Genomic DNA, 72,089 nt, shown 5'->3' on the forward strand with positions numbered 1-72,089 from the left:
AAGATGTCTTCCATCATTTTTTCAGCTTTTTGAGCCCCTGAATGTGCTTTTATAAAGGAATATACAAGCTCAGCAAAAGAATTAATGGAATTTTCAGGTAAGAGAGAATACCATGTTAACGCTCCTTTTGTGAGAGTTTTGCCAAACTTTTTAACCAAAACTGATTCAATCTCCTACTTGGTTAAATCATTGCCTTTTACGCCGGTAGTGAACACAGTCATGTGATCCTAGGGGTTAGACGTCCTATCATATTTGGGAATATCAGGCATTTTAATTTTTTTAGAAATTGGCAGAGGTGCTGCACTTGGATTCCAAGGTTGCTGTGAATACTTGTCAATATCCACACCTTTGATCACGGGAGGTACGCCAGGTATTTGCTTTATACGCTCATTTTTCTCATTCAGATGTTTCTGTAAAGTTAGCACTAAACTTTGTAAACTAGAATTATTTGGTATACTTGGCCCTCCATCGCGAGATTCATTGGTTATTCCTCCACTTCCAAAGTTATCAAGCCCCGAACGTGGGTTCTCCAAAGTTGTTGTATTAACTGGTGGAGGAGTTTGTGTTGCGTTGCATAATCCTCTAACAAAAGCCTGCAGTGCATCATTCACGTGTTCTACAATTAATTGCTTCAGAGCATCGGGTTCAACGGCTTGGTCACCTCCATGTTGACCATCAGTGCGTGAACCAGACCTTCCAGTGAACTTTCACAGGATTGCCGAGGAGATCCCGTGGGTGTGTGATGTTGTGGAGTTCCACCTTGTTGGTTCAGCTGGTTCTTCTCGTTAGCGGTTGACATATTTGGTTGTTAAAAATAAAGTTTGGGAAGTGAACAGATTATCAGATTTTCGGTAACTGAACCAATTTGTTTAAACTAAAAATAGATTTCTCGGTCAAAGTCAATATCAAGAAGAAATCAGGTTACTGATAACCAAGATTTACTTCACCTTTCTAATAATTTAAAGAATAAAATAGATAATGAAAATAATTGACAAGGAAAGAAAAATAGATTGATAATCACTCTCAGAACTGCGATCAGAATCTTATGAATAAAGTAAAGAATGATTACAAATATTTCAATAAAAATCGGATGCCATTACAATTAAGGATTAAGTCCTTATATATGAGTACACAATTATAATATTTTCCTTACTTAATTCGAACATGTTAATGACATTAATTGCCTTGATTACACGTTATTATATATAATTATAAAGTAACGAAAGTATTTATGATTGAGGATTTCATGTAACTGTGATTAATGTCGTTTTTCCTTCCTTATTTTGACAGGTTCGTGCATTTTCTCTTTTTAATGATCTTTATCCATTTCGCTCCTATTTCTTCTTTTACAACGTTCAGAGCCAATTTTTTTCTCATAATAAATCCGGGGTTGCTCTTCTCGTGCCTTATTGAATTCTTTAACTCGTCTAATTAGGATGCCACCTCTCACTTTGTCGATTGTCCACGTATGATGCCTTTTTTCCACCAATACAGTGATGCCGCTACATGGCCCTCAATCATGTGAGGTATTATCGATATCGATTAATCTTCAAGATGATTGAACTTTTATAAATCAATTGAAGGACATAGCAGATGTGTGCAATTTCGAATAGGGTATTCGATAGATTTTAGATCAAGATAAGGAAGATAAGAAATTGTATTAGATACTGCGAGAGTAGGTACGGGGCACCCATACTAGTTTAATGGGTTACCTTAGGCTGATAGGGGCGGATCCAACACAATAACTACGAGTTTCCGTAAACCTAGTAGCTTTTTTCTAGACCCTATATTCGTATTGCAAAATCCATTAAATGTATAAGAATATTTAGCTTGGAACCCAATCCATTAATTCAATTATTATTATATATTAACTTGAGATTTTTTTAAGAATCCATACACTTAAAATTCTGAATTCGCCTCTGCTTAGGCATTACTAACTAATTTACTATATCGTTATCGAATAACCTAGGCAAGATAAAAAATCTCCCTTATTGTGAGGCTTCTCTTCCTTCTCTACGAGTAAGTTAATAAAAATAGGGTTTTGATACAGTTACCCACAAAAATAAAACTATTTACCCTTGTCTACCCATAAACTAATTGCATTTCCTACCCATAGTAGGTTTTGTGGAAAAAATTTCCTTTATTCTCCAATGCTTTTTTATTTCTATGCTTCTTTTCTTTCTTTCTTTTTCTTTTCTCCTTTTTTTTTTTCTCGTTTTCTTCTTATTTTTTTTCTTTTTTCCTTTTGTAATTTCAATTAACTTCCTTTTTTATATTCTTTTTCTCTTCATAAGCTAATTTCATTTACTGTTTTCACTATTTTTTATTATTCTTTTTTTTATATTATTGCTAAAGAAAAATTAAATTGTGTACCAATTAAATGTAGCTAATACAATCAAAAAATATCAACTAACATATGATATCAGTATAGTATATAGCTATACCAATAGGGTATACAATTATACGCAAAGAGTTTAAAAAAATTAATTCAATTATTAAACTGAAATAATATCAGTTGTCAATAAAAATTTCAAAAAATTCTAAAAGGATCTAATTGTAAAAGTATATCGGTACATTATATAGCATACTATAACATATTTATTTTTTTGCATTTTCAATTTGCCCCTCACGCTGGGTAAAAGCTTAAAGCAAATTAAAAGGGAAAAGGCAAGTGAATTTACGGGTAATAAGTATACTATTATAGTATATTGTATACTATTACAGCATACTGTTACCGTATGTTGTATATTATTACAGTATACTATAATAATATATTATATACTACTCCCTTCGTTTCAGTTTGAACCTATTTCCTTTTTGGTCCGTTCTAAAAAGAATGACCCCTTTCTGAATTTAGAAACAATTTAGCTTAACTTACAATTCTACACTTAATGAGAAGCTTTTATAACCACACAAATACTCTAAGTCACTTTTTGACTTGTTTAGGACCACAAATTTCAAAAATCTTCATTTTTTTCTTAAACTTCGTACCTAGTCAAATAGGTTCACATAAATTGAAACGGAATGAGTATAATAGTATACTGTTGCAGTATAACTATATACTCATATAGTATATTGCATACTGTAACAGTATACTGTTAGGTAACGGTGCTCTTCTTCGATTATTACAATATACCGTTGTATTATATTATAAACTATATAGTATACTATTGCAATATAGCTATATACTCCTACAACATATTGTATACCTTAGCAGTATACTATTGGGTAGTTGTGTTCTTTTTCGATTTTCAGCTGAAATTTCTAACTCAATCACCTCAAATCAGCTCCAAATGCTATCAAATTTCAGTATGAACTTCCAGAAGATATTATAAGCAATATTTAACAGCATCCACTTTGAATCAAACAAAAAATCTTCAAAATAAAAATTTTAAGCCAAGGCAAGAGCAAGAGCTAGGAAAAGAACAATCAAGAAAAAGTGGAGCATAATTGAAACTAGCCAGAGGTCAACTTCTCAGATAATCAGATCTAATTTCTTTTTGAAGAAGGATATGAGGGAAATAGAAGAATAATTTTGTAAGAACAAATTACAAGTAAGTCAAGAAGTAGCAAACAAGAAAATAATTCAAGGATCTGGAGTTACTAAAATTAAGACCAAGCCTTCTTTAATCTTGGGTCTTCACCCAAATTTCTCTGCTCCTATAGAGTCATCAACTACCTACTAGGGGTAACCTGAAGTTGTGCCCTCGTACAAATTCTCAGTGTAGAAAGAAGAGCTATTTTAATAGAATAAATGAATAACCGGGTAAATAGTTTGGGCCGCATGAGTAGGAGTAGTAAGGGGAAAGTGCATTGTTAGTCACTAATAACACATGTATTTACTTTTAAGCCACCGTTTAAAATGTCTTTAGTCTTTAGCCACTGCTTTAATAATTTTTACCTGTCCGGACGAAAACACCCTTCTGCTCATAAAGTTCAGGACCAAGTGTCCTTAACTTTTGAACTTGCAACTCTAAGTTCAAGACTACATGACCTTAACTTTTGAATTTGGAACTCGAAGTTCAGGACCACCTGTCCTTAATTTCTGTGCTTATAACTCTAAGTTAAGGACTACTTGTCCTTAACTTTTGAACTTGTAAGTCTAAGTTCAGGACCTATTGTCCTTAACTTCTACTTGTCCTTAACTTTTGAACTTGTAAGTCTAAGTTCAGGACCTATTGTCCTTAACTTTTGAGCTTGTTAGTTTAAGTACAGGACCAAGTGTCCTTAACTTTTGAACTGGTAACCGTAAGTTCAGGACCAAGCATCCTTAACTTTTGAGCTTATTAGTCTAAGTTCAGGACCTATTGTCCTTAACTTTTGAGCTTGTTAGTCTAAGTTCAGGAACTATTGTTCTTAACTTTTGGGCTTCTTAGCCTAAGGATTTCAGGACGTATTGTCCTTAACTTTTGAACTTGTAACTATAAGCTCAGGACCTATTGTCCTTAACTTTTGAGCTTGTTAGTCTAAGTTCAGGACTTTAGGACCTATTGTTCTTAACTTTTAAACTTGTAACTATAAGCTCAAGACCTATTGTCCTTAACTTTTGAATTTATAATTTCAGGACCAAGTGTCCTTAACTTTTGATTTCTTTCTTCTTTATAATTTTTTTTATGACGCCTAACCAAAGGGCTAATCTTCAGAACACAAATTAAACTGATAATAACAGAGAGAAATTTAAACAGAAATTTTTTGAACAGAAATTCTCCCATTCTAGCCATTGAAGGGGCTAAGAAACTTCAGTTGGCTCAACACCGTGCAATAACAATTGAAAGACTAAGGTCAAAGCCAATTAGTAGGAGTATTAAAGAAGAAAAAGAGATTAACAAATTGGTAGAAGTCTTTCCATAAGTAGAAGTCTCTTTTCATTATTTGATTTGAAAATTTGTTACTGCTTTTCTTTTCTTCTTCAAATACCGAAAAAGAGATTAATGTTATAAAATAAAGATTATAAAGTAAAGACAAGTATATAGAGAAACTGATATATTATTCGAATTCAAACTGATGTACATAATGAACTGAAATCTCTTCTATTTATAGAAGAAAGGAAGCTGCTGTGTAAGCTGCTAGTACAAGCTGCAGTGTAAGCTACTATAAGTTGTTGTGTAAGCTGCTACTACAAGCTGCAGTGTAAGCTACTATAAGTTGTTGTTGTACCAGATATAGATAATCTTCTACTGAGAGCAATATTTATCCATAACGGAGTACTGAATGGATAAGCTTATTATATCCGGTATGGATAATCTTCTACCGGGGTAATGTTTATCCATAATCGGGTACTGAAAAGATAAGCTTATTATACCCGGTATGATAATCTTCTACCGGGGGTAATGTTTATCCATAACTGGGTACTGAAGTGATAAGCTTATTATACCCGGTATGGATAAACTTCTACTGGAGGTAATGTTTATCCATAACCGGGTACCGAAGTGATAAGCTTCTTCACGAAGCTTATTTCCAATATAGTATTAAATAGATAAACATATTTACTGTGGAGTCCCATATGGATAAGCTTCTTCAGGAAGCTTATTTACAACGGAGTACTAAATGAACATCCATAATATAATATATTTATAACACTCCCCCTTGGATGTTCATTAAAAGATAATGTGCCTCATCAAAACATTACTAGGAAAAATCACGTGGGAAAAATCCTAGTGAAGGAAAAAGAGTACACATATTTAGTAATACGCATTGCTGGTTGCCTCATTAAAATCCTTATAAGGAAAACCCTGTGGGAAAAACCTTAGTAAGGGAAAAAGAGTACAACGCGCATTTTACTCCCCCTGAAGAAAATCTTATTTCAAATATTTGAATCTCCGCATTCCAATCTTGTACACCATATTCTCAAAAAATTGATGTTGGTAAAGACAATATGCTGGATTGTCACTTGAACTAATTTGATGCACATCAATGTCACAATTTTCCTGAAGATCATGTATGTAGAATAATTCTGGTGAAATGTTCTTCGTTCTATCTCCTTTTATAAATCCTCCCTTTAATAGTGCTATGCATGCAACATTGTCTCCGTATAATATTGTGGGTCTTTTATCACATTCCAACCCACATGTTTCTCGAATGAATCACTGATCTCAATCATATGCACTCCCTGCTTGCCGGTTTGAAATTGAGCTTTACGGGTATCGGATAAATAACTTGTATCTGCATTATCAATACGATCTGCACCAATTTTGTTAGAATTAGCAAGATAAATAAGTGCACCATCTACACCGAGATAGAGTATTTCAGGACCAATGAGCTCCTCATCCTCTTCTAGAGATTGGAACGGATCCTTATTCACTTCAAGTGATTGAATATTCATTGGTGTACTTAATGGGTACACTTTGTCCATGTCAAAGTATTTTTAAGACCCTCTTGGAGCTCTTCCGGAGTTCCAATAAGATTTACGTCACCAACATAAACAGCAAGTGTAACAAATTTTGATGACATTTTCTTTATAAAAATACATGGACAAATAACATAATTTGTGTAACTTTCTTTCAGCAAATATTTACTGAGGCGATTATACCACACACGCACAGATTGCTTTAAACCATACAAAGATCTTTATAATTTGATCAAGTACATTTCTCAAGACTTTGAATTATATGCTTCAGGCATTTTCAATCCTTCAAGGATCTTCATATAGATTTAGCCAAATAAGTCATATAGGTCAAGACTTGTATCTAAATGGTATGACATCTTCAAGTGTCTGGACTGCTAGTCCGATCCTCACAATCTTTTACAATATTGTGCACTATATTGTATTAAATGTATCGTCGACGATCATTTTGTGTCAGTTCCGAAGCGACATAACTTGTGGAGATCTCATCACTTTCTTTATTTTCAGGTACCTGAACTTTTTCGGGAGTTTCATGAAATGTTATGTCGTGGGCTCTTCTAGAGCTTATTTCCTCCTCATTATGATCATTTCGATCATTAGCTCCTACTATTTTTCAAGGATTGTTACCTTTGGAACCGATTGGTCTACCACGCTTCATGCGTACAGTAAACTCTATCCTTTATGGACTTTAATTTTAATAGGAGCATTTGCAGCTGAAATATGATATTTAATTTTGGATCAGCAAATGCTTCTGGCATTCGACTTGAATTATCTTCTAAGTGAGGATCATGATAATTCGATTCATATAACATATTTTTCAACTGCTTATTTCATCCCCCAAATGTTAGAAAAACTAACATATATCCCCAATCATCTTTGGGAAACATATCTTTGTGTATTATGGTAGAGAAATTAATCATATACCACGCAACAAAAGATAGTAAAATTATTTGGTTTCTGATCCTAAACCAATTGTGAAGGGAGGACTTATCATATATTGTTGATCTGATGCATACAAGTGCTGCTATATGCAATTAAGAAAATCTTAGACCAACACATGAAGCTTTGTTCTCATAAGCAATGGTTTAGACACTAATAGGAGGTATTCAATGTTAAACCAGCTTGGATATAAACCAGCATTATCAAGATGAACTGTCTTGATTTCATAATCTAAAAATTATGCTCTTAATCGAGAAAAGCAATTCCAAATGCCAAACTGCAGGTTGACAATAATTACACATGTAACCATCTCATATATGCACTTATAAGTGGTTCACATGATAGGTGAACGGGCCCATATTCACCTTTTATATTTTTCAGAATCAGGGGTCTTAGTCCCAACTTTAGCTGGTATATCAATTTATTATGAGAACAAGCAACACATGAGAATTCCTGAAGAATCTTCTAGTTCTTTAGTATATGCTTATCTGAATTCTCAAATAGCTCATTTAAAAATGGCAAATGAAAACTTCAAGTTTATCATGTCATGTGCTATCTCTTAGTAAACTTCTGGTTTACTATGGCATAAACTTTTGCTTTAGTAAACTTCTGGTTTACTGTGATACATGATATAGTATAAATTAAAGAATAAGGCAGGTAACTTCTCACATACATATTATTTTACCCCCTATGATTGTGGAAACATGAAGATTATCAATCTTCCAATCATTTGTAGTCTCAATATGATAGCCATTTGTATTAGTAAACTTCAGGTTTACTACAACATATGTTTTGACCATAATCATATAATATGAATGACATATTTGTATATAAGCTCTTCGAGAGCCTTAATTTATTATCCACAATCTAATATTTATCTGGCACTACTGGTGTCATGTATTCTTTAGGCAAACATTTAGCTCTTCAGGAGTTATTGATACATTTTGTACTATCAAATATTGCTCAGACACTGCTGGTGTCATGAGAGAAAATCACAATCAAATAAACAATGTAAAACAATTATTTAAACACACGAAAACTCTTCTTCATAATATTTTTCCACTTCAGGAGGTAATTTCAACTGTGTTACTTCTTCAGGAGCAAATTTAAAATACGAAATATTGAGTATATATTCTCTCAATTATATTAACTCTTCTGGAGGTGAATTGTATCAAGAGCGCGTTCATATTTACCCGACTTATTAGTATTGTCACATTCACTTCAGGGAATGGATTAATGTTATCAAAAGTTCTCATCCTTCAGGAAATCGAACATAATTATCTGAATGCGCATTAATCACATCAAATTGTGATGCCTCAACCTCTTTTAAAATATTTACTACTTCAGGAGAAAATCGAGGCGTGCATTTAATATAGAGAATATTTATGTAGTTTATCTTCAATTGTAACTATAGAAAGCCTGAATTATCACTTCTGGTGATCATAGACATATACCACTTCGGGTGGTTAACAAAATATAACTACAATGAGATATATGAAATATAACTACTTCTGGTGGTTGTATATTTCTTGCAAACTCTGCTAGAGTTTAAGTTGATCTAATAATATTATCCATATTCTTTAAAATGACATAAATAAGATATATTATAGTAAACATCAAATCATAATTTTTCTTTATGTACAACAATTACATAACCATACTATCTATTACAAATAACAAAAATTAAAATATTTACATTTCTACAGATTCATCACCGATTACATGACTTGTTTCTCCTTCTGGGAGTGAAAAGTAATCAGCTACATCCAAATACATGAAGTCTAAATTATCTTCAGAAATAAAATTTGCTTCAGCATTTTTCTCTGTCTTCTTCAGGGAGGCTTGATAAAGCTCAACCAGGTGCTTTGGCGTACGACAAGTACGTGACCAGTGCCCTTTTCCTCCACATCTATAGCATGCATTTTCTACATTTGGCGCTTGCACCGCTTCATGCTTTTGTTCCTTCCTTTTCCACTGCTGGTGGTGAGGAGGCTTCTTTGGTGCATTATTATTACCATGATTGGGGTTTCTTCCCCAACCACGGCCATGACCACAACTGGGGCCACGACCTCTTCCACGTTTAGCTTGGTGGAAGTTCGTCTCATTCACTTCAGGGAATGGACAAGAACCAATAGGTCGGCTTTCATGATTTTTCATTAATAGCCCATTATGTTGCTCTGCTATAAGAAGATGTGAGATAAGTTCAGAATACTTTTTAAATCCCATCTCTCGATATTGCTGCTGTAGGAGCATATTCGAGGCATGAAAAGTGGTGAAAGTTTTCTCCAACATATCATGATCAGTAATATTATCACCACATAATTTTAATTGGGAAATAATTCTGAACATAGCAGAATTATACTCACTGATAGATTTAAAATCTTGTAGCCTTAGATGAGTCCAATCATAACGTGCCTGTGGAAGAACGACCATCTTCAGGTGGTTATATCTATCTTTCAAATTATTCCACAGTATGACTGGATCTTTAATAGTGAGATATTCCATTTTCAGGCCCTCATCAAGGTGATGGCGTAGGAATATCATTGCTTTGGCACGGTCTTGGTTTGATGCCTGATTTTTATCCTTGATGGTGTCTGCCAGACCCATCGCATCAAGATGAATTTCAGCATCAAGCACCCAAGACATGTAGCTTTTGCCCGATATATCCAGGGCTACAAATTCAAGTTTAGAAAGATTTGACATTATTTAGGAAAAGAAAGTTCTTACCTCAGATACTTTCAAAATATTTGCTTGAGATGGTAGAGCTTCGTGCTGATAACGTGTTATAAAATAAAGACTATAAAGTAAAGACAAGTATATAGAGAAACTGATATATTATTCGAATTCAAACTGATGTACATAATGAACTGAAATCTCTTCTATTTATAGAAGAAAGGAAGCTGCTGTGTAAGCTGCTACTACAAGCTGCAGTGTAAGCTACTATAAGCTGTTGTGTAAGCTGTTACTACAAGCTGCAGTGTAAGCTACTATAAGCTGATGCTGTACCAGATATGGATAATCTTCTACTGAGAGCAATATTTATCCATAATGGAGTACTGAATGGATAAGCTTATTATATCCGGTATGGATAATCTTCTACCGGGGGTAATGTTTATCCATAATCGGGTACTGAAAAGATAAGCTTATTATACCCGGTATGATAATCTTCTACCGGGAGTAATGTTTATCCATAACTGGGTACTGAAGTGATAAGCTTATTATACCCGGTATGGATAAACTTCCACTGGGGGTAATGTTTATCCATAACCGGGTACCGAAGTGATAAGCTTCTTCACGAAGCTTATTTCCAATATAGTATTAAATAGATAAACATATTTACTGTGGAGTCCCATATGGATAAGCTTCTTCAGGAAGCTTATTTACAACGGAGTACTAAATGAACATCCATAATATAATATATTTATAACAATTAACAAATTATCAAATCAAATAATGAAAAAGAGACTTCTACTTATTGCTTGTATCGCCGCCAAGTCTAGCTCCGCCCACCCAGTCTTTCCAACTATATTTCCGTTTGGGAAGGAAAGGGTAATTCGGTCTTTTCATATTAATTTTAATAGACTAGTGATTATTTTTGCTCAGCATTAAAAATGCTAGATAAAAAATAAATATCACTTTAAATAGTGACTACCCTACGTAATTTTTACGAGTAGTAAATAGTTTGGGCCTGAACATTAAAAAATAAAGGGAAATTTTCATAAAACACTATCTTTTAGTAGTAATTAGTTATCTATAGATATCATTTGCTATATTACGGATTATAGATACCTTTTATGTGGTTATAAGATGTATTTAATGTATTTAAGCTATTGTATTCATGAATACAGTAGCAAAAATAGGCGTGAATCAGGGAAGTCCAGCTAATCAGTTGGTGTATTCGAGTGTATTCGACTGTATTCATGGAGTAAAACATGGGATTACAGCTGGACAGATTATTGTATTCGACTGTATTCACGGCGTGAAATAGGAGATTACACTGTTTTTAAAAGGGAAAGTGAATCAATTAACATAATAGACTCCTAATATAATTCAACAAACTCAATTATAACACATAAATTTTGTATTTTCAGTTATAAAAAAGATTCTCAACCGAAAAATACTCAAAAAAATAGCAATCGTCAGAGAAATTATATAATACATCTGAATACATAAATTATATTAATTAAAAAAAACTTATGAATACATTCATGGCATATAGCGAGACAGTGAATACAATGAAATACATAGAATATAGCGAGATATATTGAAATACAATGAGAAAAAAAGACAGCGAATACAATGAAATACATGGAATACAACGAAATACATTGAATTACAATGAAATACATGAAAATACAGCGTGATACGTTGAAAATACATTGAAATATATTAACATAAAATCAAGTTGCTCAGCCCCAAACTCCGTCGTCTTTGTTCAAGAACAAACCCTAATTTCCGGCGAATCCGCCGTCGAGCAAAAACCCTGAATCTCACTATTCCCACGCATCAAAATTACAAACGGGGTCACGAACGCTGTCGGCCATTCCATGGGCGATATGAAAACCCAAATCTCTAACTCTGGTATGAGTCATTTTCATCAGTATAAGAAGCTGCGGGAGAAGTGAGAAGAAGTCCAAAGTTTGAATTCTATCAGTCAATTCCGTCCTTCTAATCTTGCGAGTGCAACTATACTTTAACAATTCTCCTACTACAATGGAGAATATCGACGGAGGAGAAATCGCAAGCGAACTAGACAGAGAAGAAGAAGAGAATCAGAAGTTTTAATGGGATGGGAGAAGAGAATGGGATGTATCAAAGTAGAGAGAGAAAGAAAATATTGTAACTGATTAACGTATTTAGTGGCTTAAGGCTGGAAGGTAACCAAAATTAAATATTTTAAAATATCTATAAAATATAATTTTTTTAAATGATATTTATTTAAAATAAATAAGGTGTTAACCTTTAGTATATGAGGTACAAATTTCAAAAATAAATAATTTAAAATTAATGAGTATAAAGTAAGATTTTCTCGTAAAAAACCCCACCAGGGCCTCTTTGAACTCAAGTGCTGGGCTCAATCCAAGTTGGAGAAGGTTGAAAATGTGATAGTACTATGCGTCCATAATTGCTCAAAGTCATTGGCTCAAAAAAGAGATACGTGCTTAATTTGCACACTTTTCTTTTTAATTTAATAATTTTTCTAGTTTCCATTTCTTAGAAGTGTAGCATGAAATACTTAATATTTTAAATATGCTGCGACGTGAATGCGGCATCTCTGCATCAGATAAAGTGTCCTTTAATCGAATGTCAACCACGTTGACGAGTCCTTCTATTACAGGAGTACTCTGATTAATGTTATAAATATATTATATTATGGATGTTCATTTAGTACTCTTTTGTAAATAAGCTTCCTGAAGAAACTTATTCATATGGGATTCCGTCGTAAATATGTTTATCTATTTAGTACTCTATTGAAAATAAGCCTCCTGAAGAAGCTTATTACTTTGGTATTCGGTTATAGATAAATATTACCCCCAGTAGAAGATTATCCATACCGGGTATAATAAGCTTATTCTTTGATACTCCGTTATGGATAAACATTACCCCCGGTAGAAGATTATTCATACTGGGTACAATAAGCTTATCCTTTCGATACTCCGTTATAGATAAACATTACCCCCGGTAGAAAATTATTCATACCGGGTACAATGAGCTTATTCTTTCAGTATTCCGTTATGGATAAACATTACCCCCAGTAGAAGATTATCTATACCTGGTACAATGAGCTTATCCTTTCAGTACTCTGTTACAGATAAACATTACTCTCAGTAGAAGATTATCCATATCTGGCATAGTAGCAGCTTACACAACAGCTTCCTTTCTTCTATAAATAGAAGAGATTTCAGTTCATTATGTACATCAGTTTGAATTCGAATAATATATTAGTTTCTCTCTATACTTGTCTTTACTTTACAGTCTTTATATTATAACACGTTATCAGCACGAGACTCTGTCATCTCGAGCAAATATTTTGAAAGTATCTGAGGTACGAACTTTCTTTTTCTATATAATGTCAAATCTTTCTAAACTTGAATTTGTAGCCCTGAATATATCGTACAAAAGCTACATGTCTTGGGTGCTTGATGCTGAAATTCATCTTGATCCGATGAGTCTGGCAGACACTATCAAGGATAAAAATCAGGCATCAAACTAAGACCGTGCCAAAGCAATGATATTCCTATGCCATCACCTGGATGAGGGCCTGAAAATGGAATATCTCGCTATTAAAGATCCAGTCATACTATGGAATAATTTGAAAGATAGATATGACCACCTGAAGATGGTCGTTCTTCCACATGCACGTTATGATTGGACTCATCTAAGGCTACAAGATTTTGAATATATAAGTGAATATAATTCTGCTATGTTAAGAATTATTTCACAATTGAAATTATGTGGTGATAATATTACTGATCATGATATGTTGGAGAAAGTTTTCACCACTTTTCATGCCTCGAATATGCTCCTGCAGTAGCAATATCGAGAGATGGGATTTAAAAAGTATTCTGAACTTATCTCACATCTTCTTATAGTCGAGCAACATAATGGACTATTAATAAAAAAACATGAAAGCCGACCTACTGGTTCTTGTCCATTCCCTAAAGTGAATGAGACGAACTTCCACCAAGCTAGACGTGGAAGAGGTGATGGCCCCAGTCGTGGTCATGGCCGTGGTCGGGGAAGAAATTTTAATCATGGTAATAATAATGCACCAAAGAACCCTCCTCACCACCAGCAGTGAAAAAGGAATGAACAAAAGCATGAAGCGGTACAAGTACCAACTGCAGAAAATGCATGTTATAGATGTGGAGGAAAAGGGCACTGATCACGTACCTGTCGTACGCCAAAGCACCTGGTTGAGCTTTATCAAGACTCCCTAAAGAAGACAGAGAAAAATGCTGAAGCAAATTTTATTTCTGAAGATAATTTAGACTTCATGCATTTAGATGTAGCTGATTACCTTGCACTCCGAGAAGGAGAAACAAGTCATGTAATCAGTGGTGAATCTGTAGAAATGTAAATATTTTAATTTTTGTTGTTTGTAATAGATAGTATAGTTATGTAATTGTTGTACATAAAGAAAAATTATGATTTGATAATGATGTTTACTATACTATATCTTATTTATGTCATTTTGAAGAATATGGATAACATTATTAGATCAATTTAAACTCTAGCAGAGTTTGCAAGAAATATACAACCACCAGAAGTGGTTATATTTCTTATATCTCATTGTAATTATATTTTGTTAACCACCAGAAGTGGTATATGCCTATGATCACCAGAAGTGATAATTTAAGCTTTGTATAGTTACAATTGAAGATAAGCTACATAAATATTCTCTATATTAAATACACGTCTCGATTGTTGAGGAAGCGTGTCAAGATAATAGAAGGAAAATGATATTTAGGAGAGAAACAATAAATTGCACAAGACAAGACAAGACAAGATTTACGTGGTTCGACAATTTTTGCCTACTCCATGGTCACACAAAGAATAGCTTTTTATTAATTGAAGAGAGAAAGAAGAAGTTTTGGGATGTTCTACAAATGAAAATGTAGACCCCTATTTATAAGCATTTGAATGTCCTGCCGAGGTAAGCGCTTACATCATAAGAAGGCCGATGTAAGCGCTTACATCATAAGAATGCTGAGGTAAGCGCTTACATCACAAGAATGTCGATGTAAGCGCTTACATCATATTTTCATCTCTTTTTGATTTTCTTTCTTTTGTTTTGTCTACTTTCACATACAACAATAGGTTTGGTCCTATCAATCTCCCCCTCAAACCTATGTTACATCAAGAAAGAAAATAAAGAAAGATTTGCTATTCTCTGGTGGCGCCTTCACTCTATCAGTCTTGAAGGCTAACTGAGGCAGTGCACAACCTCAGTTTGTCAACACCGACAACTTTGGTCAACATGTCTGACGGGTTCTTTGATCCTGGTATCTTCTGTAGGGAAAAAGTTCCTTCATTTATCAACTTTCGGATATGATGATACCTCAACTGGATATGCTTCGATCTTGCATGAAACACTGGATTCTTGACAAGATGAATTGCACTCTGGCTATCGCTGAAAAGCTCACAATTGTCCTGCTCTTTACCTAGCTCTTTAAGAAAATTCTTGAGCCAAATCATCTCTTTTCCAGCTTCTGAGATTGTCATGTACTCTGCTTCAGTGGTAGATAGAGCAACACTTTTCTGAAGTATGGACATCCAACTAACAGCAGTACCACCCAAGGTGAACACGTAGCCCGTGGTACTTTTTCGACTATCCAGATTGCCACCTAAATTTGCATCAGCAAAACCTTGTAAGATAATATTGCTCTTTTTAAAACAAAGTGTCATACCTGAGGTGCCTTTGAGATATCGCAATATCCATTTTACACCTTCCCAATGCTCCTTTCCTGGATCTGACATGTATCTACTGACAACTCCAACTACATGGGCTATGTCAGGTCTAGTGCAAACCATAGCATACATCAAACTTCCTACTATTGAAGCATACAGAACTTTGGACATGTACTTCCTTTCTTCATCTGTCTTAGGTGATTGGTCCTTTGACAGATTTAGATGGCTTCCAAGTGGAGTGCTTCTGGTTTTTGCATCATGAAGACTGAACCTGCTTAGTACCTTCTGTATGTACTTTTCTTGAGACAACTTTAAGGTTCCTTCCGACCTGTTTCTGCTAATCCTCATCCCAAGCATTTGCTTAGCTGGTCCTAAGTCTTTCATTTCAAACTCCTCCGCCAGTTGTTGCTTAACCAAGTTGATCTCATTTATGCTAGATCCTGCAATTAGCATATCATCAACGTACAACAATAAAATGATATAGGATTCATCAAGATTTTTGATATAACAGCAATGGTCCATCTCACATCGTGTGAAACCATTTTTATGCATGAATCCATCAAATTTCTTGTACCATTGTCGGGGAGCTTGTTTCAAACCATACAAACTCTTCTTCAACTTACACACAAGGTTTTCTTTACCAGAAACTTGAAAACCTTCAGGTTGCTTCATGTAGATGTCTTCTTCAAGGTCACCATGCAAGAAAGCAGTTTTAACATCTAGCTGCTCCAAATGCAAATTTTCTGCAGCTACGATACTTAGCACCAACCTGATAGTAGTTAATTTGACTACAGGAGAGAAGATATCGGTGTAGTCAATTCCTTCCTTCTGCTGAAAGCCTTTTACTACTAATCGTGCTTTGTATCTCTTCTTACCATCATGCTCTTCCTTGACTCTGTACACCCACTTGTTCTGTAATGCCTTCTTTCCTTTTGGTAACTCCGTAAGTATCCATGTTTTATTCTTTTGAAGAGAATTCATCTCTTCTTTCATGGCTAGCTTCTACTTATTAGAGTCTATCACCTGCATTGCTTCAACAAAATGCTCTGGTTCTCCAGCATCAGTAAGAAGTAAATAGTGAAGAGAGAGAGTTAACCTATCCGGAGCATTCGTGACTCTTTTAGATCTCCTCAATGTAGGTTCATGAGTAACAGAATCCGAATTTGATTCAGGTCCTGATTCTAGATTTGGTTCTGGATTTGATTCTATCTCTGGTTCCGCTTCAGGTTCGGCTTCTAGTTCTTCTTCAAATTCGGCTTCTGGTTCTTCATCTTCAATTTTAGAATCAGTTGTAATCCCTCTAGCTACTTCATTTTCTGAGATTTCTTCTAACTCAACTGTTTCAGACATTGTCTGTTTGCTGGTGTTGGTTGGTTCTACTTCAAGCTTGTCCTTGTACATCACAATTTCATTAAATGTGACATTACTGTGTCTTAGGATCTTTCTATTCTGATCATCCCAAAACCGATAACCAAAATTATCATCACCATAGCCAATAAAGAAACATTTCTTTGCTTTAGAATCAAGCTTATCTCTATCATTAGAGTTTACATGCACATAAGCAACACAACCAAAAAATTTCAGATGTGAGAGAGTTACCTCCTTTCCAGTCCATACCTCCTCAGGAATTTCAAAATTCAGCGGTACAGAGGGTCCCCTGTTTATGAGGTAAGTTGTCGTGTTAACAGCCTCAGCCCAAAAATACTTCGGCAATCCAGAATGTATTCTCATACTTCTGGCTCATTCATTCAGTGTTGTGTTCATCCTCTCAGCAACACCATTTTGTTCCGGTGTTCCAGGAACTGTCTTGATCATTCTGATCCCATTCTCCGAGCAAAATGCTTTGAACTCTTGGCTATCATACTCTCCTTCATTGTCAGACTTCAGACATTTTAACTTTAGACTTGTCTGATTTTCAACTTCAGCTTTCCATCTTTTAAAGGTAACAAATACATCAGATTTATTTTTCAGAAAATAAATCCATACCTTTCTTGTGGAATCATTAATGAAGGTGACATAATAGCGTGAGCCTCCTAGAGAAGTTACAGGAGTTGGTCCCTACACATCTGTATGCACTAGTTCCAGCTTCTCTTTCTTTGGCGTCCTTCCCACCTTTGAGAAACTAACTCTCTTTTGTTTCCCGTAAATGCAATCTTCGCACAAACCTAATTCAACATGTTTTAGGTTTGACAACTTCTTTTTGGATGCCAAAAACTTCATTCCCTTCTCACTCATATGCCCGAGCCTCCGGTGCCACAATGTTGTATCACGACCATGATCAACTGTTGCTATAGTATCTCTTTCTATTGCAGTTGCATACAGTGTTCCCCTTTTGAAGCCTCGTGCCACAACCAAATTCCCTTTCGTTATCTTCCACGATCTGTTGCCGAATGTTGTTGTATATCCTTCATTGTCAATCTGACTCATAGATATCAGATTTTTCTTGAGGCCAGGAACATATCGTACATTTTGCAATTTCCATAGCGTGCGTTGTGAAGTCTTTATATGAACTTCACCTTTTCCGGCAATGTCGAGATGTTATAATTATGCAATAATTCTTTGCATGATGTAGAGTGAAAGGATGCACCTGAGTCCAGAATCCAAGATTCGACTGGACTGTCTGCACAACAAATTAGTGCATCACCGACTTGTTCAGCAATTACATTTGCTGAATTTTCTTCCTTCTTCTTCTTTGGTTCTCTACATTGACTACTGTAGTGACCCTTTTTATCGCAATTCCAACAAGTAATGTCCTTGCGATTTTTGGATTGTCCTCTTCTCCTTGACTTTGATCTGCCACGACCATAAATTTGTCCTCTTTGGTTGATTCTCCCCTGCTTTCGGTACTAAAAGCAGATCCTGGGGAATCACTTGATTCTCTTCGGCGAATATCTTTGCTTAGAACCAAGTCTCTAATATCATTCAATTTGAGTTTGGTACTTCCTAATGAACTGCTAACTGCAGTTACTGTTGCAGACCAACTCTCCGGTAGAGATGATAGTAGAATCAACGCCCTGATTTCGTCATCAATTGTTATATTAACAGAACTCAACTGAGTTAATATTGTATTAAACTCATTGATATGTTCCGTGACTGATCCACCTTCTGTCATTTTTAAGTTGAACAATCGACGCATCAAATAGACTTTATTTGAAGTAGATGGCTTCTCATACATATTTGATAATGCCTTCATCAGGCCTGCAGTGGTCTTCTCGTTAATGATGTTGAATGCCACATTTCGTGTTAGCATCAAACGAATCACACCAAGAGCTTGGCGATCTAATAGATCCCAATCCGCTTTGGACATAGTCTCCGGTTTCACCTCGGTCAGAGGTAAGTGTAATTTTTTTCTGATACAAATAGTCCTCTATTTGCATTTTCCAGAATCCAAAATCTTTGCCATTGAACTTGTCAATCTTAACCTTCCCTTCTTCCGATGCCATTTTTCACAAAAACAATTTATGTGAATAGTGCTTGTGAATAGTAACGATGATCAATAGTGTCGCACTATTCTTGTGAATAGTACCTGCACCAATACTGTACTTTTCTACCAGAATTACACTGTCTGTGCTCTGATACCAGTTGTTGGGGAAGCGTGTCAAGATAATAGAAGGAAAAGGATATTTAGGAGAGAAAAACAATAAATTGCACAAGACAAGACAAGACAAGATTTACGTGGTTCGGCAATTTTTGCCTACTCCACGGCCACACAAAGAATAGCTCTTTATTAATTGAAGAGAGAAAGAAAGTTTTGGGATGTTCTACAAATGAAAATGTAGACCCCTATTTATAAGCATTTGAATGTCCTATCGAGGTAAGCGCTTACATCATAAGAATGCCGATGTAAGCGCTTACATCATAAGAATGCTGAGGTAAGCGCTTACATCACAAGAATGTCGATGTAAGCGCTTACATCATATTTTCATCTCTTTTTAATTTTTCTTTCTTTTGTTTTGTCTACTTTCACATACAACAATAAGTTTGGTCCTATCATCGATTTGATCCTGAAGTAGTAAATATTTTAAAAGAGGTTGAGGCATCACAATTTGATGTGATTAATGCTCATTCAGATAATTATGTTAGATTTCCTGAATGATGAGAACTTTTGATAATATTAATCCATTCCCTGAAATGAATGTGACAATATTAATAAATCTGGTAAATATGAACGCGCTCTTGATGTGAATATTATTACAATTCACCTCCAGAAGAGTTAATATAATTGAGAGAATATATACTCAATATTTCGTACTTTAAAGTTTCTCCTGAAGAAGTAACACAATTGTAATTGCCTCCTGAAGTAGGAAAATATTATGAAGAAGAGTTTTCTTGTGCTTAAACAATTGTTTTACATTGTTTATTTGATTGTGATTTTCTCTCATGATACCAGAAGTGTATGAGCAATATTTGATAGTACAAAATGTATCAACAACTCCTGAAGAGCTAACTGTTTGCCTAGAAGACACATGACACCAGTAATGTCCGATAAATATTAGATTGTCGATAATAAATGAAGGCTCTCGAAGATCTTATATACAAATATGTCATTCATATTATATTATTATGGTCAAAACATATGTTGTATTAAACATGAAGTTTACTAATACAAATGACTATCATATTGAGACTATAAATGACTGGAAGATTGAAAATTTTCATGTTTCCACAATCATAGGGGATAAAATAATATGTATGTGAGAAGTTACCCGCCTTATTCTTCAATTTATATTATATCATGTGTCACAGTAAATCAGAAGTTTACTAATGCAAAAGCAGTTACGGTAAACCAGAAGTTTACTAATGCAAAAGTTTATGCCATAGTAAACCAGAAGTTTAATAAGAGATAACACATGTCATGATAAACTTGAAGTTTTCATTTGCCATTTTTGAATGAGCTATTTAAGAATTCAGATAAGCATATATTGAAGCACTAGAAGATTCTTCAAGAATTCTCCTGTGTTGCTTGTTCTCATAATAAATTGATTATACCAACTAAAGTTGGGACTAAGACCCCTGATTCTAAAATATATAAAAGGTGAATATGGGCTCATTCACCTATCATGTGAACCACTTATAGATGCATATATAAGATGGTTACATGTATGTTTATTGTCAACCTGCAGTTTGATATTTCAGATTGCTTTTCTCAATTAAGAGCATAACTTTCAAATTATGAAATCAAGACAATTCATCTTGATAATGTTGGTTTTTATCCAAGCTGGTTTAGCATTGAATACCTCCTACTAATAGCTAAACTATTTCTTATGAGAACAAAGTTTCATGTGTTGGTCTAAGATATTCTAAATTGCATACAACAACACTTGTATGCATCAGGCCAACAATATATGATAAAGTCCTCCCCTCACAATTGGTTTAGGATTAGAAATCAAATATTTTTACTATCTTTTGATGTATGGTATATGATTAATTTCTCTACCACAATACACAAAGATATGTTTCTCAAAGAAGATTTTGGGGATATATGTTAATTTTTCTAACATTTGGGGGATGGAATAAACAGCTGAAAAATATGCTATATGAATCGAATTATTATTAATATGATCCTCACTTAGAAGATAATTCAAGTCAAATGCAAGAAGCATTTACTGATCTAAAATTTAATATCATATTTCAACTACAAATGCTCCTATTAAAATCAAAGTCCCTGAAGGATAGAGTTTACTATACGCATGAAGCGTGGTAGACCAATCGGTTCCAAAGGTAACAATCCTTGAAAAATGGTAGGAGCTAATGATCAAAATGATCATAATGAGGAGGAAATAAGCTTTAGAAGAGCCCACGACATAACATTTCATGAAACTCCCGAAGAAGTTCAGGTACCTGAAAATAAAGAAAGTGATGAGATCTCAACAAGTTATGTTGCTTAAGAACTGACACAAAATGATCGTCGACGATATATTTGATACAAAATAGTGCATAATATTGTAAAAAATTGTGAGGATCGGACCAGCAGTCCAGACACTTGAAGATGTCATACCATTTAGATACAAGTCTTAACCTATATGACTTATTTGATTAAATCTCTATGAAGATCCTTGAAGGATTGAAAATGCCTGAAGCATATAATTCAAAGTCTTGAGAAATGTACTCGATCAAATTATAAAGATCTTTGTACGATTTAAAGCAATCAGTGCGCGTGTGGTATAATCGCCTCGGTAAATATTTGCCGAAAGAAGATTACATAAATGATGTTATTTGTCCATGTATTTTTATAAAGAAAATGTCATTAGAATTTGTTATACTTACTGTTTATGTTGATGACATAAAATTTGTTGGAACTCCAGAAGAGCTCCAAAAGGCAATTGAATATCTTAAGAAAGAATTTGAGATGAAAGATCTTGGAAAAACAAAAATTTGTCTTTGGTCTGCAAATTGAATATTTAGCAAATGAGATCTTTATCCATTAATTTACCTATACAGAAAGGGTCTTTAAACGCTTTTTCATGGACAAAGCGCACCCATTAAGTACATCAATGGGTGTTCGATCACTTGAAGTGAATAAGGATCCGTACCGACCTCCAGAAGAGGATGATGAACTCCTTGGTCCTTAAATACTCTATCTTAGTGTAATTGTTATGCATTTATAGGTGGTGTTGATCGTATTGGTTATGCAGATACAAGATTAGAATGCAGAGACTCAAATATTTGAAACAAGGTTTTCATCAGGAGGAGTAAAATACGCGATGCACTCTTTTTTTCCTTACTAAGGTTTTTTCCCATAGGGTTTCCTTATAAGGTTTTTAATGAGACACCTAACAATGCGTATTACTAAATATGTGTACTTTTTTTCCTTCACTAGGATTTTTTCCTACGTGATTTTTCCTAGTAAGGTTTTAATGAGGCACATTATCTTTTAATGAACATCCAGGGGAGTGTTATAAATATATTGTATTATGGATGTTCATTTAGTACTCCATTGTAAATAAGCTTCCTGAAGAAGCTTATCCATATGGGACTCCGCCGTAAATATGTTTATCTATTTAGTACTCTATTAGAAATAAGTTTCCTAAAGAAGTTTATTACTTCGGTACCCGGTTATGGATAAACATTACCCCCAGTAGAAGATTATCCATACCGGGTATAATAAGCTTATCCTTTCGATACTCCATTATGGATAAATATTACCTCAGGTAGAAGATTATCCATACCGGGTATAATAAGCTTATCGTTTCGATACTCCGTTATGGATAAACATTACTCTCGGTAGAAGATTATCCATACCGGGTATAATGAGCTTAGTCTTTCAGTTCTCCGTTATGGATAAACATTACCCCCAGTAGAAGATTATCTATACTCGGTACAATGAACTTATCCTTTCAGTACTCCGTTATGGATAAATATTACTTTCAGTAGAAGATTATCCATATTTGGTATAGTAGCAGCTTACACAGCAACTTACAGTAGCAGTTTACACAACAACTTCCTTTCTTCTATAAATAAAAAAGATTTTAGTTCATTATGTACATCAATTTTAATCCGAATAATATATCAGTTTCTCTATATTTGTTTTTACTTTAGAGTGTTTATTGAAGTTTCTGCCTAGCTAGCGTGACCCCAAAGCACGTACGCCAATATCTTTATCCTATTTCTTAATTTCTACCTCCTCTTGTTTTCTTTGTTTTGACTCTTATTTTTTAATCTTAAAATACTGTTCAAAAAAATAAATTTAAATACTGCCACGCAATTCTAAACGTGCTATCACGTGCCAGAGCCCAGAATGTGTAGATTATTCAACTTTGTGATCACTTTTATGCAATGAAAGCTTATTCGGCAAGGAATTTAACCATTTAAGTTAACTTCATATATATTAAATATATACACTGGTTGTTCCAATAAAAAGAAAACAAAAAGTTATATTCATTCGTGAATACATCATATTTTATTGTCTATATTTAACTTGGTAATGGATCTGAATTGTCATTTAATTCATGAGAAAAATACTAATTGTAATAGTGAACTAAAAGTTCTGAAACTTTTAGAAAACTAAAATAAAAAATATATCACATAAAATTGTGCTAATGGTAAACATATTTTTAAGCTATTTATTTTAAATCATATAGTGCAATCAGTAATGGAAAAGAAAAGAAGGACAATAGAATTGAATCAACAGCTACAACGTGATAACCTTGTACTAACAACTTGTTTGGTTACCTATTGTATATTTGTATTGTATCGTATTATTACTTTAAATATAATGTTTGTTTTGATTGTTACTTAAATTTTATTGTATTGTATCGTTAAATTCGTCGTTACGTAACGACGAAAAGTGTCATTTTATGGAACGACAAATTTGATATGGTGGCATCGTTACCTTGCTTTTTTTTCCTCATCTTGCCCGTCCTTCTTATAAATAATCATATTGCCCTACTCTTTTATATAATAATTCTACTATGTATCCGTTTTTTCTTAGTAATATTGCAGGTTTATTTCTCATATTGTTGGTGCGTGACATCATGAAACAATAGCAAACGATACCAAACAGTGTATTTATCAAACAATACAATGCAAAACAATACGATACATTAAATAACGACATGTAACAACAATCCAAACAAGCTGTAAACTTCCAGTTTATATATATATATATATATATATATATATATATATATATCATTTCAATAAATAAAAAATCGAAAACAACTATTTGAAATTTTAAAAATCAAGAGACATTAATATCTTTTCTTCTCAATTCTACTTTATCTATCTATCTAATAAAAAATTAAAGAAGACAAAAAATAAAAGGGAACTGACCCCAAATAGGACAAAACTATACTAGGTTCGATTGTGACTTTTATAAAAGAAGTTGGTCTTTTGTCTGGAACAGGAAAACAGATCTCCTTCTGTCAAATTCTCTTTGTGTCAGCTTTGAGATGTGGACATATGCCACGTGTACATAGACATTAGTTTGTCAAATCTAACGATCAACGACCGTAACAGGTTTCGGGTCAAGTTCCGAATCCGGTTCCTGTTTGTCTACCACCTTCCCAGTTTCATCAATGGCAATGATCATCATTGCATCTCATTTTCATCATATTATTATTCTCTCCTTTTTATTTTACTGTCACTTTCCCTACTTTAAATCTTGTTTTTTCTTCATAATAATTCTGTTCCACATTATCCATTTCAATTGCAAACTGAGCTGCTCTTAATTTTAACAAAAGTCCAGCTCCAATTCTGAATTGATCACCGACCCATTTGGGTTTTCTTTATTAATTGTAAATGTAAATGTCATATTTGCAAATTTGTTGAGGATCCATTGAAACATTTTAGGGATCAATTGGGGTACATCCAAGGGGTTTTGGATGCAATTGATAGAGATACAGCGCCATTAGATGGCGCTGTTCAGACGATTCTTCTATAGGAAGCCGCCGGATCGGCTTCTAGAGATCTCTGAACGGGTCTATGGTATGTTTCTTTTCCCAAATTATGCTGTTTTTTTGTCTTTCTCTGTATTTTTGAGCATCTGAAAATGTGTACATTTCAGTTTTTGAGCCTCTGGAGTACACTTTTGGCTCAGTTTTTCAGTTTTGCCAAAAGTTGAAAAGCTATTCTCAATGGCTTTTGTTTCAGTTCCTAAACAAATGCCAAAATATGAGAATTATCACGAATTGCCAAAATATGCCTAAGGGTTACTCGGTACTTGTGCTGGTGGGAGGTAACAGGTAGCTGGTGGAATAGTATGAGGCGTGCGCAAGCTGGCTAGGACACCATCGTTCATTAAAAAAATAATCAGAAATTGCTTTTAAGTGAATGAGCTGAAAAATAAATAGTGCTGAAAATTCAGCTTGTTTAAAAAGAATGCTGAAATCTGATGCTCCGTTATTTTGGTGGTTTGCCTAGTTATTGAGCTCTGTGGCTTGGGGATGAACTTGCTCAAGATACCATGTTACAATTTTAAGTGATATCTGTAAAGCTTACTATCTTCATCATTTTAAAGGTGGATATAGTTTAGACCAATAACTTACTGTGGTTGGTTTTTATAAGTATTGATGTTTCTCTGTTTTTCCTTTTAATTCACACTTTGTAGTGTTTGATTGTTGCTTCTCAACGGACGCATTGGACGAATATGAGTACAAGACATACATGGGAGGGATTGTAGCTCAGCTACAGGACCATTATCCAGATGCTTCTTTCATGGTTTTTAACTTCAAAGAAGGAGATCAGAGGAGCCAAATATCAGATATATTAACGCAGTATGATATGACAGTCATGGATTATCCTCGGCGGTATGAGGGGTGTCCTGTATTGCCACTGGAGATGATCAAGCACTTCTTGAGATCCAGTGAGAGCTGGCTTTCACTCGAGGGCCAACAAAATGTGCTGTTAATGCACTGTGAGAGGGGAGGGTGGCCCGTACTTGCTTTCATGCTGGCTGGCCTTCTTTTGTACAGAGAACAGTACACTGGTGAGCAGAAGACTCTTGACATGGTATACAGGCAAGCTCCTAGGGAACTTCTTTATGTTTTATCACCTCTGAATCCACAGCCGTCTCAGCTTAGGTATCTTCATTATATCACCAGAAGAACTATTGGCTTAGACTGGCTGCCATCAGATATACCTTTCGCTTTAGATTGTATCATACTCAGGGTCCTTCCTCTATTTGATGGTGGGAAGGGCTGCCGACTGGTGGTTCGTGTCTATGGTCAGGACCCTGCTTCAACAACGTCCAATAGGAGTTCTAAACTCCTTTTTTCAACTTCAAAGACAAAACAACATGGTCGCCTCTATCGACAGGTAATGCTAAGCTTTAAACATTTGAGACTTACAATTAATTAGCTGAAATCTGAAATGTGTTCTGCTAACTTCCCCTCTCCAGGAAGAGTGTGCGCTAGTGAAAATAGATATCCACTGTCGTGTCCAAGGAGATGTTGTTCTTGAGTGCATCCATTTGGAAGATGACCTAGTTAGGGAAGAAATGATATTCAGAGTTATGTTTCATACGGCATTTATTCGCTCAAATGTTTTAATGTTAACTCGTGATGAAGTTGATGTCCCATGGGATGCAAAAGACCAATTTTCTAGGGAGTTCAAAGCAGAGGTTTGGTATCTATTTCTCTGAACTTGGCTCTTTTTTTCATTATCCTTTAACAGGGAACTATAGGAGTTGAAGAATGCTTATTTCTGTACCAGGTACTTTTTTCGGATGCTGATGCTGTTCCATCTATTATCACCGTAGAAGCGCCAGATGAAGATGATAATGAGACTGAAGGTGATTCACCAGAGGAGTTCTTTGAGGTGGAAGAGATATTCAGTAATGTTATTGATGGACCGGATGGAAGAGGGGAATCTGATGCCCATTCAGTTCAGGACAGTATGCAGGATGACGATAGCACTGAAATATGGAAAGAGGAGTTGGAGCATCATGCTTTTCAAGATAGTGCATTTATTGATGTTAATCGCAAACAAGAGAGAAATGCAGATTCTACTCAACAAGCATCAAAAACAAATGGTTTAGCGCATAATGACGACTTGATAAACTCCAAGGCTGTGATTTCTGATGTTTCTAGCGACAAGGACTCTAAAGCAGGAACACATGGGGCTAGTGTCATATCAGAAGAAGTGGAGAATAAACAAGATATAGAAGGCACTTTTAGACAGGAGAGGCAGGGTTCACAACAGAAATTGACTACTGATATCAGTAAAGGAAAGAATGAAAAGGCACCTTCATCTCTAAAGAAACAGCTCGTATCCAACTCCAAACTTGCTGTTGATGGGATTGGACCTAAAGATAAATCTAAACAAAAGGAATCTCAGGGCACTCTGTTGCGACTAGCAAAGCCAAATGCAGTATCTCGGTGGATCCCTTCTAATAAAGGTTCTTACACTAATTCAATGCATGTGGCATATCCACCATCAAGGTATAAGAGTGCTCCACCTGTGCTTGCTGTTACCAAGGATTCTCAATCTGGGTTAAAATCAAAATCGTCATCTCCTCGAGCTTCTTCAGAAGCTAAAATTCCAGCTGGAGCAGGTCGTGTTCCAAAGAAGCACTCTTCATGTCCAGCATCATTAGATATGTCAACAGTCAAGGAGGCACCTGTTGCAATGACCTCTTCATCAGAATCAGTTGAAAGCCAGGCATATGACCTTCAGGAATCCCCTCAAAGTCCCCTACCTTCTTCACTGCCTTCATTTCGATATCCAAGCACTTCATCACTTGAATTGCCTCCTATTCAGGAAGCAAGTAATAACCTACCAGATTCTGCAACGCTACCCGTGTCTTCGTTGGAAACCGATATTACAACGGATTCTTTATCTCACCTATCCTTCCCTCCCCCACCTCCCCCACCTCCCCCACCCCTCTGCCTGTTCCATTGTCACTCAGTCATAATGTCAAATCTGTATCATCACCTCCACCTCCCCCTCCACCTCCACCTCTATCATCAAATGGCTTGAGATTGACTCACATGGGTAGCTCTCGTAGTCATAATGTCATATCCTTATCACCACCAACCCCGCCTCCACCTCCACCTCCATCCTCAAATGGCTTGAGAATGACTCATATGGGTAGCTCTCCTCCTCCTCCTCCTCCTCCCCCTCCTCCCCCAACTTTACCACCCACATCATCTACTGTACTGAGAGGTGGTAGGGAATTGTCACCAACTCCTTTGCCAGATGTGGCTTGTGCAACTAACTCCTTGGCAGCATCAAGTCCATTGCGGCCTCTTTCTCCACCTCCACCTCCACCTTCCACCTCTATATGCGCCTATTACACCAAAGTTGGCTAGCTTTGGGCTGTCCATTCTGCAGCCACCTCCTCCCCCTCCCCCTCCCCCTATACCTGCCCCTCCACCTCCTCCACCACCTCCACCATTTCCAATTGTGCCTAGAGTTACTTCTTTGCTGACAACAAGTGCTCCACCACCACCACCGCCGCCTCCTCCTCCTCCTCCACCCCAGCCACCTCCTTCACTTGGTGTTTCAGCTTCACCTTCCCCACCACCACTGCCACCTCCTTCACCATCTCCACAACCTTTGCAGAGTGCTCCACTTTCACCAACCTCAACTCCTTCACAAAATATACCTCCTCCACCTCCACCTCCCCCACCTTCACCTCCTTCACGAAATGCTCCGACTTCAACTCCTCCACCACCTCCTTTACCACCACCTCTTTCAAGAAAGGCTCTGGCGCCAATTCTGCCTCCACCTACTCCACCCCCACCCCCTCCAAGAAATGCTCCATCTGCGACTCCTCCTCCACCTCCCCCACCTCCCCCACCCCTCTCATATGGTATTCCACCTGCACCACCTCCACCTTCAATTTTTTGTCCCCATCCTCCTTCCTCCCCAGCTTCTTTCTCTGGAGAACCACCCCGACCCCCACCTTTACCACCTCCCTTGCATGTATCGCCTTTACCATCTCCTCCATTGTCAGCAGCTCCACCTCCTCCTCCTCCTCCTCCTCCAGTACCTGGAGCTTCGCCTCTACCTCCTTCAATAGTTGGGCCTCCAGATCCTCCACCTCTCCCCGATGGTGGCCCTCCAGATCCTCCACCTCCTCCAAGTTGCAGTCGGCCCGCTCCTCCACCTCCCCCCGGTGGTGGCCCTCCAGCTCCTCCACCTCCACCTCCCCTCGATGGTGGCCCTCCAGCTCCTCCGCCTCCCCCTGGTGGCGGCCCTCCACCTCCTCCTCCTCCCCCCCGAGGCGGTCCTCCACCACCTCCTCCTCCTCCTGGTGGCGGTCCACCACCTCCTCCAATACATGGAGCACCACCTCCCCCACCACCTCCTGGAGGTAGAGGACCTGGACCACCTCCCCCACCACCTCCTGGAGGTAGAGGACCTGGACCACCTCCCCCACCACCTCCTGGAGGTAGTGCACCTGGTCCACCTCCCCCACCTGGAGCTCCAAGACCTCCAGGTGGTGGACCTCCCCCACCGCCACTATTTGGCGCTAAAGGACCTGGGGCAGCCGGCAGAGGAATTCCTGCTGGGAGAGCTCCAATACTTTCACGGACAAGATCTAATTTAAAGCCATTGCACTGGAGCAAGGTAACCAGGGCACTACAGGGAAGCCTATGGGAGGAACTACAGAGACATGGAGAGCCTCAAATGTATGTTCCATGATTTTTTAGTTTGACAGTGCCTATATTCAACTAAAATGAAGTACTGATAATTTTACTCCAAATCAAGTGCACCAGAGTTTGATGTGTCAGAAATTGAGGTTCTTTTCTCTGCCACCCCCAAGTCAAGTAGTTCGGGTAAATCTGGAGGACGGAAGAAGTCTGCTGAATCTAAACCGGACAAGGTTCATCTGGTAATTAATATGACTCAATACCTTTCTTCTAGGAACTGTCTGCAAAGAATCTAAGAAATAAATAATGCTATTGATTTGATACTTTATTCTTGTAGTCTCTCGTGGTTCTTTCATGTTTATTTCTTTCTTTTCTTTCCCCAGATCCCTCTTGGATGATTAACTACTGTTGCTTTCTATGAGAATTTGACATTGGTTAATTTGAGGAACTATTTTTCCTTGTTTTCTAACTGCTCGCTTGAGTTCTTCTTTTCCTAATTTTCTCCTGTATTTCTTTGGTAGGTTGACCTAAGAAGGGCGAATAATACTGAGATTATGCTCACAAAGGTGAAAATGCCACTTCCAGACATGATGGTTAGTTTAGTGCTTTTCTTCATTATTTTCTATTTTCTTTGGTTTTCTTTTTTGAAGGCTTGCCTCCTTTACTTTTACAGACAAAATAACATCCTGATCTGATTGCACAGAGGGAGAGAGAGAGGAGCTGCTTTCGAGTATATGTGGGTTAAGTCACGAAAGATAACTGAATAGGATAGTGGGATTCTATATCTGTGTTTAGGATAGTGAGTCTATAACATCAGATGTTCTGAGTTTCCCTTCTTTCAGCTCACCTAGAAGTCACGCTTAACACTGCTCATGGCTAATAGTATAAGAAAATACCGATCTCTAGTCAGTGACCTGACTTTGATGATTATTTGCTTTCTTCCGTTATCCTACTAGTTTAAACATTTCTTCCAGATCACATTGTAAAAATTCTAGGGCCTAAATATATGTGCTTAATCTACCGAAAAAAGAAAAGTAGGGACAAAGGAAAGCTACTTGCTCTTGTAAGCATGGTTCACAATACTCAAGACTACTTTGGGCTTATACAGGGAAGAAAAACTGATAATGCGAACCAACCATCCCTATCAAGTCATGATACAAAAGATACTTTATTTGGTTTTCCTCCTACCTTTTCTTTCCTATGCACATTACACTCAAACTATGTTTAAGCTTGAAAAGGATACAACAATACCTAGGAAGTAGGTCAAACAATTGAGATAGATGGGTATTATCCCAACTTACCTTTGTTCAATAGAAATAGCAAAGAAGAATTTGTCAGGCTGTTGCAATCCTCAGACACAAAAAAAATGTGGTTGATATGTTAATGGAGCAATTACGTTGCTGTTAATTAGTCTTCTCATTGTGGTCCCATGCAACATGTTGAGACCTCATAGGACTTTCCTTTCTTCTATTAGATCTCTTTCATCTTTCTACTTTTTCTTTTTACGTTTTTGGTCTTTTGATATACAATATGGCAAATTAGGCTAGTCTCTCCTTCTTTGTCAAGGTGTACCAGAAATGTGTAAAACTTGAAGTCAGGGTTAACGGAGAAAAGGAGAAAAATAAAAAGAAACTTTCTTTCCTTCGTGGTTGTACATGCTGGACTAGACTTGGTAAACCTAGGTGATTCCCTTTCTCCTGAATATTCTTGCTTATCCGTGGGTGATCTCAATGTAGAGATAAGTGCAAGATTTAGAGAACCAATGATTAATTTACATTTAAAGAGAAACTTTTAACGAATAAAGCAGACTGTTTACCAAGGATTCGTATAGCATAATCAACTGGTCTGAGATTGAGGACAAGCTGATTGATTAATATTCTTTCTTTGTCCTCACGATGTTCTATTTTGTTACGCAATGACAATTGTTCTGTTATGGACCATAGGCAGCTGCACTGGCAATGGATGAGTCTATTTTAGATGCAGATCAGGTGGAGAATCTTATAAAGTTTTGTCCTACAAAAGATGAGATGGATCTTCTTAAGGTGAAGTTTATCAGTCTCAAGATTTTCTTCATGTTGACTTTGATTTCCCATTCTTCTCTAGTCATCTACTCCTTTCAGTCTCCTCTATCTCAGTTGATATCTGTGCAAACGTTTTTTTTTTTACTTTTAAATGTATTAAATGATTGTTTACTGAAACAAATGCTCAGGGTTACACTGGTGACAAAGAGCTTCTCGGAAAGTGTGAACAGGTCAGCACATCAATTGTATAGTTACTATCTGATTAGTGCATGATGATGGTTTTTGTTTTATGTTACTATAATATAATTTATACATGCCTATCATTTGCAAGTTTCATCTCTCTTTACCGTGATATCTTGTCGTAAGTGCTTTATGAAGTTGGGATTGGTTTTCAAGGAACAATCCAGCTATATTTCGGAACTGAATGTGTAAGCAACATTTTGTAAACTTATATCTGATGATTGGATCTTAGATTGTGGAATGTAACGACATGATGCTTTACTAGGTTGGACATGGTAGCTACCCTTAAGTAACAGGACAAGACTGCCCAATCTGAAATCTTCTTTTACAATCTAATAGCATCAGTAACCTCAACTGCCTTCTGTTTCAAAGACGTAATCTCATTGACCAAATTTTAATTGTTCAGGAAGTAACTTTAGTTCTAACCAAATGATGAACATCTCTTGAGTTCTAAGCAAATGATGAACATCACGACTGGCCGTCCCCTGGTGAAAAAAGGATTTAACTATTTGAATTTCAATGTTTTAGAGATAACTGAGTTGAGAGATCATGGGAGGTGGAAGATAGTCATGACGATGACTACTTTAACAATGTTTTTAAACCTTCTTATGATTGAATGATTAGAGTGGTTAAAGTCGAATTTATGATGTACTCCCGTATCCCATTATCAAGTTTGGTGGGAAATTCTTGTGAGAATTGTTTCCTTTCCCTGCCGTTGGATGTCTTGCACTTTCAAGATTTGAGGAATAGCTGATACTTGCTATCGTTTTACAGTACCTTGTAGCTTAGATCCCATGCTTCACCGGTGTTCCTGATTTTACCTTTGACTGTCAGTTCTTTTTGGAGTTGATGAAGGTGCCACGAGTAGAGTCGAAATTAAGAGTGTTTCTCTTCAAGATTCAGTTCAAATCTCAGGTTTGTGTACATTTAGATATCTTCTTTACTAAATTAATTTCTGTGTCATCTGAATTTAGCTTCATTTCAGGTGACAGACTTCAAGAAAAGCTTAACCACTGTGAACTCTGCATGCGAAGAGGTAATTTGCTAGGTTTTGCGTATCTCTTCTCTTCTTTGTTCTTTCATTTTAATCTTATTTTTAACAAAATACAATGTGCATGTAGCAGGTCCGAAATTCTTCCAAATTGAAGGAAATAATGAAGAAAATTTTGTTTCTAGGGAATACGTTAAATCAGGGAACTGCCAGAGGTAAGAATTCTTGTCTTTAAAATGTCTCAGTAAGCATTACAAGCATTTTATCTGTTCGACCCATTGATTCCCATCATGTAGGTTTTCACAACCTGCAACTGTCTTAAATATAAAGTAATGGGGAAATTTTGATTTTCTAAATGCAATATTGAATTTCTTAAATGCTACAACTTTGGAACTTAAGCTCTTTGGTTATGGGGAAAATTCAAAGCAATAATTGCTTGTTGCTAAAATGGGGAATAATTGTTTGATTAATTAAGGGGAGTTTGGTTTCAATTATTTATAGCATTTTGTACCTAAATAAGTAGCATGAACTTTGACCCTAAGTATGTCGTTTGGTAATCCCAAGTTAGTTGGGGTGGCAATATGAATCCTCTATATTCATTCTGCTCCAGTGGAGTCCCTTTAGTTTCACATGTTCGGAGTGCAAACTGATAAAATTAAGTCACATAATTCATTAAATTGCTAGGCTTTGCAAAGTTTTGAAAAATTGTAGAAATATAGTCAGTGTTTATGAGAATAATATGAGCACAATTGTTAGTTGTTACTTACTACTGCTTCTTGTACTAAGAAATTATGCTTTATGTTATGTGGCTGAATTAGTTCGGTGGAATGTAAGACCTGATTTCATGCTGAGGACGTTGTAAGTTGTGTCGTCAAGAAGCTTGAAATTTGGGATATTAAAATTTCAATACTAAATTCCATGTCATTCTTTACTTCAGGTTCTGCCATTGGATTTAAGTTGGACAGTCTATTGAAGCTCACTGATACACGTGCTACTAACAACAAGATGACACTCATGCATTATCTTTGTAAGGTACCGTAAATTCATCTTTGCTGTTCCTGAAAAGCTGCTTTTGTTCACACTATTCCCCTCTGTCTAAATATTTATTTTTTCGATAAGGTAAAATAGTTTTATTGATGAATGGGAGAGAAAACTCCTGTATACAAAAAAAGTAGGGACAAGAGGCTTTTTTTTAGATGTACAAAATAATTTTCTATCACTTCAATATCTCCTATTTTTCTCTTTCCATACAACCCACATGAGTGCTAGTGGAGCAACATCTCACGCCCTTCGTCATCTGTCTTCTACGCCTAACTGAACAGTGGCTCCTTCATGGTGCGTGGCATCACGCATTTCTGCCCGAACCATCTAAGTATTTGCCTCCTTCTGAACCTTAAGTCAAATGAAACTCCCGTTCATGTAACTCTGAACTTCTTGGATTGTTATCTCCTTCAAATGAAACCGTCTAATCTTTATTTCATGTCAATCTCAAAAGAAAAAGTCGTATTGGGCTAGATCTGGAGCTCATATTGATGTAACTAAAAAGAGATTGCATTATCATTATCTTTGGTTTTTATTTCTCCAACGTTAAGCTCTTACATGATAATTTATCTTTTACTAGAACTAGAGTTCTAATAGTTACAAGAGTCCCAAAATTACTTAGAGCTCCCTATCCTATATATAAAAAAGAGAAAACAACATACAAGCGGGTTTCTGATAAAGGAATCTTGAGCTAAATGAAATATATTTTTGGGATTCTTAATTATGCATAATCTTAAGAATATTCTACACAATATTCTTAATTAATCTCTTGAAGAACATAATCATTAAGAATATTCTAGATAATATTTTTGATGTTCTAATGAAGCCATGCTCATGTAAGATGTCACTAGTTTTCTACCTCATACAACTGATATTCATTGCTTTTTTTAGCTGGTAGAGGAGTGTTTGACTTCCATTCGTACTTATCGTAGTTTTATTCTCTTCCATTGAATGCTTCTTTATTCTCTTGATTGAACATTTCTGTCTCAGAGAATCTCTTTCCCCTTTTTGTTCTTTACCTGAATATCTTTGTCCTTCTTTACCCCTCCTCTCTGTATAAGGCATTATTAACTGATTATACTATGCGAGGTTGTTGCAGTGTTAACATTACCTCACTTTTCTCAGGTTCTTGCTTCAAAGTCACCAGCACTTTTAGACTTCCATGAAGATCTTGTAAGCGTGGAAGCTGCATCAAAGGTTATATTTTACCTATCTCTCTCTGGTGATAGTTCTTTATTTTATTTCGGATTTGTTAGAAATTAGTTTCTCCGTGCAGATACAATTGAAGTCTTTGGCTGAAGAAATGCAAGCAATCATCAAGGGGCTGGAAAAAGTTAAGAAGGAACTGGAGGCATCTGAGAATGATGGCCCCGTGTCTGAAATTTTTTGCAAGGTAGGGCGGTGCTTGTAAGTCTTTCATAAACGATGCCTAACTTGCATGTGTTCACATTCTTATTGTGTCCTACACGTTAGGAGGGCTGAAATACTGCATTTTAGGACTTTGTAGTTTCTTCCCTCTTCCGGTAGAACTGAAAATTGGATGAAAAAGTCCATTCTGTTTGCAAATTGTCCTTTATCGAGCCGTGTGGCATTGAGAAATTTGCTTTATCTGTCTTCTCTCTTCATTGATGTATCCCCAATTCCCAAGAAAGAGGGTAAAAGTTTTCTGGAGAAGTGCAGCACTGCTGTTCGCATTTGGCTGGAAGATAACAAAAAGAATTGTGATTGTCATTTCTTCCTCCTACTTGATTGCTGGATAGAATAGTCTTTTAGCTTGCAGCTGCATTTTAATGGACTAGCACTACTTGGCTTCCTGATGAAACTGGATATCTTTAGCTTTTGCCATATCTACTTTCTTTCCTTAATTCGCTATTCATTTAACATATAAGTTGATAGGATTCATTCCCATGATGCGATTAAGTTACATTCACTTCTTACCTTGAAATTAGTAAAATGGGCACCATATTTTGGTCCTTATAAGTTTGTTTTTCTACGTCCTGCAAACCAGACCTTAAAGGAATTCATTGGTGCGTCTGAAGCAGAGGTTGGCTCTCTCAGGGAGTTGTATTCCGTGGCGGTAATTTCCTTTGTATTTAGTTCTCTTTGTTATATTATGCAACGCAATCAATTTCTATAACGTCAATGATATGTTTTACTTGATGCACAGGGCAGAAATGCAGACGCACTTGCACTATATTTTAATGAGGATCCTGCCAAATGTCCATTTGAACAAGGTAGCACTTGTATAAAATATTTTAACCCCTCATTGATCTTCCAGTAACAAAATTGAGCTGATGAACGTGGTTCCCTATAGTTGTGAACTTTACATTGTTGCCTTTGATGTCCTCCGGTGTTACACTATCAAGTATGAAAGTATTGTAATAGGTGTACTACATCTCGGGCTACTGCTAATCCTCTGGACATTGTCTAGTGACTTGCACCGAACATAGTAATAGGTACTCATTGCGTTTCAATTTATGTGACACTCTTTCCTTTTTGGTCAGTCTAAAAAAGAATGACAATGACAACAACAAACTCAGTGTAATCCCACTAGTGAAGTCTGAAAAAAGAATGATACATTTTTATATTTAGTAACGATTTAACTCTAAAATGTCTATTTTACCATTTATGAGATGATTTATTGCCACACAAATATTTATGGTTCATTTTAGACAACAAGTTTCAAAAGTCTTCCTTTTTTTATTAAATTCCATGGCTAGTCAAATACCATCACATAAATTGAGACGGAGGGAGTATATAACAGGTACTATACTGATAATCCTCTGGGAATCTAAACTTCTCCATAATACACTCGGCCTGTTTCAGAGAAAGATATAGTTTGATTCAATTAAGATTGTACCAGACATGGATTTGCCAACAAGATTGCTGAGTTATTAGACTTGGTAGATCTAGCATATGTGAAGTAGTTTCCTAGTATAGCTTTACATTTTCTAGGGCTCTGAGACCATTTGGAACATAGCTGCGGATGGAGCTTAAGCTTTCCTCTGTAGTTAATGAGCTATCATGAATCAACTATGCCTCAATTCCAAATTAGTTGGGTTGGCTGTATGAATCCGTTTATATCTATATTCCACTCTATTTGGTCTGCTTGATTCCATTACTAAATAATCTGTCGAGAGGAAATTAACATTCTTTGAAACTAGAGATATCTAAACAACTTATCTACATAGACATACAAGTCTCTAATTAGACTAAGAAGAACTTTGACAAACAGCGGATGAAATGTAAATGCAGCATCAACCAAAATTAAATTCCAATTAGCATCAACTAAGATTAACTGCCAAGTTTGTATCACCTGTTATTTGTGTCACGTGCAAATAATTTACTCAGAGAAATTCTGAATGTATGTCTGCATTCCTTTATATGCTTCATTGTTCTCATCTGCGTGCTAGTGCTTTTGAGGGTTTGACTCCTACTTATTTGTTGTGTGTTTTCTGTTTCATACTATGTGCAGTCACCGCAACCCTCTTAAATTTTGTGAGGTTGTTCCGCAAAGCCCATGAAGAGAACTTGAAGCAGGCTGAACTAGATAAGAAGAAAGTTCAGAAGGAAGCCGAAACAGAGAATGCGGAAGGAAGTAACTTAACAAAGAAGGGTGAGAAGTAAATAGGGATGATTCATTCTTCAGGGAATTTTTGGTGTCATGTATTGGCCTTCATCCGTTGGTTAACTGTCGTGTTGACTAAGGACAATGGTCTTAAGTCAAACCAGAAGCCTCCAATATTAATCTATTGGCTTTGGCTTTCTCTGGGTTCAAGAAAGAAAGTCCAATACTAAAAGCTTGTGAACCTGGAAATGCAATGAAGTGCTTTGCAGAGGGAAACTGAAAAAGAGACATTCCCGTCCGGGCTCTTGGAGTGACTTGCAGAGAGAAGCTGAAGACAACACGCTGTTGTCTGAGCTCTTGGATGATGCAAGCAATCCATTGGTCTAAGAATCGATCACCTGGATTTTGTTATTGACGGGTGATCATGACTGCTGTCCCTTCTGGAGTGTGCTGCATGATTAAACAGAACATTGCATCTAATAATGCAAATTTGGGTATGCATTTGCTGAACCAACATGATGGAGCTGTCGTTGGTGCAAATGTAGTTACATGCGGAGTTGGCATTCACCATGATGCATGCAGATTATGCCATACAAACTGTAAATTGCAAGTGTAACATGGGTAGTTTGTACAAAGCCCCAACCCCTGTATTTAGAGATCAAGTTGATTCTTTTCATTGTAACATAGAAACAGGTTCCTGGTCAGTATTTGATGGGAATCCAATACGGAAAATTGTACAGAAAACATAGAAGAGGATAGAGTTAGGTATTTTTAGCAATAGCAATGTAACAAAATGTAGGCTGTGGGATAAGTTCCCACTTTTCTTAGAGTCAAATTTGGCTATAATATGATATATTCATTCATTGTTGCCAGAAAAGTTATCTGCATTACATGTATTCTTGAGTTCTTGATATGTTGTTAATTTTCATGCTTGACCGTCCACAAGTAATTCAAGAACATCTTGTAATATTGATAATGTACAGTCTGAATTTCCTAGATTTGGAAGGTAAGTTGCCACTTGGTCAATCTGGAGAATTTAAACTGCTTGCAACTGTACACGAAGCTGCAGGCCTACATAAAAAGAATCAATGGAATATAGAGTATGGAGCTGTATAAAACTTGCAGCCTTTCCCTATTTCCTAATGAGTTTTCTTGAGATATAATTATTACACACCAATAAACTGGAAAATTGATTCCTCTTTTTCGTGTTTGAAACAATATTTTCTGGTATATGACAATTGTAACATAATACAGAATCTGTTGAATTATTCAAAAAAAATCAAGAAAGCTCCTCTAAAGTCTTAATCCTCAGAACTGCATGGTGATCTCTGTCTTCAATCTCAGTTTGATACGCGAAACTTCCCTCTTCATCCCTCTGGCAATCTGTCTTACAGATTTTAAGAAAACACAGCTGGAAATGGTATCAAGAACCAGAAGAATGGAATACAAATGAGCAATGAATATTCCTTCCAAAGCAATAGAAGAAAGCCTTGTTCTTTTGTGATGATAAGCTCTGACAATTCTGTATTGAAATAGAACTTCAACTGCAGCTAGGGCCAAGTTGACAATCAAGGCCAATGATAATGATGTTGCTGTTCTTCCCCTGATTAAAAAACAAGCCTTGAGAATCGCCATATACCCTCCGATTTTCTCCATTCCTGATAATATTATTGCCAAGTTGGAGATGATCAAGTGTTGGCCAGAATGATTGAACAAATTATTGATCCTGTTGTTGAAAGGAAAAGAGCGAATCTTGGAGATGAAAGGACAAATCCACAATCAGCAAGATTGAACGCGAAAAGTAGGAGAGTAAAACAAGTTGCATATGCTGAGTGACGAGTCTAGAATTTCTCCCTTGCTTCCTCAATTTAATGGCTCACAAAGGACACATATCAACAAATTGAACCACAATACAAGTCAATGCATCTCTATCAAATCTTGACATTGTTTCATACACGGATTAGCTATTTTTCCTTGTGTAAGCTTGCCTACATTGACCTAAGTTCAAATTTTTAGAGTATGATAATAGATACTCCCTCTGTTTCAAATTAAAATTAGACGAGATACTTTCTTTTTTAGTCTGTTCCAAAATAAATGATACATTTCTAAATGTGGAAATAATGCAACTTTAAACTCTTCATTTTACCCTTAATGAGAAGCTTTTATAACCATAAAAATGGCATAGCCCCACAAAGTTTTTAAGACCCCAAGTTTGAAAAGTTTTTTTTTTTTCTTAAACTTCGTGCCGAGTCAAACTACCTCATCTAATTTGAAACGGAGGAAGTAGTTGATATCATAAGAAGTACACTTGAAATGCTAAGACAAGGGTTTTAATCTCTCATTTAGTGAAACATAACAATTGCACCTAACTATTTTAATATTGTGAAAGACAGAACAGAATGTACAAGAATTCATTAAAAAAGGAAGTTAAATTTAAGATACCCTACACATGATAAAAGAATTTATTATTGTAGGAACAACTGTTGTTTGAAAGAACAAAGATGACAAGAATTTTTTTTTTTTTTTGGTTTGCTTTAAAGTAGACATGTCCCTTTAGACAAAGCTCATTTCCGTATCTTTTTTCTTTTTCCTACATTCCTCAGTCCTTTGGTGCCCCCACTGTACTCTCATGATCACAGAAGCTAAATTCGCTTCCAAAATGCTTTATCCTTCAATGTACCATTGCTTATCTCAATCTCGCTGAGAAGGTGAAACACAATTCAACCTTTGATTGACCAGATAAGTAAAAGAATGAGAAGATAGTCCTAAAGAAAATATACAGTTAGCTATTAGTAGAACGGAAAACAAATTTGCTATTAGCAGTAAGGAAAGTACCAAAACTAAAGACTATGCCAGACCTTAACCGTTCATCCATAATCCCTGTGCTTCCTCCTTTTCCCTACTAAGTTTTCACCTAAAGAAGATTATTGAAGAATTACTCTGTTTCCTCCTTTTCCCTGGTTAAGATTTCACCTAAAGGAGATTTTTGAAGAAGCCCCCTAGATCAAACAACAATCCCGGCAAGGGCAATACCTAGGCGTTATTGGCGCATTCACGTGTCATTATTTCCATGTTCCTGTTGCTCTTTGTTCTTACTCTGTCTAGAGGCATAACATCCCCCTTAAAATACTGATCAAGAAGAGAAACAATATTGAGCGCCATTTAGTTAGAAGATGAAGAGTGCGAAGCAGTTAAACCAAATAACTATTCTTGCAGGAATTGTTGTTTAGCAAACCGGAAAAAGGACCAACAAGTTCTCCCAGCAAATATGGTTCAAAAATATTTGTAATATGCAATGTCAACCTTAGAAGATGAATCTAAGGGTTTCAAGCTTAGCAGGACAAAGACGGAATACCTGGAGTGTAAGTTCAGCGCAGAGGGAAGTGGGCGTGGATGTGAGGCTTGAATCACAGGTCATCCAAAGTAGAGACAACTTCAAGTACCTTGGGTCGGTTATCCAGGGGGGAGGGGAGATCGACGAGGATGTTACGCACCGTATCGGGGTAGGATGGATGAAGTGGAGGTTAGCATCTGGAGTATTGTGTGACAAAAGAGTGTCACTGACACTCAAAGGTAAGTTCTATAAAGCGGTGGTTAGGCCGGCCATGATGTATGGGGCTGAGTGTTGGCCGGTTAAGAAATCACATATCCAGAAGATGAAGGTAGCAGAAATGAGGATGTTGAGGTGGATGTGCGGGCATAGTAGGATGGATAAGATTAGGAATGATGATATTCGAGAGAAGGTGTGCGTGGCTCCCATTGATGACAAGATGCGGGAAGCAAGGCTCAGGTGGTTCGGGCACGTTCAGAGGAGAAGCCCAGATGCTCCGGTAAGAAGGTGCGAACGGCTGGTTGTGGAGGGCTCGAGAAGAGGTAGAGGGCGACCTAAGAAGTATTGGGGGGAGGTGATTAGGCTGGATATGGCGATGCTTCAGATTTCCGAGGACATGGCACTTGATAGGAATATGTGGAGGTCGAGTATTAAGGTTGTAGGCTAGGAGGTAGCTGAGCATTGTCTTATGTCATAGCTTTGGGGGACTAGTTTGGTAAGGATACTATTTTGCTTTTGCTTGGTATCATTCCTCTTGATTTCATATTGTTCTTATTTTTCATATATATATATATATATGTATTTCTTTCAAATTGTTTCTGTGGTGTTACTAATATTGTTTTCTTTTGTCCTTTTGTCTTATTGAGCCGAGGGTCTTTCGAAAACAGCCTCTCTACTCCTTCGGGGTAGGGGTAAAGTCTGCGTACACACTACCCTCCCCAAACCCCACTAGTGGGATTACACTGGGTTGTTGTTGTTGTTGTTGTAATGTCTTATACTAAATTTGACAAAAGAAGCAGAATTTAACAGTATATTGAGGGAAATGCATAGAGAACTCTTACTAGTTATTAATTACACGATCGCCTTCATCTGAGCTTTTTCAGCCTTCGCTTTTGTTGCATTCTTGTTTTTTTTTTTTTTTTTTTTTTTTTTTTTTTTTTTTATGGGCCAAACTAGGCTTTCAATGCAGATATATGCCTCATAAATGACACCACGATTGGTAACCTCTGGATATCTGATCGAGCTATCCATTGGATTGTATATCATGAAAGTTGATCCAAACCCAAACAAAATTTCACCTTTATTTGACATACAAAAGGGAGGACAAAATGCATACTCCACTGGATCATAACGGTAAACATCTTTGTCCAAGATTCTTTAACCCTGTATTCCTTCATAACTCACATATCAGCGCGAGTTTTTGGAACATTACAAAACAAAGAAAGATCACTTCCCAACACTCCCATACATAACCAAATATCAAAATCTCCTTTTCCAAAGCAGGGTTGCTTCATTTTTCCCCATTTCTCATCAGCCAAATCAATATAAACGATGTCGGAACGAGTAAGAGAAGTTCAATGAAGCTTTCCATTCAAAACAACACCCCACATACTGGGTCGCTCCCCGCTCCAACGTTCACGAATATTTCTCCAAGAATCACTTTTTAGACTATATATTCTAACCCAAACATGATCCAAACTGTCATAACTCAAACGATGGGAAATAACTACCTTATAATCATCATGAAACTCATCATATCCAAAACCATACATAATATAGTCTCCACCTCTTGGATCAGGCAACTTCTTGAACTTCCTAATTGATGGATTCCAGAGAAGGAAATACTTTTCCTCAATAACAAGACAAACTAACCCATTAACAGAACCCACAATACGAACATATCCACGGGGTTTTTTCACAGGATAACCTCAGTCAAATGCCTCAGTAACAGAATCATAAAGTAAAGAACTAAGGGAAAAGTTCTTAAGCTTGAAATCAGGTGGACATGATTTCAAGATAACACTATGTTGAGTATATTCCTTACTATTAGCAGCTATACCGAGATGGGTGTAAGCAAATTCAGGGCTAGAGATTAAAGAAAGCCAATATTTTGATACACACCTGAATCGTAGGAGAGATTTCACTGGTAGCCTTGAGAGTATTTCAGTGATGAGTTCAATAGGGATTTCAAAGCTCGATTCTTCCATTGAAATGGAAGAAACTTGAGCTTCAAATTCCATTTAAGCTCAAATTCCTACAAATTTGAGCTGTTTCAGAAAGACTTACCAGGTTTAGGTTTTGATGTTACCACTTTTTCATTTACTTAAAAGAACTGTTAACGACGTCGTTTAGTATTATTGCTTTAAGGTAGTGGGGATTTATAATATGTAGAACTTTACACAATGTTAGTACTTAATAAACTAATTAACACAAGATATATGACTTTCATACTCACATTTATCACTTATTCGCAGTTAAGAGATATGTATTCAGATTTTAATTTTTAGCTACTAGAGTTAAATTAATTGGTTAAATAACATTGAGTGTTAATAAACTTTTATTGTTATAACCTATGTAAAAGTGTTGCATGATTGCTCGGGTTGTGTTTGATACGAAGGAAAATATTTTCTTTAAAAAATATTTTTTTATTTATTTTTTCGATTTTTGGTTAGATAGCAAAAAATATTTTTGAAAAATATATAATTCATACAAACAATATATAAGACGAAAATAGGTAAAAGTGGTGGATGGTGGTAGGTTGGGGTCTAAGGGCCGGAGTGGCGATGACGATGTTAAGGGGGATGGGTGGGAGGGGGAAGGGGGAGGGGGTTGGGGGTAGGTGTGGGGGTTTGTGGTGTTGGGAATAGGGTGAGAAAGAATGTAAAATATTTTTGAAAAATATTTTTTCTCCTTTTGGTAGGCTTTTGGTAGGAAAGTCATTCTCCTCCGGTTGGAGGAAAATAAGCCCACGCCTTTCGTATGGGCCCAGACCCACAGATTCAGACCGTTTAAAATTTTTCTAGGATATCAGAAAAGACCTAAGGAACAATAGTCATCGCTCCGCCATGACTGTTACTCATTTTTTGACGTTTTAGGGCTATAAAACTAGAATTCCGCTTAATTCCTAGATTTTCGTGTGCTATATCCTGCCTTCCGCATAAGCTGAGGCCCGCGGACCGCCTAAAATTTTCTCGGGCCGTAAAAAATGCAGTAACTTCTAGCAAATTAAAGGGGAAATACCACAATGCTTGCATTATTGGAAACATAAAATACAACCATGATCAAAATATAATTTTTATATATAAGAAGGTAAGTTTGCTAAAACAAATCAATATTATTGGCAGTCCATTTTTTCTTCTAATACACTTTTACAAACAAAAGAGCTACTGCTCATAACCAATCACGGTATTTTTGGTAAATAATTTGACCACTATTTGCATCTTCATAACCTATATAGATACCATCAGCCAACACATTATATATGCATCTTTTAGTACCTTCTGGAATAAAATTACTTTCATCCTTTACGCAATAATCTACATTGTTAAATACATCGAATACAGTATTTCTATTACCCCACCAAAAGTGACAAAAGTATAAAGTATTATGATACGAGCAAAATTCCCATCTAAAATCTGTTCTCAGGCCAGGGTAATTGTACCCAAAATCATCGTCTCCGGATGCACAATGAAGTTCTAGTTGAGGAGTATTTTCCGGAAGATTATTGAGAATGTGTACCTGGCGAGCTATATCAGCAAAATTGCAATGATAACCTCCCTGGATGTTATAAGGCATGATGATAAATAATAAGAATATAATCTTCACTAAGGAGTGAACCATCTTGAGAAAATAATTTGGATGATTTTGAATTATAAAATTTCTTTGCTTCCTCCCAAGTGTTATTGATGGTGTGTGTGTATATATATATAGAAAGCAAAACAATCAGAAGGAAAAACAATTAACTTTTTGTCATAATTAATCTTATTACCACAAAAGATTTGGTCATTTATTTAGTTTATTTAGGAAGATCCCCTTGAAGGTAATTATAAATATGAATGGGATATCCTTATAGAATATTTGTTAATGAACAATGGATATTTTACCAAATATTTTCTGCATAAGATGATAATAAAATCAACCAAATTAAGTAAAACATTTATTAATTTAATTGAAGTGGGAGGTTATTTAACATATTACTCTTCGTCGCTATATCTTTAGAACTTCATAAAATGAGATGCTCAAGATCGCTTAGGAAAGCTATTTAGCAGATGAAAATTATTTTGATCCCTCAAGTTTGTCTTAAAAATCAACTCCTCCTCCAACATTAAACAATAGACATTCCGTTTCTCGTGTTACATGCATTGTCTATATTACCCTTGATATTTTTAATTCCTCCTCTATGCTTATAATTTTTATATTATATTCAAATTGGTAAACACTTAGCTAAATATCTTATTCTAAATTTTAGAATTAAAGCTCAATAAAATTTAACTAGATAGTACTTTGATGAATTTGTAACAAAATTTGTCGTACTCTTTTTTTATTTTTACTTTAGTATTAAGTATATATTTAAGTTTTACTTTCTCTTTTATTCTTTATGTTCAAATTCTATATTTGGAAAAAACCTCTTGCGAAAATGCATGATAAGGCTGCGTACGATATACGTTGTGATCCGGCCCTTTCTCGGATCCTGTGCATAGCGGGAGCTTAGTGCACTAGGCTTCCCTTTATTAACGAAATATTTCCTAAATTGTAATTTAAAGAGCTTCTAAGGTATAAATATGTAATCTTTTAAGAATTTATTATAAAATCCAACTCTAGTTTTAATTATTTTTTTATATTACTGCACTAACTTTTGGTTGATTTTATTAATAAGATCTTTTATTCTAATATTTTAATTGCCCGTTTATTTTACTGTCACGATCCAAAATCCCACTACAGGTGTCGTGATGGCACTTAGTCTCTAAGACTAAGTAAGCCGATCATTATAATAATTCAAGCCATTTTATTTTCACAACATAGAATCTAATACAAGTGTTAAAACTAACAGCAAAAATAATCACACAACCTCCCAAGACTGGTAATATTGAGTCACGAACTCTAACTGAATACATGAATGATCTGAAGGAAATTAAATATATATTACTGCTCAAATAATAAGTGATAGTACGATAAAAGGGAAAAGACTCCAAGGGACTGCGACGACCAAGCAGCTCTACCTTGAATCCTTACGATCATGCTCTAACTCTGTCCGAGTCCGATATCTCTAATACCTGAATCTGTACAAAAATGTACATAAGTGTAGTATGAGTACACCAGTAAGTATCAAGACTAACCCCGATGGAATAGTGACGAGGTGTAAAGACACTCACTAGTCTAATAACTTGTGCAGTATAGCATATAATAATAATAAAAAACAATAACAATGATGGCAACAACAATCAACTAGTAATATAAACAACAGCCAACATCAATACCATAAATATTGCTCAACAAATAACGAATACAAGTACAATCAATTAATCCAGTCCTCCAAATATAAATCCTCCACCTATAAGTTTTTCAAATAATAATATTTAAAATATAATCCTTTCCATGATAGGTTTCAAATATACTTCCTTCAAGTAACCATCTTTCAAATACAATTCTTCCAAATAAATACCTTTCGAATATAATTCTTTCAAACGATATCTGCCGAATATAATTCTTTCAAGCAAATATCTTCCGAATATAATTCTTTCAAATAATATTTTTCGAATATAATTCTTTCAAATAAAAGTCACCATGTGACACCACATTTTATAATTATAAAATACGGGTCTCAGTCCATTTTCATATCTCTACGGCACCCGTGCCAATATTTCTATCACAACCGCACGGACAACTCACGTGCCAATATCATCATCATTACTCACGACACCTCGTGCCCATATTTCATATCATAACTGTATGGACAATTCACGTACCAATAATAAATTCATCATTTATCCCCGGCACCTCTTGCCCATATCATAATCCACCCGACATTATCCACAGGCTCATAACTTCAACATATATCCAACTATTATCAAATTTACTGTATTTATAAAATAAATTGCACAATATATAAAAGAAATCACCAAGAAATTACAACATCACATAAAAATCACCAACACAATATCCTCACATCACCACATATCATCCCTGACAATAGCCACCCTTATCTCTCCTATAGTTACCCTTATCGCTCCTATAATGGCCACCCTTACCGCTCCTATATTAGCCTCCCTTATCGCTCCGTTTAATAGCCACCCTTATCGCTACGCCCAGATAATTGTCACGACCCCAAATACCCCGGTCATAATAGTGCCTATCACAGTACTAGGTAACCCAACCCAACAAGTAACCACAGTGAATTCTTTTTATAAAACCTCTTTCTAAAACTGATTAAGTCTCGAATTCTCATATGAGATATATAAATCAACTGAAATGTACGGAAAACAGAACAAAATATACCAACACAGCCCAACAATCTAGTATCACAAATCAAGAGCCTCTAGATACAACCCAAACTGACTGAATAATACATCATAAGTCTAAAATAGTAGGAAACTGAGATAGGAAGGAGGAAAGCAGGGTTGCGAATGTCGTGCAGCTACCTTGTAGTCTCCGGTAAAGCTCTGAGAGTGCTAGGAACCCTCACTCTGCTGCTCCGGCACCTGGATCTGCACACAAGGTACATGGAGTAACGTGAGTATGTCAACTCAGTAAGTAACTAAAGTAAATAAGGTCTGAGTGCAATGACGAGAAGTTAAAAATCATATATAAGAGTGTTCAACAGAATATCAAGTCAAACTCAATAGTTTAATAGCTAGTAACTTCATCAAAACTTCAGTTTCAATTGAAATACTTTGAAATCATTTATTCAACATTTTTCAACAGAGGCTCAGTATAAAAGAAGAGTGAAAATATCAAAATGTCATAAACGTGCCCCTCGGGAAAGGTATCACTCATAAGTATAGCCTCTCGGTCACTCGTGACTCAGCTCTCGTCGATAGTACTCACACTCAACACTTCGTCTCAATAATATCTCATAATAGTAATAATCATAAAAACCGCAGCGGCGTGCAACTCGATCCATAGTTTAAAGTCGACTACGCTCATTGGGGGTGTACAGACTCCGGAGGGGCTCCTACAACCCAAGCGTCATATCGCTCCGGCGCGCAGCCCGATCCAATATATATATATATATATCGCTGCGGCGTGCAACCCGATCCATATAAGTATCGTTGCGGCGTGCAGCCCGATCCATAATATGTATATATATATCATCACCATTAGGGTACTCACCCTCTCTTAGTCATTAACCTCACAGCCACTCGGGCATATCAGTGAAAATCAGGGAACTCAGCCCAAACAGTTTTTATATATTAAAAAATAGAGTGATAAAATAGGATTTAAATAATAAATAGGTAAAACATGACTGAGGATATGCTTTTAAAATAAATAGAGAGAGGAACATAGTAAAAATGCTCCTAAGGGTCTAAACAGGTCAGCACAAGGCCCCAAACATGGCATACAACCCAAAATATAGTATTAATCTCTAAAATACGGGATATCGTAAATTTCAAATCAAATACGTGGCTTAATAGTCCCTACATGATGGACCAAGTCACATTCCCTACCGGTGCACGCCCACACGCTCATCACCTAGCATGTGCGTCACCTCATTTATCAAAACAATACGAAATACCAGGGTTTCATACCCTCAGGTCCAGATTTACAATGGTTACTTACCTCAAATCGGATGAAATACTACTCCGCGATGCCTTTGCCTCTCGCCTCGGCCTCAACTCGCATCAGATCTACCCAAAATCAGAATCATGACATTAGAATATGCTAAGGAAACGAAGCCCATGCGAAAATAATCAAATTATACGAAAAATCCCAAAATTGGTCCAACCGGGCCCATGTCTCGAAATACGATAAAAGTCACATCAATGGAATCCTTATCCTCCCACGAGTTCATACATACCAAGAATACCAAAATCCAACCACAAATGACCCCTCAAATTCCTAGATTAAGGTCTCCAATTTCCAAGCCCTAACTCCCCAATTTAGGCTTCAAATCCCCCAAATTTTATGTTTAACTAGGTAAAAATCACAATAGGATCGAGTATTAAGTCCATAATTCTTACCTCCAAGATGTTCTCTTTGATTCCCTCTTCAATCTCCCTCAAGAAGCTCCAAAACCGAGTAAAAAATAGTGAACTTAGGCCAAATATCGCGAAAATGGCCTTTTAAACATTCTGCCCAGCGATTTGAAATCCTTCTTCGCAAACACGGTCAAATCCTCGCGTTCGCGAATTACAAAAAAAAACCAACATATCCCAAAATATTGGTATCACTCATAAGTATAGCCTCTCGGGCAAGCCTCTCCGTCACTCGTGACTCAGCTCTCGTCAATAGTACTCACACTCAGCACTTCAGCTCAATAATATCCCATAATAGTAATAATCATAATAACCACTGCAGCGTGCAGCCCGATCCATAGTTTATAGTCGACTACGCTCACTGAAGGTGTACAGACTCCGGAGGGGCTCCTACAACCCAAACGTCATATCGCTGCGGTGCGCAGCTCGATCCAATATACAATCCATATATATATATATATATATATATATATATATATATATATATATATATATATATATATATATATATATATATATATATATATATATATATATATATATATATATATATATATATATATATATATATATATATATATATATATATATATACAGCCACTCGGGCATATTAGTGAAAATCAGGGAACTCAGCCCAAACAGTTTTCATATATTAAGAAGTAGAGTGATAAAACCGGATTTAAGCAATAAACAGGTAAAACATGACTGAATATATGCTTTCAAAACAAATAGAGTGAGAAAAAAAGTAAAAATACCCTAAGGGTCTAAGTAGGTCGGCACAAGGACCCAAACATGACATACAACCCAAAATATAGTATCAATCTCTAAAATACGGGATATCATAAGATTCCAAATCAAATACGCGGCTTAATAGTCGCTACGAGATGGACCAAGTCATAATCCCTACTGGTGCACGCCTACACGCTCGTCACCTAGTATGTGTGTCACCCCATTTATCAAAATAATACGAAATACCGGGGTTTCATACCCTCAGGTCCAAATTTACAATGGTTACTTACCTCAAATCGGATGAAATACTACTCCGCAATGCCTTTGCCTCTCGTCTCGGCCTCAACTCGCGTTGAATCTACCCAAAATCAGAATCACAATATTGGAATATGCTAAGGGAACAAAGTCCATGCGAAAATAATCAAATTATACCAAAACTCCCGAAATTGGTCCAACCCGACCCCCTGGCCGACGTCTCGAAATTCGATAAAAGTCACATAAATGAAATCCTTATCCTCCCACGAGTTCATACATACTAAGAATACCAAAATTCGACCACAAATGACCCCTCAAATTCCTAGATTAAGGTCTCCAATTTCCAAACCCTAACTCCCCAATTTTAGGCATCAAATTCCCCAAATTCATGTTTAATTAGGTAGAAATCACAATAGGATCGAGTTCTAAGTCCATAATGCTTACCTCCAAGATGTTCTCTTTGATTCCCTCTTCAATCTCCCTCAAGAAGTTCCAAAACCGAGTAAAAAATGGTGATCTTAGGCCAAAAATCAGGAAAATGGCTTTTAAACATGCTGCCCAGTGATTTGAAATCCTTCTTCGTGAACGCGGCCAAAGCCTCGCATTCGCGAAGCACAAAAATACCAATATATCCCAAAATATTGGTATCACTCATAAGTATAGCCTCTTGGGCAAGCCTCGCAGTCACTCGTGACTCAGCTCTCATAAATAGTACTCACACTCAGCACTCCGGCTCAATAATATCTCATAATAGTAATAATCATAATAACTGTTGCGGCGTGCAACCCGATCCATAGTTTATAGTCAACTACGCTCACTGGGGGTGTACAGACACCGGAGGTGATCCCGCATGAGCATGTGTGTCACCTCATTTATCAAAACAATACGAAATACCGGGGTTTCATACCCTTAGATCCAGATTTACAATGGTTACTTACCTCAAACTAGATGAAATACTACTCCGCGATGCCTTTGCCTCTCTCCTCGGCCTCAACTCGCGTCGAATCTACCCAAAATCAGAATCATAACATTAGAATATGCTAAGGGAACGAAGCCCATGCGAAAATAATTAAATTATACCAAAAATTCCGAAATTGGGCCGACCCCTGGGCCCATGTCTCAAAATTTGATAAAAGTCATATCAATGGAATCCTTATCCTCCCACGAGGTCATACATACCAAGAATACCAAAATCCGACCACAAATGACCCCTCAAATTCCTAGATTAAGGTCTCCAATTTCCAAGCCCTAACTCCCCAATTTTAGGCTTCAAATCCTCCAAATTTCATGTTTAATTAGGTATAAATCACAATAGGATCGAGAATTAAGTCCATAATTCTTAGCTCGAGGAAGTTCTCTTTGATTCCCTCTTCAATCTCCCTCAAGAAGCTCCAAAACCAAGTCAAAAATGGTGAACTTAGGCAAAAAATCACGAAAATGGCCTTTTAAACATTCTGCCCAGCGATTTGAAATCCTTCTTCGGGAACACGGTCAAAACCTCGCGTTCGCGAAACACAAAAATACCGTTGACAAAAAATCCTCTTACGCGAACACGGAAGAACCCTCGCGAACGCGATGCTTCAGCTAACCCAACCTTCACGAACGCGGCTACACCTACAGGAACACGAAGAACAAGGCTCCTGGGATCCAGCTACTCCAAATACTCTACGCAAATGTGGGACCCTTGTCGTGTTCACAATGACCACTGGACCTCACCCTTCACGAACGCGGGAACCACATCGCGAACACGAAGGCCAAAAATGACAGCCTCACTTCCCATCCCTTCGCGAATGCGAGAGCCCTCTCGCAAACGCGAAGTCCAAATGTCTACAACAGCAACAACAGATTTTCTACAACTTTTTCCAACATGAATTGATCCTTTCAACCACCCAAAACTCACCCGAGGCCCTCGGGACCTCAACCAAACATGCCAACATACCCCATAACATCATTCAAACTTGTTCCAATCTTTGGAACACTCAAAAAAATGTCAACACACCAAATTAACATTGGATTCAAGCATAAGAATTCCAAAAACTTCCAAATTCCGTTTTCGATCAAAAAGTCTATCAAACCTCGTTCGAATGACCTGAAATTTTGCATACGTGTCACAAATGTCACAAAGGACCTACTCCAACTTCTGGAATTTCATTCTGACCCATATATCAAAATTTCACCTATCAACCGGAAAATGCTAACATTCCAATTTTGCCAATTCAAGCCTAAATCTACTCCGGACCTCCCAAACACATTCCGATCACGCTCATAAGTCCCAAATCAACTCTCAAAGCTATCCGAACCATCGGAATTCACATCCAAGCCCTTTTTTTTTTACATAAGTCAACATCCATTTGACTTTTCTAACTTAAACTTACTCAAAATAGACTAAGTGTCTCATTCGTTTCCAAAACCTCTCCGAACCCGAACCAACCCGATAACACATACTACAACTGAACAAGATAATAAGAAGCAGAAATGGGGGAAACTGAGCGGTAACTCATAAAATGACTGGCCGGGTCGTTACATCCTCCTGCTCTTAAACAAACATTCGTCCTCGAACGGGTTAAGAAATATACCTGAAGTCTCAAATAGGTGAGGATATCTGTGCCGCATCTTCTGCTCGGTCTCCCAGATAGCCTCCTCCACGGGCCAACCTCTCTACTACTAAAGCTATATCCTTTGACCTCAACTTCGAACCTGACGCTCCAAAATAGCCACTGGCTCCACATCATAAGTCAAATCATCATCTAACTGGATAGTGTTGAAATTCAAAACATGAAACAGATCGCCAATATACTTCCGGAGCATAGAAATATGAAATACCGGATGCACATTCGATAAGCTGAGTGGAAAAGCAAGCTCATAAACCACCTCCTCAATCCTTCGAAACATCTCAAAAGGTCCAATGAACCGATGACTCAATTTACCCTTCTTCTCAAATCTCATAACACCCTTCATGGGTGAAACCTTCAATAGAACCTTCTCACCAACCATGTAGGACACATCCCGAACCTTTCTGTCAGCATAACTCTTTTGTCTCAACTGCGTTGTACGAAGCCTCTCCTGAATTACCTTCACCTTGTCTAAATCATCATGCATCAAGTATGTACCCAATAGCCTAGCCTTACCCGGCTCAAACCAACCGACCGGAGATCTACACCATCTCCCAGACAAAGCCTCATATGGAGCCATCTGAATACTCGACTGATAGCTGTTGTTATAAGCAAACTCTGCGAGTGGTTAACCTGATACCATGACCCTCCAAAATCAATGACACAAGCACGCAACATGTCCTCCAATATCTGAATACTGCACTCGAACTGCCTGTCCGTCTAAGGATGAAAAGTTGTGCTCAACTCAACTTGAGTACCAAACTCTTGCTGTACCGACCTCCAAAACTGTGAAGTAAACTAAGTACCTCTGTCTGAAATGATGGAAATTGGGACACTATACAAACGAACAATCTCCCGAATATATATCTCTGCCAATCGCTCTGAAAAATAGGTAGTACACACAGGAATGAAGTGCGCGGACTTGGTTAAACGATCCACAATCACCCAAATAGCTTCGAAATTCTTCAAAGTCCGTGGGAGCCAAACTACAAAATCCATGGTGATCCGCTCCCACTTCCACTTTGGAATATCTATCTGCTGAAGCAAGCCACCCGGTCTCTGATGCTCATATTTCACCTGCTGACAATTAAGACACCGAGCTACAGATCTCACAATGTCTTTCTTCATTCTCATCCACCAATAATGTTGTCTCAGATCCTGATACATCTTTGCGGCACCCGAATGAATGGAATACCGCGAGCTATGGGCCTCCTCTAGAATCGACTCCCGAATCGCATCCACATTGGGCACACATATCCGGCCCTGCATCCTCAATACTCCATCATCACCAATAGTCACATATGTTGCATCATCGTGCTGAACTCTATACTTTAGGATAAGCAAATGAAGATCATCATACTGGCACTCTTTGATGTGATCAAATAAAGAAGACCGAGAAATCACGCAAGCCAATACCCGATTGGGCTCCAAAATATCCAACCTCACGAACCGATTGGCCAAGGCCTGAACATCAACTGCAAGAGGTCTCTCCCCAACAGGAATATATGCCAAACTCCCCATACTCACCACCTTTCTACTCAAGGCATCGGCCACCACATTGGCCTTTTCCGAATGGTACAGGATAGTAATATCATAATCCTTTAGCAGCTCCAACCATCTCTGTTGCCTCAAATTGAGATCCTTCTGTTTGAACAAGTGCTGGAGGTTTCGATGATCAGTAAACACCTCACAAGACACACCATACAAATAATGCCTCCAGATCTTCAACGTGTGAACAATGGCAGCCAACTCTAGATCATGAATGGGGTAGTTCTTCTCATGGGGATTCAACTAACGAGAAGCATAACCAATAACTCTACCCTCATGTATCAACACACACCCAATACCAACTCTCGAAGCATCACAATACACTGTATATGAACCTGAAGCTGATGGCAAAACCAATACTAGAGCTGTGGTCAAGGCAGTCTTGAGCTTCTGAAAGCTCGCCTCACACTCATCCGACCATCTGAAAAAAGCCCCTTCTAAGTCAACTTGGTCAAGGGTTATGCTATAGATGAAAATCCCTGAATAAACCGACGGTAATAACCCTTTAATCCAAGAAAACTATGAATCTCTGTGGTTGAGGACGGTCTGGGCAAACTCTGAACCGCCTTTATCTTCTTCGGATCAACCTGAATACCCTCAATGGACACCACGTGCCCCAAGAATGCCATTGAACTGAGCCAAAACTCACATTTGGAGAACTTTGCATAAAGCTTCTCCTCCATCAATCTCTACAACACAACTCTCAATTGCTCTGCGTGCTCCTCCTAACTATGCGAATACACCAAAATATCATCAATGAGAACAATAAGGTCAAAACACGTAGTTCATCAAATGCATGAATACTGTTGAGGCATTGGTTAGCCCGAAAGACATCACAAGGAACTCATAATGACCATATCGGGCCCTGAAAGTTGTCTTAAGAATATCCGAGTCCTTAATCTTCAACTGGTGATAACCTGAACGGAGATCAATCTTGGAGAACACTCTCGCTCCCTGAAGCTGGTCAAACAAATCATTGATACGAGGCAAAGAATACTTATTCTTCATTGTTACTTTGTTCAACTGCCTGTAATCAATGCACATCCTCATCGTGCCATCCTTCTTCTTCACAAATAGAACTGGCGCACCCCACAACGACATACTAGGCCGAATAAACCCCTTATCAAGGAGTTCCTGAAGCTACTCCTTCAACTATTTCAACTCTGCCGGTGCCATACGATACAGTGGAATAGAAATGGGCTGAGTGCTCAGCACCATATCAATACCAAAATCAATATCCCTGTCTGGTGGCATGCCCGGCAGGTCTGTAGGAAAAACAACGGGAAAATCCCCCACAACAAGAACAGAATCAATACTAGGAGTCTCTGTACTGACATCCCTTACAAAGGCTAAGTATGAAAAGCAACCCTTCCCAACATCTACTGGGCCTTCAGAAATGAAATCACCTTACTGGGGACAAAATTAGTCGAACCTCGCCACTCAATCCATGGTAGACTAGGCATAGCCAACGTCACTGTCTTAGCATGACAGTCCAATATAACACGACATGAAGATAGCTAATCCATGCCCAATATCACATCAAAGTCCACCATACACACCAACAATAGGTCCACTCGGGTCTCGCGACCCCCAATAGTCACTGCACACGGCCGGGTACAAATAGTCCACAACTATAGTATCGCCCATCGGAGTAGATACACGAACAGATGAAATAAGAGACTCATGGGGCATATCCAAATAACGCGCAAAGTATGATGACACATATGAAAAAGTGGAACCAGGATCAAATAATACAGAGGCATCTCTGCGACAGACTGAGACAATACCTGTAATCACAGCATCTGAAGCAATAACATCTGGTCTAGCTGGGAGTGCATAGAAATGGGCCTGACCACCACCTGATCGACCTCCCCCTTTGGGGCGGCCCCTAACTGACTGACCCCCACCAAAACCTAGCTGCCTGAGCGAGTGGTGAAGTAATTGGATCTGAAGTTGAGGGCTGACCCCTCTGCTGAGATGGACCCTCAAGAAGACGAGGACACTGCCTCCTCATATACCCAAACTCTCCACACTCGTAACAACTCCCCAGTGCTGGAGACGAGGACTGAAGGGATCCCCTAGCACCGAGATGACTAGCAGATGCACCTGGCATAGAAGAGCCCTGAACTGATGGAGCACGAAACGACCTCATGGCTGGAAGGGCACTGAGTAATGAATGGCCCTAATGAGAACTGTGAGAACCATGACCCGATGATGACCCACGATAAGCTGGGCGAGCTGACTGAGCATGCCTGAATGAATGGCATTTGCCGTACTGAAGCTGACCTCTCGAAGGAGCACCACCAAAACTACCAGATCCCCGAGGCCTCTTGGCCTCCCTCTCATCTCGCTCCTAGCGACGAACTGGCTCAATCTTGCAGGCGATGTCAACAACCTCCTCAAAAGTAGCACCTAACACCCTCTCCCTAGTCATAAGAATCTGAAGCTGATATGTGAGGCCATCAACGAACCTCCTGATCCTCTCTCGATCTGTGGGAACCAACCAGACCGCATGACGAGCTAACTCAGAGAACTGCATCTCATACTGTGTCACAGTCATATCTTCTTGATGCAACTGCTCAAACTGCCTACGCAGCTCCTCTCTGCGAGACTATGGCACATACTTCTATAGAAAGATAACGGAGAACCGCTGTAAGCACGTGATTTTTGCCTTATATGAGAATTACTCCCAAAAAATTCAAAAATAAAATAATTTTTCTTGGTGTGCAATTTTTGTGATATTTTGTGTAATTATTTGTATGTTTGTCTATGCATGTTTATTTGTTAAATTAATAAAAAATACAAAAATAGGCATCTTTTGCATTTTTAGCATTTAATGTCCAAATGAACAATTTTATGCTTAATTATTACTTAATTGTGCGTTAATTGTTATTGGAAGTTAATTTGCGCTTTTATAACTTAATTTAGTTCTTAATAATAATTTAAGTACTTTTATAATTTAGTTTTAGAAAAATAAAAGAAGAAAAGAGAACAAAAATACAAAGAAAAATCGGATTGGGCAACTTCTTCAATTTCAAACCACAGGCCCAAATAATTGCCAAACTTTCCCCATGACCCGGTCCGTTTCAAACCGGGTCGATCCGGTCCGCTCCATTAACCCAACAACCCTTCTTCATTTTTGTCCAATACAAAACAAAACCGAAAAAATAAAAAATAAAAAGTGAATTATCACTATTAATAGTTTTATTTTTTGTTTTTTTATATATAAAAAAAATCCGAAAATATTTTATTTTATTTATTATTTTTATTTTAAAAAATATATATATATATATAGTAATTTCGGAAATAATAAAAAATAAATAAAAAAAAAAAGTAAAAGAATGTAGAAAATTTAAAAAAAGTAAAAAGTTTTAAAAAATTTAAAAGTAAAATAAGGTTGGAATTAAAAAATAAATATAAAGGTATCTGAAAATTTAAAAAATTTAAAGTAATTGAAAGTAGCATTTTTAAAAGAAAAAGAAAAGATAGTGGTTTGTTTTTTAAAGAAAAGTTAAATAAAATGAGCTTCTCTTTTAAAAAAATAAAAAGTGGGATTTTAAATAAGATAAAGTAATTAAAGTTGGAATTTTAAAAATAAAAGTAAATAAAGGTGGGATTTCTTTTTCTAAAAAAATAAAAGCAATTTGTAAGTGAGATTTCTTTTAATTAAAAATATAATAAAATAATAAAAAAACAATCTGAAAATTTCGAAAATTTTGCTATAAATAGAAGAGAAAATTTAGGAAGAAGGGGTGGAAAAAAAAGAGGAAAAACTAGATAGAGAGAAGAAAAAAAGAGGGGGCGGAGTGAGAAGTATACACCCGATATACTTTCTGGATACACTGAATATACAGGTGCAGAATTCATTTTGGAGAGTTTTGAAGTTGAAAAAGAATAGTTACTGCTTCATTGCCTCGCTTAAGATCTGAAATAGTCAGAACCTTCCTGCCTTTTACTTCTTCTCTATACTTGGAGTCGTTTATAGTCTCCTGGGTTTTCTGCTATTCCTACTGTACTGGTTTGCGGTGTTGCTGAATCTGTTGTTGCTGTGTTATTACTGTTGCTGACTTCTCTTTCTTTTGTTCTTGTACTGCTGTTTCCAGGTACACATTTGTACAATCTCGGCTTGAAGCAAAAAATGAAATATTAATCAGGCTTTGTTCCTGTTGAATTCCTCCTGTTTAGATTTGTGGTTGAATATAATTTTTCTTTCTTCGTATAAAGATGTAGTTGAATGATTAATGAATAATGAGGTTGCATATGTATACTTTCTTCATCTAATAATGTTAGTTTAAATTAATCGGAGAATAATTAATCTGTTTTGATATTATGGTCAATCTCATGTTCTGGTATTATTGAATAACAGAATATAAAATGAAAGCAGTTTTTCTTTGTACAAACTCGATCGCAATTTTCCATTCGCATTAGCCGTAAACTAATAACTAATAAGTTACGTTTTTCAGCATGTAAATAATTAAGAGATTTTCTTTTATTTTAGAGACGAACTTAATAGAAAATATAGTCATTGTAGGTTTATCCTTTAAAAATAAAAATGAGACGAGCCTCGCCAAATAAAACGTATAGATTGCGGGGCCCTCACAAAATGTATGGTTTAATTAGAATTCGGAAGGACCGTTTAGCGAATTTCACGGTCTTCCCCAAAATAATAACGCGATAGTCTCTTTAGGCGCGTGTTTAATATTTTACTTTCTTAAGCCTGGGTGTGCATTTCATGCGACCCGAATCCAAATCCCAAAACATCAAATAAAACGTGTTCCGGATTGTGGGTGCATTTCATGTGACGCAATCCAAAGACGTGTTTTAAGCGATGTTCACATTTCTTTTAAAAACAATAATAATAAAGCGGTTAAAAGATAAAATTTGCACATAAGTTCATATTTGTATAAAATCAGATAATCAAGCCGAATATAACAGTTGAGCGACCGTGCTAGAACCACGGAACTCGGGAATGCCTAACACCTTCTCCCGAGTTAACAGAATTCCTTATCCGGATTTCTGGTGCGCAGACTGTAATATGGAGTCATTCTTTTCCTCGATTCGGGATTAAAATTGGTGACTTGGGACACCCTAAATCTCCCAAATGGCGACTCTGAAATAAATAAACCAATCCCGTCTCGATTGTCCTTTAATTGGAAAAACTCCCTTGCACCCTCGCGGGTGCGGAAAAAGGAGGTGTGACAGCTCTGGCGACTCCGCTGGGGAGACTTTGACCTAGAACCACTGGTTCAGGGTTAGAAATTCGAGCTTAGATAAATTGTTATATTTGGCTTTATCTGATTTTTACATGTTTTGAGCCTAATGTGCTAAATGTTGCCTTTACCGCTTTGATATTATCTGAACTGTATATAAACTGTGCCGAAACCTACTCTTCTTACCTCCGGGGATGTGCTTACTGGTTAAGACTCCCTATTCTGTTAGTGTCATACCCTAAATAAAAGAGGCTCGAAAAGTTTCTAAGCCGGCTGGCCTTTTGGTTCCCGGACATGAGCTCCTTCCTCAACTCGAGTGGTCCGCTCGGGTACACTGTCTAGAACACTGACCCAGGTTTTGAACATAGAATAACGTGACTTCATGCCGGATCCCTAGTAAGAACGCTTATTTGCATCACGTTGCATTTGACTTAGGGGACTCAACACAGGGGTTGGGTCCATCTAGGACTAGCGACCTGATATGAAAAGGCCATCCTAATGCATCCTATTTGTTTTCCGTGCATTTATTTGTCTCGTGCCCGCATGCTGACCGGTGTTTGAATATTATGAATATTGTGAAATTGAAAAAAAAGGAAATAACGGTTAGGGAATTGATTGTTTATTTTAAAAAAAAATAATACCCAAATACTGTCAAAACTCTGCCGAAATTTTGAAGAAAAAAAAACGTCTTATTAGTTTGTTTTATTAAAAGCAAAGGAAAAATAGAAAAAAAATCGTTGTTCTGTTTTGTTTTTCAAAAAAAATATATAGAAATATATAGTTTGTCTTGTCATAAAAATAAAAATTAAAAAGAGTCTTATTTTTTAAAATGGTTTTTTTAATGAAAATTCAAAAAAATAATAATAATAATAAAAAAAGAGTCTTTCATTATTTGTCACAAATATATACATGTCTTTCATTATTTGTCACAAATATATACATGTATATATATATATATCCAAAAGTTTTTATTTCCAAAAAATATATATATATGTCTTTATTTGTTGCAAAAATATTTGTCTTGCCAAAAAGTCTAGAAAGGTTTTTGGACCCCCAATTTTCAAAAACAAAAAAAAAATCCAAAAATATTTTCCATTATTAACTTCTTTAGAAAGTCTTTTAATTATTTTTTTTTTAAAAAAAGATGTATAATAAGATAGAAAAAAATCCGAAAATATTTTTGTTCTTTCAAAATTGAAAAGAAAATTCAAAATTCAAAAAAAAAACATATTTTAGAAGCATTTCTTTTATTAAAGGTAAAATTCCGAAAAATATTTTCTTCTTCCATTAGAATAAGAAAAAAAACAAAAAAAAACAAATGGAAATTAAAAAAAAATATATATCTTAGAAGTCTTTCTTTTAAAAAGAAAATTAATCAAAAATCCAAAAAAAAAAATATTTCTTTTCTCCTTTTAAAGTAGTTCTTTAACAAATTCAAAAAAGGAAGTTAGTTCATCTACTTATTCTTGATTGCCCGAACTACGCGGGTTTGATTCTCACCGGATGTGAGATACGTAGGCAACCCCCGCCGGGTCCAACCTCCCATTTTTTTTTGAAAATTAATAAAGTAGCAAAAACGCCAAAAGTGTATTTTTCTTTCATAGGGTCGGGTGACGCCATTTATATCAAAAACAGCCAAATGTTCCCAAAAGGAACCCGGAAGGCTGCCTTTGTACAAACGGCCACCTCTTGTTTTTTCACACAACCTTAAAAATCTTCGTCCCTGAAGTGCTGAGAGGTCGTGTTCAGAAATCCTCTTGAGGAAAGTGAGCATATGTTTTTTTTGTTTTGATCAAAATAAGTTTTGTTTGTTAAAATCTTATTAATAAATGTGCAGAATGAGCACGACTCCAAATGAACCCTTTGCAATCATGAATAAAATTCCCCTCCAATTGCGGCTTTGGTGGAATGATTTAGGCAAAGAAGGGCATGACGAAATCAAGAAATATCTGAAAGGCCTCACGAGTTTGTTGGATATCAGGCCACGGGGAGATATCATAAGGGCACTAGTCCCTCACTGGGATCCTGCGCACAATGTCTTCCACTTCTCGGACTTTGAACTTACCCCAACTTTAGAAGAAATAACAGGGTATATCGGCAGTGCTGAGGCTCCATTGAGGCATAAATACCTGGTTGCTCCAAGAGCTGTGGCAGTACACCGGTTTCTGGACTCATTAAAGATAGTCAGAACAATTCGTAACCCTGACTTGGCAAAAGGTTTTTGCACTGTGAGTTTCATATACCAAAGATATGGTCACATAGGAGGATTCGACAAACCAGAAAACCAGTTGTGCAGCAAAAGTAACCGTCGAAAGTGGGATGAACATAGACGGGTTGCTTTTATGATAACTTTCTTAGGGCTCTTAGTGTTCCCAAGAAAAGACGGGAATATCGACATATGTCACACCTCCTTTTTGCGCGCCCGCCCCGAAGGGTAGAATGCGCGAGGGAAGTTTTTCCAATTTAAGTGACAATATTCGAAATGGAATTATTTATTTAATTCAGAGTCGCCACTTGGGAAAGGTTTGGCTTTTGGTGTCCCAAGTCACCGGTTTATCTTGAATCCCAAATCGAGGAAATTTTCGACTTTTCCAAATGAAGTCTGCGAACCAGAAATTCTAAGTAAGGAATTCTGTTGACCCGAGGGAAGGTGTTAGGCACCCTCGAATCCCGTAGTTCTAGCACGGTCGCTTAAATTGTTATAATGGCTAAATATCTGATTTAAATACATGTTATGACTTACGTGCTTTTATTAAGTTTAAACCGCTTTTATTATTATTATTATTATTATTATTATTATTATTATTATTTGTTTTTATAGAATTGCAACGTCGTGAAAATGCATCTCGAATCACGTCACAATCAATGCACCCGTAATTGTTAAACACATTTCGACTCCGTTGAGATTTGGATTCGGGTCACATCAATGCGCACCCAAGTTTGAGAATGTAATTTAATCGAGCCACGCCTAAAGAGTTTAACGCATTATTACTTTTGGAGAAGGCCATGAAATTCGCTAAACAGCCTATCCTGAATTCTAGATATTTATTATGGTTAATCATTGAGGGCCCCGCAATTTGCATTTTTTATTTAGCGAGGCTCGTCTCATTATTTTAGAAGAGGATATCCTAAAGTGACTACATTTCTATTATTTTTTTTCCAGAAATAGAAGAAAGAAAGGTGTGTGCTAATTGAAGTATATGCTTTGGCCTAAACCGGACTCCTATCAATTTCTGATTAATTACTTATAAAGTGAAAAGACGTCACACCTTACGAAAAATGCTTTGGTTTGAACAAAGAAATTACATATGAGATTGATGAAATGCAATACTTAATCCGACAACATCCTTAAGTCGAATTTAAATCAAATTGCTTAAACAGGATTAATAGAGTTCCTTATTAAAAGATGTTACTGATGATGTTCAAAACTAGTCCTATAAACTTCCTAAAGAAATCGAAACTGGATGATTCAAAACTGTGTTATATTTGGCTAGATTTAACAGCCATTTGTCCCTACCTATTCAAACATGCTAAAAGAATGAGTTTAAGTTTAACAATTGTATAAATAGTGTCATATTCCATGGATCGTATTTACATCCTGTATGCTAACTAAACGAATCAAATACCACAGTTTCAGATTAACATAAACTTACTTAAGTACAAACTTACTAATGCATTCTTTATTAGCTATAAACTAAAATTTATACAACTTAACAACATTTATGAAGAGGTAGTCAGTAAATAACAGGTGATTGTAACTCCTTCAAATCTTTCTATTCATGCTTTTCAATGTTACAATCAGCTACACCAATGTGAGACTCGAGATGTGTACCTGGAAATACTGAAAATGCAAAGGAGAAGAGGAAGAAGATAGGGAAATCAGCAGCAGCAAGAAAACAGAATTAGCAGTAGCAGCAGGACACAGAATAGCAGCAGCAACATGCAACAGAATAGCAGCAGCAACAACACACGAAACAATTGGAGTGGGATCAAGACCCCAACTAGACCAAGTCCCCGAGTAAAACAACAACAACCAAGCAGACTCAGTTGGGATTTGGGAGAAAACAGTGTTGCACAAACAGGTCAAGACTTAGTGAAATCAAGACAGCCAATCAAAAAATGTAATCTCTAATTCTGCCTGTCTGTGTTATCAAAGAGAATTCTTTTCTAGTTTTCTGTCTTTCAGAACTCAGTTCTCAAAATATTCAGTCCCTCTCTCTCTCTCTCCCCCCTCTTATGTCTGTATCCCCCCTCTTATAAGCCTCCCATCACCCCTTTAACAGCCTGTTTTACACAAATCAGAACATCCTCCCATGTGCTCTCCTATTTTCAGATTCCACTTACTATTTAAATAAGAACAAACTCCCATGATATTCCCTGGCAGACTTTCCTTTTAAGTGAGGTTTAATATTTCTAAACTAAAGCAGGATGTCGGCAGCATGGTATAATCTGACAGCATATGCTGTCAAACTATTTTAAATGTAACAAAGGCCTTTATGCCCATGTTGTGCACAAGTGCACATGCCCTCCAATTCTGACTGCAACTAAACAAAACCAATCTTTTTATATTTCTGATTCAGATTAACAACTATAAGTAGCTAAATTCAATTCCTAACTGATTCAGACAATGCTCAACAGAAGCAGATCGATTTGTTTATTGTTCAAACATCTGAAACTAATTGACGACACATGTCGACTCGACTATATTAGTTATAACACATACAATCGAAACCAAAATCAGACATTTAACAGTATAGGACACATGATTCGAATTGTATTGACTAAGCAGAATTGTACCCGAGGAATCAGTTAATCAGTTCAAATTTGAAATTCAACTAATTGCACAACAAATACATACATACACATTATCAGAACAAGTAGAAGAAGAAACTCAATCAAACAACAAAGGTTCAGGCAAGGTGGACAGGACACAGTCGATAAAACTCAAAACACAGATTAAAACAAAACATGAACATACCTTTTAAACGAACATGGACTAACAGAAATAAGAAAAGAAAAGCAAAACTCACCTTAAATCTCGAAAAATCAAAAGCCTTAACTTGGATTCGGACAGACCTTTCTTAAGGCTGAACGGACTTTAATCGAAGTGTTTCTCAGATGAGAAACACTTCGATTAAGGTCCATTAGACCTTAATCTTTTGGTTTAAACGAGATACGGACCAGTGACAAGGAACCCTAAGGTTTCAAAGATTAGATCTAGGATTCATGCTTTCCTGGTTAGATTCGGACCAAACCAAGCATGGTTTGGTCACGAGGGGGGTCCGGGCACTGCCTGGTATGAATTTAGGGCAGATCGGGGTAGATCGAGTTTTGACTCGAATCTTCAAATGAAGATTCGAGAAGGTGGGATGGGATTCGAGGTGTGTGGTTGGTGGATTTGGGTTCAGGACGGTGAGGAGCATCTATGGTGTTAAGGGTAGGTTCACCGACATCCATGCCGCCGGCTTTTATGGCGAAGGTATGCAGGGGCGGCTAGGGTTTGGAGGGTTGGGGTCTGGTGAAGACGAACTAAGGCAGAGGGGGTTTGGATTAGGGCGCGGGGTGAAGGGGGAAGGGTTTATATACGGGGTGGATGGCTTGATCTCAACCGTTAGATCAATCTAGATCTACGGTCTGGATCTGAGGGCTTAAGTGGAACGGTGTCGTTTGGCTTAGTAGGGGTCAAGGTTGGTTCGGGTGGAACGGGTCGGGTTCATTAGTGGGTTATGGGGTGTGAGATCTTGGCCGTTGATCAATCTGAGATCAACGGCCCAGATCATACTGGATTAAACGGTGTCGTTTGGATGGCTAGGGGTAGGCAGGTCACGGACCGGGCAAGCCTGGTTTTTGGGCTGAGTTTGTTTGGGCCAATTTGTTTAAAATTGGCCCAAGTCCGAAAAAGATTTTTTTTATTATTTTATTTTCTTCTTTATTTTAAAAACAAAACCTAAGTAAATCAAATTAAAATTAAATAAACACTTAATACAATTATTTGCGCACACATTAAAATATTTTAAAACAGGTAAAATCAAACAAAACAAAATCACGGACAAAGATGCCTATTTATGATTTTCTATTTAACAACCGGATTACGGTTCAAATTATGCATGACACATACATTTTTTTGTATTTTGTTTTAATAAAATAAAATGGGCAAAAATCATAAATAATTAACAAAGTGCCATGTAAAAATCCAAAAATTGTACAGCAGGACCAATTGTTATTATTTTTTTATTTCTTTTGGAGCGATTGTCGCGCGAAACAAAAATCACGTGCTCACAGCTGCCCCTCTTTGTTCGGAAACACGAAGAGTTTTCGTGCAAAGATAAAGTGAGCGTGTATGAGCGAATTTTGCCTATGGACTACTCCGTGTGAAGCATGTTTTTGAAAGATCTGACCGAATCTTGCTTCAAAGATTTCCTACATATCCTGGGCTAAACAGGAATCAGGTCAATGTAGTTCGGGAAGTTTTGGTAGCTGGGACTACCATGGGATTGCAATGCTTGCTGTTACTGCTGTTGCTGTTGTCACTGCTGCGTCACTGACCGCCTTATTACAACCAAAGGAAAATTGGAACTGAACTAACTACTTATATGCATGTCAACTGCGAGTTACAAGATTCCTATCTATGATTCTTTTGCGACTTGATCTTGGGTCTTAGCTGATTGTGCTTGGAGACTTTGATCCGAATCTTGATGCTTGCGAGTTGCGGCGACTTGTTCAATCTTTGGGATACTGAGTGAAACGCGACTGGCAGAGTTCAGGACCTTAGTCAAATGTTGGAGTCGATCCGCCTTCCATTTACTCTGATATTCTCGGGACATCTTCTTTTTGTCTTTTTTTTTCTTTGATTCTGAGTTGAGACTCATCTCGTGGGTCATTTCGAATCGTGTGGCTCGAGGTTAGACCTGCGGGAGAAAACAAACAAACGAACGAAATTTTCTGCCCCAGTTTTACTAGGAAAATTTCGTGAATTATTCGCCAGGAAGTTCATAAAATTGATGAAGGAAGATAAAAATGCTCAGTTCAGGGTTGGAGCCCTAATACCGACTAGCTGGGGAGAAGTTCAGTTTTAGAGTTGAAACTCTAATGCTGGCCAACTGGGGAAAAGTTCAGCTTAGGGTTTAAAACCCTAATGCTGATTGAAGGAAAAGTTCAGTTTAGGGTTTAAACCCTACGCTGATTACAGGAAACAGTTCAGTATAGGGTTTAAAACCCTAATGTTGGCTGAAGGAAAAAACTCAGTTTAGGGTTTAAAACCCTAATGCTGGCTGAATGAAAGGAGTTCAGTTTAGGGTTTAAAACCCTAATGCTGACTAAAGAAAAATTCAGTTTAGGGTTTAAAATCCTAATGCTAACTGCATGGAAAAGCTCAGTTTAGGGTTTAAAACTCTAATGCTGGCTGAAAGAAAAAAGTTCAGTTTAGGGTTTAAAACCCTAATGCTGACTAAAGGAAAAAGTTCAGTTTAGGGTTTTAAAACCCTAAATGCTGATTGCATGGAAAAGCTCAGTTTAGGGTTTAAAACCCTAATGCTGGCTGAATGGAAAAAGTTCAGTTTAGGGTTTAAAACCCTAATGCTGACTAAAGGAAAAAGTTCAGTTTAGGGTTTTAAAACCCTAAATGCTGATTGCATGGAAAAGCTCAGTTTAGGGTTTAAAACCCTAATGTTGGCTGAATGGAAAAAGTTCAGTTTAGGGTTTAAAACCCTAATGCTGACTAAAGGGAAAAATTCAGTTTAGGGTTTAAAACCCTAATGCTGACTAAAGGAAAAATTCAGTTTAGGGTTTAAAACCCTAATGCTGATTGCATGGAAAAGCTCAGTTTAGTGTTTAAAACCCTAATGCTGGCTGAAAGGAAAGAGTTCAGTTTAGGGTTTAAAACCCTAATGCTGACTAAAGGGAAAAATTCAGTTTAGGGTTTAAAACCCTAATGCTGATTGCATGGAAAAGCTCGGTTTAGGGTTTAAAACCCTAATGCTGGCTGAATGGAAAAAGTTCAGTTTAGGGTTTAAAACCCTAATGCTGACTAAAGGGAAAATTCAGTTTAGGGTTTAAAACCCTAATGCTGATTGCATGGAAAAGCTCAGTTTAGGGTTTAAAACCCTAATGCTGGCTGAATGGAAAAAGTTCAGTTTAGGGTTTAAAACCCTAATGCTGACTAAAGGAAAAATTCAGTTTAGGGTTTAAAACCCTAACGCTGATTGCATGGAAAAGCTCAGTTTAGGGTTTAAAACCCTAATGCTGGCTGAATGGGAAAAAAGTTCAGTTTAGGGTTTAAAACCCTAATGCTGACTAAAGGAAAAATTCAGTTTAGGGTTTAAAACCCTAACGCTGATTGCATGGAAAAGCTCAGTTTAGGGTTTAAAACCCTAATGCTGGCTGACAGGAAAAGAGTTCAGTTTAGGGTTTAAAACCCTAATGCTGATTAAATGGAAAAGCTCAGTTTAGGGTTTAAAACCCTAATGCTGGCTGACAGGAAAAGAGTTCAGTTTAGGGTTTAAAACCCTAATGCTGACTAAATGAATAATTCAGTTCAGGGTTTAAAACCCTAATGCTGATGGCTGGGGGCGAAATTCGAGAACAAAACCCTAATGCTGACTGAATGGAAAAAAATTCAGTTTAGGGTTTAAAACCCTAATGCTGATTGCATGGAAAAGCTCAGTTTAGGGTTTAAAACCCTAATGCTGGCTGAATGGAAAAAAGTTCAGTTTAGGGTTTAAAACCCTAATGCTGACTAAAGGAAAAATTCAGTTTAGGGTTTAAAACCCTAATGCTGATTGCATGGAAAAGCTCAGTTTAGGGTTTAAAACCCTAATGCTGGCTGAATGGGAAAAAAGTTCAGTTTAGGGTTTAAAACCCTAATGCTGACTAAAGGAAAAATTCAGTTTAGGGTTTAAAACCCTAACGCTGATTGCATGGAAAAGCTCAGTTTAGGGTTTAAAACCCTAACGCTGGCTGAAAGGAAAAGTTTAGTTTAGGGTTTAAAACCCTAATGCTGACTAAAAGAAAAATTCAGTTCTGGGTTTAAAACCCTAATACTGATGGCTGGGGGCAAAATTCGAGAACAACAACTGACCTCTTTTCTTTTTTTTGAATTTTCTTGTTTTAGTAGAAGATAAAAGGGAGTTTCGTGGAAACTTACCTTTCGAGTGAATTCCTTATTGCCGAAATGTTTCTTGTACCCATGTACCTTCTTCTTTGGGCGACACCTGCTTCTTGCACGGTTGTCTTGGATTAAACCTGTTTCAACTTTTCAGACAAAGAACATTTGTTAGTTCGGAAATGACGGTCGGTTTGGTGACCTTGATCGTTCCCGGTTGCTTTGTTGCGTCTTCATTTCTGTTGCGAAGTCCCGCCATTGATTTGATTCATATGTCGGAACCTTTTAGACTGCTCAGGCTTGTATTTCCAGATCCCGTGATGATTCGCCTCACAAGGCTCTTTTTCTTTTTTTTCTTTTTTTTTTGTGTCCCGTTTTGCTTGGAGGTTCTCAACAGGGGTTTTATTGGAGGTATACGGTGGGGATTTGTACAAAAAGAAGCTCTGAGGGGGAATATTTACAAAGTGGATTCTTTGTGCGGATTTTGTACAATGGGGCATGCTGGGTTTTTGTTTCAAAGCGGGCTTTCTAGGATTTGTTGGGGGAAGCATGTTGGGGAATTTTTACAAAGGGACTCGCTGGGGATGTGCTGGGGAAATTCCAACAGGATTTTTTTTCTTCTTTTTTTTTATTTTTATATTGGGGAGACTCTGTGGGAGGATTGTACAAGGAGAGACTCTGTGGGGATTCGTCCGAAGGCGGACTTGCTGGGGGAAATTTCTCTTTTTCCTCTTTACTTCGAACGCCATCAAACATCATGATTCATCAAGTTTGGACAGACGTACCAACGAAATGGGGTGTTTTCCTTCATGAAACGGAACTCCGTGAAAACAAACCTGCCACCTGCCCTCTCCGGTGTATCCTGAACTTGGGGTTAAAACATAAAAGGGATTCGAAAAGAAACAAAGAAAGGAGAAAACAAATTTCAGGAAGGGAGTGTCCCTTTTGGGACGAGAAAGACTTATCTGAGGAAGATAACGCTGGCTTTAAATGACATGACATGCTCTTTGGACTGGACGCCTGACCTTCCATGAACTTGCGTTTCCCTGAACCAGAACGGATCTGTGATTCCAAACCGGTGGAACTTTGCCGAGACCTCCTTGGGGCGGAGTCATTCTTTTCGGCCAACAGCGCCCTTTGCGGGTTTTCACCGGCTGACCTCTCTCATTTCTCTTCCTGTCATCGCTTGATAGCACTCTTTGTGAGTTTTTACTAACAAGCTCTCTCATTTTGGTTTCTCTACTCCCATCGCCTCGTGGTGCCCGAAGGTTTTCACCGACGAGACTCTCTCATTTTATCTCTCTCAATTCAGAGTGTGCCGGTCTCCATTTGTGATGCTTAATGGTTCCCCACTATCTTTGGTAATTGATTTGAAGGCTTGTGCTTGGTAAATAGAGGTAGATAATACTAACTTCTCAACTGCTCGATGTGCCCCGGTTTCCATTTCAGAGCGAATGGGATTTTATTGTTGGTGTGACTGAACCTCAGGGAGAGGCTGCCTACGTATCCTTTCGGAATCAAGTCAAACGTAGTTCAGGCCTCATTCAATGTTTTTTTTTTGGTCGATGAAGGGATGTGACCGGCTCAAATGGCTTGTAGAGAGAATTGGTAGTGTTTGGGAGTAGTGGGGAATAAAACCTTCGTCATTTCAAATGTGTCCAGTCCACTGAAGTATAATTCAGACGTAGTATCTCTTGACCGCATCCGCATTTACTGCTGTTTCGGGGTCATTTCCTTCGATATCGCCTAGATACAATGCTCCTCTCGGCAGTATCTTCCTTATGATGTATGGGCCTTTCCAATTTGGAGCAAATTTCCCTTTTGCTTCCTCGTGATGTGCAGAATACGCCTCAGTACCAGATGACCTACTTCGAAATTCCTGGGTCGGACTTTCTTGTTGTAAGCATGGGCCATTCTTCGTTGGTACAACTGTCCGTGACAAACCGCGGCCATTCGCTTTTCATCAATCAAAGTCAATTGCTCTAATCGAGTCTTGACCCACTCGCTGTCTTCGATTTCTGCTTCAACAATGGTTCGAAGCGAAGGGATTTCTACTTCTGCTGGTATCACAACCTCGGTCCCACAAAACCAAAAGATAAGGAGTTTCTCCTACTGACGTGCGTACCGTAGTGCGATACCCCAACAATGCAAATGGTAACTGCTCATGCCACTATCGGGAACTTTGGATCGTTTTCCTCAAAATCTTCTTGATGTTTTTGTTCGCTACTTCTACAGCGCCATTGGCCTTTGGCCGATAAGGAGTAGAATTCCTATGCGTTATTTTGAATTGCTCGCATACATCTTCCATCAAATGACTGTTCAAGTTTACTGCGTTATCTGTAATGTTAGTCGCAGGAATACCGAAACGACAGATAAGATTTGAGTGTACAAAATCCACTACAGCTTTTTTAGTGACCGACTTGAGAGTGACAGCCTCTACCCATTTTGTGAAGTAGTCTATGGCAACCAGTATGAATCTGTGTCCATTCGAAGCTTTTGGTTCGATTGGTCCAATAACGTCCATGCCCCAGGCGACAAATGGCCAAGGTGCAGACATGGGATGCAGTTCCATGGTAGGTGCATGAATCAAATCACCGTGCACCTGACACTGATGACACTTCCGAACGAAGCTAAAGCAGTCCTTTTCCATGGTCATCCAGTAATAACCTGCTCGAAGGATTTTCTTCGCTAAGACATACCCGTTCATGTGAGGTCCGCACACACCTGCGTGTACTTCGTGCATGATCTTTCTTGCCTCCTCGATATCGACACATCTTAGAAGATTGAGGTCCGGGGTCCTCTTATACAACAATTCACCGCTCAGAAAGAAACCACTTGCATGCCACCTAATGGTCCTCTTTTGATCTCCAGTAGCGTGCTCGGGGTATTCTTGTGTCTTCAGGAACCTTTTGATGTCATGGTACCAAGGCTGCGTATTTGATCCCGCCTCGATTCCATTGCAGTAACCGTGTCTTTCCTTGATTTGGATTTCCAAAGGATCGACATGGGTGTTGCCCGGGTAGGGTAGCATTGAAGCCAAAGTAGCAAGTGCATCTGCTAGTTCATTGTGACACCTCAGGATATACCTGAACTCTATTGATGTAAAGCGCTTGTTGAGGTCCTCCACATGCTGTCGGTACGGGATAAGTTTGACATCCCGAGTTTCCCATTCGCCTAGGGCTTGCCGGATAATCAGGTCAGAATTTCCCATAATCAGTAAGTCTTTGACATCCTGATCGATTGCCATATGCATGCCCATGATGCAGGCTTCATACTCAGCTGTATTATTCGTGCAAAAGAAACGAAGTCTAGTTGTGGCGGGATAATGCTGACCAGAACGCGAGATTAAAATTGCCCCAATCCCTACACCCTTGGCGTTCATGGCTCCATCAAAGAACATCTTCCAAACATGAGCGTCCTCTGAGACTACTTCTACAGTATTACCTCTTCATCTGGAAAGTAGGTATCCAATGGCTGGTATTCCTCATCGACCGGATTTTCGGCCAAATGATCTGCTAGCG

The 72,089-nt window shown here is 37.3% G+C and overlaps 1 protein-coding gene and 1 pseudogene across 1 annotated transcript; one reads left to right on the top strand and one right to left on the bottom strand.

Annotated features, from left to right (window-relative positions):
• The first annotated feature begins 24,558 nt into the window (after positions 1-24,558).
• LOC107804882 (formin-like protein 20) lies at positions 24,559-38,454 on the top strand. Its single transcript, XM_075220217.1, has 18 exons — positions 24,559-25,120; positions 25,743-26,449; positions 26,532-26,753; positions 26,846-28,105; positions 28,466-29,769; positions 29,849-29,972; positions 30,252-30,323; positions 31,674-31,772; positions 31,940-31,981; positions 32,826-32,906; positions 32,977-33,027; positions 33,113-33,197; positions 33,920-34,014; positions 35,149-35,220; positions 35,300-35,416; positions 36,032-36,100; positions 36,191-36,257; positions 37,499-38,454. The coding sequence occupies exons 1-18, from the start codon at positions 25,048-25,050 to the stop codon at positions 37,648-37,650; spliced, it is 4,692 nt and encodes a 1,563-aa protein (XP_075076318.1). The 5' UTR covers positions 24,559-25,047; the 3' UTR covers positions 37,651-38,454.
• A 246-nt stretch (positions 38,455-38,700) lies between these two features.
• On the bottom strand, positions 38,701-43,236 carry LOC107803715 (F-box/kelch-repeat protein At3g23880-like; annotated as a pseudogene).
• Positions 43,237-72,089: the final 28,853 nt, after the last annotated feature.

The sequence above is a fragment of the Nicotiana tabacum genome, chromosome 8 (genome assembly GCF_000715075.1).
Source record: "Nicotiana tabacum cultivar K326 chromosome 8, ASM71507v2, whole genome shotgun sequence".
NCBI lineage: Eukaryota > Viridiplantae > Streptophyta > Magnoliopsida > Solanales > Solanaceae > Nicotiana > Nicotiana tabacum.

What these genes read in the sequence shown, in the direction of transcription:
- LOC107804882 (XM_075220217.1), top strand. Translation starts at nt 25,048, where the DNA reads ATGGCGCTGTTCAGACGATTCTTCTATAGGAAGCCGCCGGATCGGCTT. An exon ending in TGCCACTTCCAGACATGATG is followed by an intron (nt 30,324 to 31,673) that starts GTTAGTTTAGTG and finishes TATGGACCATAG; the next exon opens with GCAGCTGCACTGGCAATGGA. An exon ending in TGTCTGAAATTTTTTGCAAG is followed by an intron (nt 35,417 to 36,031) that starts GTAGGGCGGTGC and finishes CCTGCAAACCAG; the next exon opens with ACCTTAAAGGAATTCATTGG.